This window comes from Budorcas taxicolor, chromosome X (genome assembly GCF_023091745.1).
Source record: "Budorcas taxicolor isolate Tak-1 chromosome X, Takin1.1, whole genome shotgun sequence".
NCBI lineage: Eukaryota > Metazoa > Chordata > Mammalia > Artiodactyla > Bovidae > Budorcas > Budorcas taxicolor.
The window spans coordinates 17,534,195-17,605,696 of NC_068935.1; the positions used below are offsets into that span (position 1 = coordinate 17,534,195).

A 71,502-nucleotide genomic window follows, 5' to 3' on the forward strand; every position below is an offset into this window, starting at 1 on the left:
AGGAAGAGGGAGGGAGGGGTGAGAGAGGATACCCTAAGCCTTCTTCAGTGGGTTTAAAAATAAAAAGCTCTCATGTAAAATACACCGCCTTCACAACAAGCTTGCTGAAGCCTTCCTTCAGGTTAAAAGGAAATATGGATATAACTGAAAGTTTGAAGGTATGAAATTTTGAAAGTTGAATACTACTGACCCACAACTCTTCTGGAGCTATTGCCCAGATAACACAGGTTTGAAGTCCTGCATGGAATCGGGCTTCCATGGAAAGTAACTAGAGCATAGGGATGCAAATATTATTTCTGGTAGCTTTCATAATATGACGGGAAGCCCAATTTCACAAGGGAAATGACTGTTCTTTAAACCTGTACAAAGAAAGACTATGACAAATAGCTCTGAGGAAAATGGTTCCTCATCCTAGTTTGTCAAGCTGAAGACATCTATGGATGATTGATCTTTGCAGTTACAGCCTGAGTCAAGTTAACAGCTTGTGTAAGACAACATCAGAAAGAAATAAAAAAGAATCATGAGAGAAACTAAATGAAAACTTGGATGAGAGCCTTTGAGCCCAAATCTTGATTTAAAGAGTCCTGAAAGCTCCTTTTCCAACCCTTTTCTCTCATTCTTTCTCCTCTTTCATTCTTTATTTTGTTTCTTTTCTCCCCCACTACTTATTGCTGTAAAACTGATGTATCTCAGTCAGAAGTCTGAGCTGCCAAGTGGGCTGTGTTTTTTCCCCACTACAATCTTTCTAATAAACAAGAGCTGTCAACTACTCACCATGTAATTCACTGCTCAAATGTCTTCAATTTACTGTCTGCACAGGCAAATCTCTGGCACGGCTACTCAGTGTGTCCATTTTGGTGCATCCTCTATGCATTCATAATCCTGCCAAGGACTCCAGTCTGTTGATAAATTCCATTAATGGGGTAAATAATTGAGAGGGATAGTAAACCGTTTTTAAAATTACTCTTCAGCATCCCTAGCCCAAGACTAGGATTAGGATTTAGAGACACTTCTAATCCTTTAAATTGATCCCACCTGTAGCAGAGTTGGTGCTGACCTAAATGCATTGACCCAGAGATTAACAAACAGTCCCCTGGATAAATTCGTCCTCAACAGACTACTTACTGCCTTCTTCTACCTTTCAAAGTTGGACTCATATACCCTCGGATTTTGCCTCTGACTTCTTTGTTCTTCCTTTCTCCATTCTAATGATCACATATCACCCTTTTCCCAGGATGGCTTTAAATGCCAGAACATTCATCAGTTGTGATTCCAGTCCAGGATATGAAAGGTTGCAGGCTGACTCCCTACAAAATTCAAAGTAGGTGAAGTTTGTCTCCTTCTTCTGTTCTCCTTGAATGCCTTCACTGCCTTTCCTTCCAAGAGAAACCCCCAACTCCCACCCCTCAACTCTGCACATACCCTCACCCTTTAAATCTATCCATTTTCCCTTAGCAATCTTCCTTGTCATGAGTGTCATTCATTCAGGGAACTGTTCTGGAATCCTAAGGTAAGAGCTGAGGTATTGGTGGCTAAAAATGACTTTTGTTAAATGATGACTACCACATGGCAGACATTAAAAAAACTAACGGGGTTTACTGAGACACAATTCACATACCATAAAATTCACTCCTTAAAAGCATACGATTTGGTGGCTTTGATATATATAACCACACAGTTGTATAACCATCACCACTGTCCAATCCAGAGCATTTTTATCACTCCCCACAAAGAAATCTTGTTTCCATTTAGCAGTCATTCTCTATTCTTCCCCTCCTCCCAGCCATTGTCAACCATCAATCTACTTTCTGTGGATTTGCCTATTCTGGAAATTTCATATAAATGCACACATACAATATGCTGTCATTTGTGACTTGGCACAATGTTTTCAAAGGTCATACATATGGTAGCATGGATCAGTACTTCATTCGCTTTTATTAATATCACTGAATAATTTTCTACTTTATTGAATATTTCACATTTTGTTCCCTCATTTATGAATGGACAGACATTTGGGTAATTTCCACTTTTTAGCTAGTATGAATAATGCTTCTACCAACATCGTGTACAAGTTTCTGTGTGGACATAATTCTTCAATTCTTTTGTGTATATACCTAAACATAAAATTGCTGGGTCATGTGATGATAACTCTGTTTAACTTTCTGAGAAACTGTCAAACTGTTTTCCAAAGAGGCTATACCTGAGATTTCCCTGGCGATCCAGTGGTTGGGACTCCGTGCTTCCACTGTAGGGGGCCCAGTTTCCATCCCTAGTTAGGAAACTAAGATCCAACAAGTTGCACATGGAGCCCAAACAAACAAATTTTTAAAAAGCTAAAAAACAAAGAAGCTGTACCATTTTACAATCCCACCATAAATACACAAGAGTTCTTGTTTCTCCACCTGTTCTTGTCAATACTCATTATTTGTCTGCCTTTTTTTTTAGTATTTTTATATGTATATGATCTCATTTTATATTCACAATAACCATGAAAGTAGCTATTATTCCCCCCCATTCTGTAAAGGAAGATACCAAGTCTCAGACTTAGACAATAATAATATTTATTGAGTACTGATGATATGGCTGGCATCTCTATCTTGGAATCCCTAGTTCCTTTAATCTGCACAGTGATCCCATAAGGTAGATACTGTTTAAATTGCAGACATAGAGATAGGAGGTTAAAGTAACTTACTCAAAGTCACACAGCCACTAATCAGTGGAGCCAGAATTTAAACCCAGACAGTCTGATTCTGAATAAGTGATGTAGTTAAAATTTAAACCCAAGGCCATTTGGCTCCAACAAAGCCCATTCTTATCCTTGCTGCTGCTGCTAAGTCACTTCAGTTGTGTCCAACTCTGTGCAACCCCATAGACAGCAGCCCACCAGGCTCCCCCGTCCCTGGGATTCTCCAGGCAAGAACACTGAAGTGGGTTGCCATTTCCTTCTCCAATGCATGAAAGTGAAAAGTGAAAGTGAAGTCACTCAGTCATATCCGACTCTTAGCAACCCCATGGACTGCAGCCTACCAGGCTCCTTCGTCCATAGGATTTTCCAGGCAAGAGTACTAGAATGGAGTTCCACTGCCTTCTCCGCTTATCCTTGCTACATTCCACTAATGCATCTCTTGTGCTATGCCTCCAAGGCTGCTTCCATCTTAACAGGGGCTCCAGGAAACCCTGGTGACTACCCAAAGGAAACAATCCCTAATTGTGGAATGCTGGGTAACCTGATGGAAATATTCATGCAAGTGAGGGCCTTCTAGATCTACCTACAGTGCCAGCAGATACTTCACAGGAGTGTTCTGACGAGGGCTAGGATGGATGCTCAAGGAGCCATATTCAAGAAAAGCTCGAAAATCCTGAATAGACATGAGATTCCAAATTTCTAGGTAAGAGTAGCTGAGAAATACATGAATAAAATTATATGAATAAAATTTACATAAAATATATAAACTTCTAAAGAGATATTTTTACTGAGATCCATAAATACTTGTCTCTCTCTTGTTAATAATGATAATTAACAGTTACTACATGTTCACTATGTACTAGGCACTGTTCTATGGGCTTTACATACACTAAATCACTGAATCATCACAATAGTCCTATAGGATTAGTAGTATTACTATCACCCACATTTTATAGATGAGGAAACTGAAGCACAGAGAAGTCAAGTAACTTGCCCAAGGATGCACAACTACTATGTGGTGGAGCCAGATTGTGAAAATAAATGGTCTAGCTTTAGAGTCAAGGTGTCTTAAAAGGCATCATAGGGTGAAGCCACTGGATTTACTCATAAGCTCAAAAATATCCACTGGATCTCTAGACCTCCTTCAGTGACAGTATAATTAGTGATGATAAATGACAATGATTCAAAACCACTTGGGTTCCTTGTGAGTCTAAAAACTGCAAAAATTTTACATTCATTTATAAGTACAGTCTTAGGGATCATTCCTATGGACCTTTTAGAATCACTGTGTCAGAAAATTCAGCTACATTGTCTGATTAAATATTGTCCCTCAGGGGTCTTGTTGAAAAACGTTCATGGGATTCTACTGGATTTTACTGAAGCTTATATCAGTTCCCATTCTATGTTCCCTATATTGAAGCCTAGTGATTTACAGAATTCAGGCATCTCTGGATGATCTTTATTTCCTAAGGAGCCATGGAACAAAAGGATCCAAAGGGATCCAGCCCTCTCTCCCCACAAAACTGATTGTGAATCCAGACATGTATCTCTAGATTCCTTCTTAACTTTAGCTGCAAAAGCAGAAACACAATCCTTTAATATGTAATGATTCTTTTTTGTACTGCTAAACACTACAGGAAACCTCCAATTATATACATCGTGGGAAAGTGGCCAAGGCTTTCCATGACATTACCCTGGGATCTATGCATTCTTTTCGAGACACAGTATGAACAGTTCTGCAAGGCTGGGGCCTCAATTATAAAAATAGGTCCAGAATGATGTGTTCCTAGTTAATCATCCAGAACAAGGCTTGGACAAGTAGCTCTTTGCAGTCAGGAAGTCATGTGAGAGCCTAAGGAGCAAGGGAGGTAGGGGAGGATGACTGAGAATGGGAGAGGAAAACTACAAGAAATGATGTTAGGCAATCATACACAGTTTGCCACAAGGGCTGCCATGTCATGTGCAACCCCACTGAGGATAAGGAGGACAACAAAATTTAACAGTTGCTGTGAGCTCTACATGTGCTGCAAGCATGACAGGCACTCTCTTCAATTATCACAAAAACTCTATGATGCACATATTATTATTTTCTCCATCTTTGACAAATGAGGCATAGACAGATCAGGTAACTTGCTTGGGCTCAAGCCAGATCTTCCTGATTCCAGTACAGGCTCTGAACGGCAATTTTCAACTTCTCTTTAAATGTTTCATATAAACTCGATCCCACTGAAAGTTCTTTTGTGAATTCAGTAATAGTGACAAAGTTCTCTTTGCTTATAATGCTCGACAAGGTATATACTGATTCTTAAAGGAAGGATAGTTTTGGGCAGCAGGCAATATAATAATTACTAATCATTAAGCACCCCCCAAATGACACTGTAAGTGTATTATTTCATTTCTTTCTCACAAAACCCTAAGACAGGACAATTCTTATCCTCACTTTAGAGATGGAGAAAAAGATAAAGCACAGAGGGGTTGTGTGAATTGGCCAAGATCACAAAGCTAGGAAATGCTAGAGTCACGTCTCAAATTCAGGCAACATGGATCCAGGGCTGGGAGCTTAATGACTTTGCTATATTGCTTCCGGATGCAGAGAAGCTATTAGAGAGTATTTTACTAACCTAATTATCTGTCTATCTATTTATCTGTGAGTCAGTGGCAGCTCCACTTCTTGTGATCTTCTCTCCAGGACCCGGCTAGTGGAGTAGCCTGTCTAAAATATACCCAATCAAGGCATTAGTGAACTTTTCCTGCTGTGGATTCCTGGCAATTTTGTGAAACTTACAGACCCTTCCCAGAACAATATTTTAAGTATAATAAAATCACATTAAACTCTACTGAAGTATAATTGCCAAAAAATGACATTATAAATTTTCTTCTCCAATTTTGAGAGAAAAGGTGGAATCCTGACCAAGTTTTCTGCCACATCAGCCCAGAAATCTTGACCAACATAAAGCTCAGCGTAGCCTTCAAGCAGTCAGCTCCCAAACTGAAATTAAAGCTAAGACTGCAATCACCTCCATATATCCACAGGATGTCACTATTGAGCAAGTATTCTCCAACTCAATTTTTTTTAAGTGTTGCATGACTTGTAAAAATATTTCAGAAAATGCAGAACAGTAAAAATCAGAAAAATTTGTTCTTAATGAATACTGTATTTTTTTCTAAAGTCACAATCAAACCGCATATACAATTGTATAAGCTCCTTTTAAAAAAAAATAACACCACAACATACATAAACTTAAAATTTCAGGATACGGAGTCAAGCCAACCTGCCTTTGAATTCCAGCTTCACCTTTCCTAGCCATGTAATCTTGAAATACTTGCATAATTCCTCTTATGAAAGAAATGATGATTAAACAGAGCTACAAACCAGCACTGTTGTGGGGATTAAAGATGATGTATATAAAGAGCTTGGCACACACTAGGTACTAAAAACATGGCATTTCTTAGGCAGAGCATTTTAAGACCATACTAAACCCCATGTACTTTTACTTTTGGAGGGCCACTCTATATATTTCCATTTATACTTTTAACATGTTCTCACATCCTACATTAAATATATTTTTTGCTAAATTGAAGTAACTTTTAAAATTCTGCTTTTGAAATTTAGAAAATTTCCAAATTGGGAAAGGAGTACATCAAGGCTGTTTAGTGTCACCCTGCTTATTTAACTTATATGCAGAGTACATCATGCAAAATGCTGGGTTGGATGAAGCACAAGCTGGAATCAAGATTGCCAGAAGAAATATCAATAACCTCAGCTATACAGATGACACCACCCTTATGACAGAAAGCGAAGACTTCTTTAAAGAAGTATTTAAAGAGTCTCTTGATGAAAGTGAAAGAGGAGAGTGAAAAAGCTGACTTAAAACTCAGCATTCAAAAAACAAAGATCATGGCATCTGGTCCCATCACCTCATGGCAAATAGATGTGGAAACAATGGAAACAGTGTCAGACTTTATTTTCTTGGGCTCTAAAATATCTTCTTAGCAGAGATCATGTATACTCAGCAGTGCTTACAAACTGATATAATCTAACCATCAATTTTTTTCTGATATAATGTTTCTGAACACAAAAAGAAATAATTTATAAAATTATGACTTCTTAGCAGAGATCATGTATACTCAGCAGTGCTTACAAACTGATATAATCTAACCATCAATTTTTTTCTGATATAATGTTTCCGAACACAAAAAGAAATAATTTATAAAATTAATGTGTTACATTTTTTACATGTAGACATTTATTTGTTCTTGCTTGGAGATCCCCCGGGACGGGGAAGCCTGGTGGGCTGCTCTCTATGGAGTCACACAGAGTCGGACACAACTGAAGTGACTTAGCAGCAGCAGTAGCAGAGATTTATTGGCTTTAAATTTGCAGTTACCTACATAATTTGAAGCCAATAATTTTCACCAAGTGTAAAGCATATTTGCAGGTCCTTGAAAAGGTCAGTCAGTAAGTTCACTTTCTCAGTAGTGTCTGACTTTTTGCGACCCCACGGATTGTAGCACACCAGTCTTCCCTGTCCATCACCTTGCTCAAACTCATGTTCACCAAGTCAGTGATGCCATCCAACCGTCTCATCCTCTGTCATCCTCTTCTCCTCCTGCCTTCAATCTTTCCCACCATCAGGGCCTTTTCAAATGAGTCAGTTCTTCGAATTAGGTGGCCAAAGTATTGGAGCTTCAGCTTCAGCATCAGTCCTTCCAATGAATATTCAGGACTGATTTCCTTTAGGATTGATTGGTTTGATCTTCTTGCAGTCCAAGGGGCTCTCAAGAGTCTTCTCCAGCACCACAATTCCAAAGCATCAATTTTTCAGCACTCAGCTTTCTTTATGATCCAACTCTCACATCCATACATAACCACAGGAAAAACCATAGCCTTGACTAGACGGAACTTTGTTGGCAAAGTAATATCTCTGCTTTTTAATATGCTGTCTAGGTTGGCTATAGCTGTCCTTCCAAGGAGCAAGCGTCTTTTAATTTCATGGCTGCAGTCACCATCTGCAGTGATTTTAGAGCCCAAGAAAATAAAGTCTGACACTGTTTCCATTGTTTCCACATCTATTTGCCATGAGGTGATGGGACCAGATGCCATGATCTTTGTTTTTTGAATGCTGAGTTTTAAGTCAGCTTTTTCACTCTCCTCTTTCACTTTCATCAAGAGACTCTTTAAATACTTCTTTAAAGAAGTCTTCGCTTTCTGTCATAAGGGTGGTGTCATCTGTATAGCTGAGGTTATTGATATTTCTTCTGGCAATCTTGATTCCAGCTTGTGCTTCATCCAACCCAGCATTTTGCATGATGTACTCTGCATATAAGTTAAATAAGCAGGGTGACACTAAACAGCCTTGATGTACTCCTTTCCCAATTTGGAACCAGTCCATTGTTCCACGTCCAGTTCTAACTGTTGCTTCTTGACCTGCATATAGATTTCTCAGGAGGCAGGTAAGATGGTCTGGTATTCCCATCTCTTAAGAATTTTCCACAGTTTGGTATGACCCACACAGTCAAAGGCTTTATCATAGTCAATAAAGCAAAAGTAGACGTTCTTCTGGAACTCTCTTGCTTTTTTGATGATCCAACAGATGTTGGCAATTTGATCTCTGGTTCCTCTGCCTTTTCTAAATCCAGCTTAAACACCTGAAAGTTCTCAGTTCACATACTGTTAAAGCCTAGCTTGGAGAATTTTGAGCATTACTTGGCTAGCGTGTGAGATGAGTGCAAATGTGCGGTAGTTTGAGCATTCTTTGGCATTGCCTTTCTTTGGGATTGGAATGAAAACTGACCTTTTCCAGTCCTGTGGCCACTGCTATGTTTTCCAAATTTGCTGGCATACTGAGTGCAGCACTTTAACAGCATCATCTTTTAGGTCATAGACCTAAAAAGTGTTAGACCTTATATATTATACCTTTAGTATTTAATGGATTAAAATGAAAGTTTCTGGCTAACATCATTATCACTTCACTTATGCATTATTTTATGGCTGTGGAATATTTAATTTTGTGTATGATCCAAAATTCACTCAAACATTCCCCTATTATTATAAACTTAGATTGTTACCATTTTTCTATTATAAGTGATGCTACAATGAATATCTTTTAATATAAACTTCTTTTCAGTATATTAGGATTATTACCTTTGAATAGATTCCCAGAAGTGAAATTACTGGGTTAAAGTATATGAATATCAATAATGATTTTTGACACACATGGTCTATTTATTTCCAAAATATTTGGGCCAATTTATGCTCTAACAGTGAATAAAATGAAAGTGTCCATTTTATTGCTCTGTCATCAGCTCTACCTTGTCTCAAATTTATATTTGCTAATTTCACAAGCCCCTCCCCCAAAATGGTATCTGATTTTAATATGCATTTTTGGATTACTGGTGAGTTGTTCAAACATTCTTTTGCCATAATTTTTTAAGTGTTATGCATTTCCTGTTTTGTAAAGAGTCTCTTTGTCTCTTCTTCCACTTCTAAGGTCCAGTGGTATCAAGAGAATAGCCCCTAATTAATGTCTTGCCCAGCATTATGCAAAATTGGGTAGTTAGTAATACTGTACAATAACTATAGAATGTAGCTAGCAGTATGGATTGGTTTACTCCATGTCCATTCCACCACAGAGTCCCATCCAGCTAGGGTTTTGCATGTAAATTAGATATCACCTACCTAGATTCACTTATGTAAAAGTCTGGCAGATGGAAATGGGTTGTTGTTGTTGTTTAGTCACTAAGTATTGTCTAACTCTTTTGTAACTCTATGGACTGTGGCCTGCCAGGCTCCTCTGTCTGTGGGATTTCCCAGGCAAAAATACTGGAGCAGGTTGCCATTTCCTTCTCCAGGGGATCTTCCTGACCCAGGGATCAAGCCCATATCTCTTATGTCTCCTGCACTGGCAGGTGGAATCTTTACCACCAAACTACCAGGGAAGTCCCTGGAAACGGGTTGACAAGCTAGAAATTGTAGTCCTGCTTATAGATATGAGGATTTTCTGCAGTGTTTCTTCTCCAGCTTACTGGGTATCAAGAGGAACAGAGGAGGTACCCCCAGCAAAGGCAGCAAGAGCAGTTTCTCAATGTGATTTCTAATCACTGGATCACAGTTATTGATGCTCTTCGTCTACCTCCCTGGGTACTCAGAGAGAGCTGTACCAGATACCGAGGTGACAATGGCAGGCCCTTGATTCTGGCAGGGCTCTAGGGGTGACATCAAAAGGAGGAGGTCCCTTGAGGTTTCAGTTCAGTATTTTTTAGAACTATTCTTTTAAATCTAGACTCCACTCTCCTCCTTTAGACCTTCCGGCAATTTTGTAAGTATTCATTTCTCTGTTTTAAATTCATTCCTGTAAATTGTTATAAACTTTCTAGAGTACAGTTTAACTGTATCTATTACATCTTTAAAATACATATACCCTTTGACCCAGCAGTCTTACTTAGAAAATTCTATTGTACAAAAATAAGAGCATCCAGATTCACTGCCACAAAGACATTTACTGCAGTGTTATCTTCAGTGGCAAGGAAAAAAAAAAAAAAGCCCTGGAGACTACCTGAATTTCCATAAATAAAAGGATGGCTAAATTCATTACAGTACATCTACACTAAGAGATATTTTAGGCCAAACTAAAAAAAAATGTTGTGTATATATGTCATGATATATGCTGTATTTAATAAAACAGGTTACATAATTCCATTTTTGTAATAAAGAGGTAAAGACATCCATTTCTGCTTAAACTTCTTAGAGTGGCTTCTCTTTCCTACACTAAAATCTGACTGATACACACATTGTCACACTGGCACCATCATCATTAAACATTATGTATTTAAGGAATTGCAAACATCTGATTTCCAAATCAGTTATGGGCCACATAAATTAGAGAAATATACAAGAAAATTCCAGGCCCAATACTTACGAAAATATTGTACCAAGGGACTTCTGATTCAGGATGGAATAACTTGTAGCAGACCAATGTTGTTGCTGAGAGTAACTTAAAAAATTAGGTAAAATTCCAAAAACCAAAATCCTTTTTGAAAGTATCAGGGAGCCAGGGCTTGGGAAGGGAGATTCCAGAAAGGACGGAAACTCATCAAAGTAAGCCCAACTTCCTACATGTTGTTTTTTCCCTTCAGTTTAGTTCAGTTTAGTTCAGTCACTCAGTCGTGTCTGACTTCCCTCCAGGAAGCAGGAATAGAAGGAACATCAGGTCCTTTGGTAGGCTCATTCAACTCCGGGAGTTGGTGATGGACAGGGAGGCCTGGCGTGCTGTGATTCATGGGGTCGCAAAGAGTCGGACACGACTGAGCAACTGAACTGAACTAAACTGATGGACACCTTATCTTGGACAAAGGAGGCAAGAATAAACAATGGAGAAAAGACAATCTCTTTAACAAGTGGTGCTGGGAAAACTGGTCAACCACTTGTAAAAGAATGAAACTAGAACACTTTCTAACACCATACACAAAAATAAACTCAAAATGGATTAAAGATCTAAATGTAAGAGCAGAAACTATAAAACTCCTAGAAGAAAGCATAGGCAAAACACTCTTTGACATAAATCACAGCAGGATCCTCTATGGCCCACCTCCCAGAGTAATGGAAATAAAAGCAGACAATAAACAAATGGGACCTAATTAAACTTAAAAGCTTTTGCACAACGAAGGAAACTATAAGCAAGGTGAAAAGACAGCCTTCAGAATGAGAGAATATAATAGCAAATGAAGCAACTGACAAAGGATTAATCTCAAAAATATACAAGCAGCTCCTGCAGCTCAATTCCAAAAAAATAAACAACCCAAACAAAAAATGGGTCAAAGAACTAAACAGACATTTCTCCAAAGAAGACATACAGATGGCTAACAAACACATGAAAAGATGCTCAACATCACTCATTATCAGAGAAATGCAAATCAAAACCACAAAGAAGTACCATCTCATGCCAGTCAGAATGGCTGCTATCAAGAAGTCTACAAACAATAAATGCTGGAGAGGGTGTAGAGAAAAAGGAACCCTCTTACACTGTTGGTGGGAATGCAAACTAGTACAGCCACTATGGAGAACAGTGTGGAGAGTCCTTAAAAAAAACTGGAAATAGAACTGCCATACAACCCAGAAATCCCACTGCTGGGCATACACACCAAGGAAACCAGAACTGAAAGAGACACGTGTGCCCCAATGTTCATTGCAGCACTGTTCACAATAGCTAGGACATGGAAGCAACCTAGATGCCCATCGGCAGATGAGTGGATAAGGAAGCTGTGGTACATATACACAATGAATATTACTCAGCCATTAAAAAGAATGCATTTGAATCAGTTCTAATGAGGTGGATGCAACTGGGCCCTATTATACAGAGTGAAGTAAGTCAGAAAGAAAAACAGCAAAACAGTGTATCAATGCATATATATGGAATTTAGAAAGATGGTAACGATGACCCTATATGCGAGACAGCAAAAGAGACACAGATGTAAAGAACAGTCTTTTGGACTCTGTGGGAGAAGGCGAGGGTGGGATGATTTGAGAGACTAGTATTGAAACATGTATATCATCATATGTGAAGCAGATCGCCAGTCCAGGTTTGATGCATTAGACAGGGTGCTCAGGGCTGGTGCACTGGGATGACCCTGGGGGATGGGATGGGGAGGGAGTGGGAGGGGGGTTCTGGATGGGAAACACATGTGTACCCATGGCTGATTCATGTCAATGTATGGCAAAACCCACTACAATATTGTAAAGTAATTAGCCTCCAATTAAAATAAATAAATTAGTTTTTTAAAAACTAGGAATAAAACCACCATATGATCCATCAATCCCACTCTTAGGCATATACCCTGAGAAAACCAAAATTGAAAAAGACACATGTATCCCACTACAGCACAACTTACAATAGCTAGAACATGGAATCAACCTAGATGTCCATTGACAGATGAATGGGTAAAGTCGTGGTATATATATACAATGTAATATTACTCAGCCATAAAAAGGAACGCATTTGAGTCAGTTCTAATGAGGTGGATGAACCTACAGCTTATTATACAGAGTGAAGTAAGTTAGAAAAAGAAAGATAAATATCGTATACTAACGCATATATACGGAATCTAGAAAAATGGTACAGAAAAATTTATTTGCAGGGCAGCAGTGGAGAAACAGACATAGAGGATAGACTTATAGACATGGGGAGAGGGGAGGAGAGGGTGAGATGTATGGAGAGAGTAACATGGAAACTTACATTTCCATATATAAAACAGATAGCCAACAGGAATTTTCTATATGTCTCAAGAAACTCAAACAGGGGCTCTGTATCAACCTATAGGGGTGGGATGGGGAGGGAGGTTCAAAAGGGAGGGGATATATGTATATTCATGGCTGATTCATGTTGATGTTTGACAGGAAACAACAAAATTCTGTAAAGCAATTATCCTTCAATTAAAAATAAATAAATTTTAAAAAAATAAAATAAAATGTGCATAGTTGCATTTACTTCAAAACATAGAGAGGACTTCATTCAAGACTTACAGACATAAATTAGTACCAGAATTCAGTGATACATAAGCATGGCATTTTGCTGGAAACAGAGATTCACTCCATCTAGCATTGCTTAGTGCTTTTTAAATAAGGTTATATTAGATTTTTACACTGAAACTTGAAACCAAATGAAGCTTTCTTGATGCAGGGTTTATTTCTAGAGGTTTGGGTGTTTCTATAAACTCCAAATCCATGTATGGTTCATAGAAAATGTTGGCAAGACTCAATCAACTTTTAGAAAACCTGGATAAAATTTCAAGCAATTAGGAACAAGAGAATAAATGTGCTTTGTTTACTTTAGGCCAAATTTTGTGGCTTTTGAATTTTGAATTGAACAATTAGGCTGTAAGTTCCATCCATTCACAGGGAAATCATGACTTCCTAATGTAAAGACCTGGAGAAAACAACTTTTACTTTGGGAAAAAATTGTTCTTGCGTGGGCTCTGGAACAAAACATCATGGTTGAAAAGAGGTTGCCTGAAAGGAATTTAAAGAAATTGTGTAATACAGTATGTTACCACTGGTTGTCAGGCTCGCTACTGAAATGAATTCCCAGAAGCTATAAGAGTTGTCAACACACATAATCTTGAGCAAAAAAATGTTAACAGAAGACATATATTAATAGACAAAATTCAACAAGTTGCTTTTAAAATAAACAGCATGTTTTGAAAAGCAAAAAAAAAAGCAATACAGTATAAAATTGGGTAATAAAAATATTTTAATAATAAAAAGGCAAGAAAGGAAAACTAAAAATAGATAGGCCAAGTGAAAAACAAGGAGCACGATGGTAGCTATAAGCCCAACCATATTCAATAATTATTTTAAGTGTAATGGATTAAACACTTCAATTAAAATAGATTTATCAGATTGCTTTTTCTTTTACAGAAAACGATGCAAATAAGTCCTGCTTAAAAGAGATTCAGATTAAATAATAGGTACAGAAAAGTTAAAAGTAAAAAAGGTGGGAATATACACAATGCAAACACCAAAAGAAAAATCCAAAGTAGTTGTATTTAATGAGGCCAGCAGAACACTAATACCAAACCTTAATAAGGAAAAAACAAGAAAGGAAGAATGCAAGTCAGTATCTGTCATGAAGATAGATTCAAAACTCCTAAACAAAATTTAAGAAAATAAATCTAGCAATGTATGAAATGAATCATGACAAGTGAGGTTTATCTCAATAACGAATCTTGGTTAAATATTTAAAAGTCAACCAATTCAATTTATTATATTAGCTGAATAAAGGAGAAGGCTGCCAATACTTGCAGAACAGGCATTAGATAAAATTCAACCTGTATATAATTTTAAGGAATAAAAAACATACACACCACACAAGGAATGGAAAGAAATTTCTCTAAATCAAGGACTTTTTTTTTAAAGCCAGAATACAATTTAATAATGAAATATTAAACTCTTTCCCCCTCAAATCAGTTTTCTTCTCCACTCTCCCTTTTGTTATCTCCCTTTTGAAGCTGTTATAAAGACTGAACTATTGCTAAAATGCAAGAACTTGGATACTCTCATACTAATGCTGAGTGAAAGAAGCCAGTGTTAAAGAGTACATGCTATATAAATCCATTTATATGAAAAAAGTAAAGTGAAGTGAAGTGAAGTTGCTCAGTCTGTCCGACTCTTTGCGACCCCATAGACTGCAGCCCACCAGGCTCCTCTATCCATGAGATTTTGCAGACAAGAGTACTGGAGTGGGTTGCCATTTCCTTCTCCAGGGTATCTTCCCGACCCAGGGATCGAACCCAGGTCTCCCGCATTGTAGCCAGATGCTTTTACCATCTGAGCCACTAAAGTGATCTATAATCATCAAAGTCATTATACTGGTTTCCTTTGGGGATCATTGACTGAGAGAGGACAAAATGGAGCTTTCTGGGCACTGAAAATATTTTAATGTAGTTAGTGATTAGCTACATGTCTGTATACTTTTGTAAAAATCCATGATGTAGTACACAAACTTTATGAACATTACTGTAGGAACATAATATAGTATTTTTAAAAGACAGACTATCAAGCCCAGAAAAATCAAGCTATATGAAATCTACAAAGGACACTCCTCAACATAGCAACTCAAAAGGTTGAAAAGAAAATGACGAGAAAATGTTTTGTCAGGAAAATAATAACAAAAAAATTTGTAGATCTATGTTAATATCAGGAAAACATATATTTAATGGTAAAAAGAATAGAGAAAAATTGAGTGACTACATTAAGACCCTAGCAGCATTTTTTTTCCTTTCCTTTTTTTGAGAGGTGGAGACAACTTTTTGTTTTGTTTATTTCTGTTGAATACATGGAAGCAGAAAAGAAGTTGGAAATAGATGGGAGACAGAAGGTAAGAAAAAGTACAGATGTTTATTATGAAGATGACTTCTAAGATAGAGCCAAGTAAGATAAGAAAATTTGCAGATCTTAGTTTCTCATCCTGCTAATTAATAGTATGCCCCGTCTGAACCTTACATTATGATGTCTTGACAACGATAATTCACATTTTTCTAAGAAAATTTTAGACTGGTTGAGCCAGAATGTTAGTTGGATTTCCCAAAACCTGAGCTCTCAGCCAATACAAAAGCCTTATTGTACATTTTGCTTCTGAAAATAATTACTTGAAGGAAAAGAAGTTTGCAGCAGAGTTGAAAGAATTGTTCTCTCCTGAAGATAAGGCTTGTGAATACCCCATAGAGGAGGCAGTTGAAAAGTAATGAGGTGAAAATAGATTATTCTCTCATTTTTATCATGGTAGGAAGAAAAAGTTCCTTTTATAAAAAATTAGGTCACATTCTCACTTCTTTCAGAATGGATTCAGAATGAGGCTAAAGGAGGATGAAATTTCATTTGGACATTCACTTTTAACTACCTACTACTCCATGTAAGGTTTTTACTCAATACCAGTGGTATGAGTGGGTGTTTAACGTATCAAAAACACACATGGTTAGCCACAGGAACTTCAAATCTAATAAAGAATGTAAATACAGAATAACAAAAGGCAGACTACAATAATGCCTTTCAGAAGATTACACAAGGGCTATACAGGCAGGGTTTTTGGAATGGCAGTGTGAGGACCTCTGTAAGTCCACCCTTCAATAAAAGCAATAAAAACACTAGCAAAATTGTCAAAATTAACTTTTTCAGAACTCTAGAAATTAAGCAAACACTTGAAAATTCTAAGGAGTACTTACTTGTTCAAAAGGAACCGCCAAACACTGATAAACACATCAGGGTTTGTAGTGTTATAACTTTCCCTACTCACCTAATCCCACTTCCCTCTCTACAGCTCCACAGTAGTGAAAAGACAATCCGAAGAATGAGAAAAAATAACTTACCAATTGTATATAAGATCAAGGACTTATTTCTAGAATATATGAAGAATATTTACAACAATGATAAAAAGGCAGATAACCTAATTTTAAAAATAGACAAAGGATCTGAATGTTCAGATTTGAAAGAAGATTGTTGTTGTTTTTCAGTTGCTAAGTCATGTCTGACTTTTTGCGGCCCCATGGACTGCAGCACACCAGGCTCCTCTGCCCTCCACTAAAGAAGACAAATGACCAATAAGCTCATGAAAAGACGCTCAACATCATTAGGTATCAGGGGGATGCAAATCAAAGCCTCAGTGAGATATTACTTTGAACTCACTAGGATGGCTATAATTAAAAAGATAGACAATACAACCACCTGAAAAAGAATGAAACTAGAACACTTTCTGACACCATACACAAAAATAAACTCAAAATGGATTAAAGATCTAAGTGTAAGAACAGAAACTATAAAACTCTTAGAGGAAAACATAGAACACTCTCTGACATAAATCACAGCAAGATCCTCTATGACCCACCTCCCAGAGTAATGGAAATAAAAACAAAAAAAAAACAAATGGGACCTAATTAAAAGCTTTTGCACAACAAAGAAAACTATAAGCAGGATGAAAAGGCAGCCTTCAGAATGGGAGAAAATAATAGCAAACAAGACAGCTGACAAAGAATTCATCTCCAAACTATACAAGCAGCTCATGCAGCTCAATTCCAGAAAAATAAATGACCCAATCAAAAAATGGGCCAAAGAACTAAACAGACATTTCTCCAAAGAAGACATGCAGATGGCTAACATGTGAAAAGATGCTCAACATCACTCATTATCAGAGAAATGCAAATCAAAACCACAATGAGGTACCATCTCACGCTGGTCAGAATGGCTGTCATTCCAAAGTCTACAAACAATAATGCCGGAGAGGGTGCAGAGAAAAGGGAACCCTCTTACACTGTTGGTGGGAATGCAAACTAGTACAGTTACTATGGAGAACAGTGTGGAGATTCCTTAAAAAAATGGAAATAGAACTGCCATACAACCCAGAAATCCCACTGCTGGGCATACACACCAAGGAAACCGGAATTGAAAGAGGCACATGTACCCCAAAGTTCACTGCAACACTGTTTACAATAGCTAGGACTTGGAAGCAACTTAGATGTCCAACGGCAGACAAATGGATAAGGAAGTTGTGGTACATATACACAATGGAATATTACTCAGCTATAAAAAAGAATGTATTTGAGTCAGTTTTAATGAGGTGGATGAAACTGGAGCCTATTATACAGAGTGAAGTAAGTCAGAAAGAGAAACACCAATACAGTATATTAATGCATATAATATGGAATTTAGAAAGACAGTAACAACAACCCTATATGCAAGACAGCAAGAGACACAGATCTAAAGAACAGACTTTTGAACTCTGTGGGAGAAGGCAAGGGTGGGATGATTTGAGAGAATAGCATTGAAACATGTATATTACCATATGTAAAACAGATGACCAATGCAAGTTCAATGCATGAAGCAGGACACTCAAAGCTGGTGCTCTGGGACAACCCAGAGGGATGGGGTGAAGAGGGAGGTGGGAGAGGGGTTCAGGATCGTGGACACATGTACATCCGTGGCTGATTCATATCTATGTATAGCAAAATCCACCACAATATTGTAAGGTAATTAGCCTCCAATCAAAATAAATTAATTTAATAAACATTTCTTTTTCAAGATAGACAATAACAAGCGTTGGTGAGGATGTGGAAAATTGGAACCCTCATGCATTGCTGGTGGGATTGTAAAATGATTCAGCCACTGTTGAAAACAATCCAGCAGTTCCATAAAATGTTAAAGATATGTTTAAAAATAAAACAGGACCAAAATGGAATGGTTTATGCTAAGCCTCAATGTCACCAAACCAAGGCTTAATTACATTTTGGGCTCTCCCCAAAATAAAATAGTAAACCAATCAAGAATCATCTGATCACTACTAGTTAGGCAATCTGCCCAATAGGCCCCTGGTGGTGGTTTAGTTGCTAAGTCACATCCAACTCTTGAGACCCCCATGGACTGCAGCCTACCAGGCTCCTCTGTCCAGGGCTTCTCCAGGCAAGAATACTGGAGTTGGTTGCTGTGCCCTCTTGCAGGTGATCTTCCCAACCCTGGGACTGAACCCACATCTCCTGCAGCTCCTGCATTGCAATTGGTTTCTTTACCACTGAGCCACCTGGGAAGCCCATAAATTACAAGATGACCCAGAAATTCCACTCCCAGATATCTACTCAAGAGAATTGAAAGCGTCCACACAAAAACTTGTACACAAACCTTTCTGGAAGAATTATTCACTATATCCTAAAATGGAAACCACCCAAATGCCCATCAATGGATTAATGAATAAACAAAATGTTATATTCATACAGTTGGAATATTATTCTACAATTAAAAGGAAAAGAGTACTGATACATGCTACAACATGGATGAACTTTGATAACATTCTGCTGAAACACAAAGAACCACATATTGTATGATTCCATTTAAATGAAATGTCCAGAATGGCAAATCTATGTAAGTAAAAAGTGCATTACTAGTGCCAGGAGCTGGGGTGAAAGAGGAATGGGAAATGACTGCTAATGGGAAAGGGATTTCTTTTCAGGACATTTAAAAAGTTGTAAAATTTCATGATGATGCTTCCACAACTCTGAACATACTAAAATCCACCGAATTCTACAGCTTAAATGGGTGGTATGAATTGTATCTCAAAAAAGTTCTTTTTCAAAAGCACTATTTAATGTGAACAGGCCACATGTGCCTGGCTAACTTAGTGGGTAGAGCAGAAAACTTAGTGAATGCTGGTCACCAGTTAGAGACCCGAGAAGAGACTGACTGCTCAGATCACTTCCTTGAGTGACCTAGACTAGTCCTTCTTGAATCAAGACCAAGGGAAAGGTTCAGATAGGAATGGTGGTAAGTTCAAAGAGCTTGGGTTCCATATGTCTACACTTGACCAAGAGAAATGGCTGAACTGCATAGCCGTAAGCAGCCCTACAACCCAGTTTATTGCTCTTACAGTCTGCTATTCCAGGCCCCTTAACCATCTCCTGAATTGTACTGATACCTCTCAACACATCAAAATGTACCTAATCAGTCCCAACTTCATACACTCAAATAGGGGGCTGGCTGCATAATCTCCTCTGTCATGGGTAGGAAAATATTTCTGAATCAGGGACTGTATGCCAGACAATCACCTATAAATCGGTAAACATGAGTCATTTTTGGTAAACAGTAGTTAACTTTGCCAGTGTTGGTAAATAATAGGAGAGAAGTCTGGAAGGGAAAATTGAGGCTAGACTAAGATAGGTCTTCAAAAACTAGAAGAATTTTGGAAAAAATGAGAATAGAGCGATCAAAGTTTGTGTGGAGGAAAGAGAAAGAAAGGCGGAATGGGGTCGGGGGAGGGGGTTGGTGGAGAATGAGCAGAATTGGGCAAGTTACTTGGAACTCCTCTGTAATCCATTGTTTCATTTATTGTCCATTATTCAAAATTATTTTGTGAGCTTCATGAGGGTATAGATCATGTCTATTTTGCTCATCACTGTATACCCAGAACCTTGCACAATGCCTGTCCCATAGTATGCATTCAATAAATATTTGTTGAATGAACGAATGAATTACAATGATGGGGGGAGGAGGGGAAAGACACCAAAAAAATTAAATAGAAACATTCCAAAAATTCAAGCACGGATAACAGAAAGCATACAGAAGATTATAAGTGCAGAGGAAAAAACGCATTCAAATTTTGGACTCACCAAGTCTGAGAAGCCTGTAGTGCACACTGGTGTTCATATTTAATAAATAGAATTGCAACCCAGAGACAAGTTGGAGGGCAGTGCTGGACACATATTATTGAAATTCGTTAGCATACAAGTAACAATTGAGACCACGTAGGAGGCGAGAGGAGAAGGCAATGGCAATCCACTCCAGTACTCTTGCCTGGAAAATCCCATGGGCGGAGGAGCCTGGTAGGCTACAGTCCCTGGGGTCGAGAAGAGTCGGACACGACTGAGCGACTTCACTTTCACGCGTTGGAGAAGGAAATGGCAACCCACTCCAGTGTTCTTGCCTGGAGAATCCCAGGGACGGGAGAGCCTGGTGGGCTGCCGTCTATGGGGGTCGCACAGACTCGGACACGACTGAAGTGACTTAGCAGTAGCAGCAGGAGGAGAGAGGTGTTAAACCGGAAGACACCCTGGAAGTGACGTCAATAAGAGGGGGGCAGAGGTCATAGGGTACGGGGAAGAGTCGTTGCTTCAGTTAGAGCTAGACCAAAGGGAGGGAGACAGGAAAAAAGCAGATTGAAGTATGAGAAAATTCAGAAGTGACTGGTCTCAGGGAGACAGAGAACAGTACCGAGGAAGAAATTATTTTTCTGAGGAGCCACACACCAGCTATTCATGGTAAAAAGACTATCAAAATATCTGACTGACTTGACTGCCCAGACATCGTTGGGGACTTTGAGTGGTTTTGAAGTATGTTGGGGAGTGGAGTCTGGTTGCAGTGGTAGTTAAACTACTTAAACTTGAATTACAATTAGTTTTGTGACCCTAAGCATATTATAAAGTAGTGAATAATTTTAGGAGTATTACTGAGACACGGGTAAATTCAGTTAAGATTGAGTCTTTGAGAAGGTTCCAGAACTTTACGCCATTTTCTACCAGTGTTGTTGCACGCTTTTCCCCAAGCTCTACCCACTTTTCCTACTCGCTTACAGATCTGGTAGGTTTCATCAGCTAGCCTTTTCCCCAACCCCTGGAGCAAAGAAGCCCGCACATTAGACGCTTTAAATAATTTTTCGCTGTCCTTGGACGTGTTGGAGAAATGGATACTTTTGTTAAGATTATCCAGTTACAAAAGCGGAGTGATTTTTTTTTTCTAAACTAAGTTAATAAATATCAAACAAGTGAGTACGTAAGGCAGACGGGACGGGACGGGACAGTCGGAACTCAAGAGAACTGTACTTAAGGTTGGTACATCGGGGTGATTTTAACATCGGACCGAGGTACTTCCGGGAGAGAATGGGCGGGCAGAGAATTGTGTGCGTTTGGCGGGTTTCGCTGTCTTGCTAAGTATTTGATCATCCCACAGGAGAGGGAACCAGGGACAAGAAGACGTAGTGACGTCGCCACTGAAGAAAAAGGACAGTTCGGACTCCCCGATGGCCATGGCTGTGGTGAGTGCCCCAGCCGCCGCAGGGTGCCCGGCGCAGGCGGCTGAGGGGAGGGGCTCTGGGGCGGGCTGGTTGCTGGTCACGTGGTCAAGCGGCGAATCAGGGTTTGGCCCGCCAGGCGCCGGGGGCGGGGCCCGCTCTCTGAAGCCCCTCATTATTCCCCGACCGCCGACCCACGACCCCCGACCCCCCCACCGCCCAGGGCTGTGCAGTTGCTTTCCGATCCTGGAAAAGATCCTAAGACGGGAAGTAGCGAGAGTTGGGAATGTTGGGGTCTGTTGCTTCTGGCTTGTAATCCTTTCACGATTTAAATAACTTTCAATTACGTGAGAGTGAAATGAAATTAGTTATTAATTCAAATAATAGTTTGGTCTGGTAAATGGCTGGGGAAAAAAGTAATTTTCTCGCAGGAGAAAACCGCAACAATATTTCTTTTCTTCCGTTTTAAAATCTTTTACATTGCTCGCTTTGGCAGCACGTATGCTAAAATCCTTTACAAACTCCTGTAAATTTTTACATAATATGAGGACGTTTTCTGAGTACCTAATTTTTCAAACAAGTTCGTAGAACATACTCAGTTTTTTTCTCATTCAACAACTTTTGAATAAACTTATCAATAATTTAGCAGCTTGAAAAGGGAACTCAACAATTTGCTAACTTATTCAATGGCAATTTGCACCTGCCCACACCGCCCCCTGCCTCTTTTTTTTTTTTTTTTTTTTTTACAGTTCAGAACCCATCGTTTTTTATTGAGGTAAATGTTTTCTAAAATACTGGAAGCCTAAAACACCAGTTGCCATGCAAAGATTGTAAATTTATGTTTAAAGTAAGAAAAAACTGAAATGCACTAATGAATGGTTAGTATGTCCTAACCATAATGTACTTAAAAATAGTGAAAGTTGGAAACCTAGGCCCTAACCTTAAAAATGTCCAAATTTATATGGAAGAATGTAGACTGTGTATGGAGTTATATAATGATTGAAATAAACCATCAGCTTTTGTTGGTGATATGTTTGTGAGGGGTTGGAAGGGTGGTAGTTACATTTTAATGAAATTTTTCTTGTAGGAATTTAAAACTTATGTAGATCAGGCATGCAGAGCTGCTGAGGAATTTGTCAATATTTACTATGAGACAATGGACAAAAGAAGACGGGTGAGTGTTACAGACTACTATTCTTTATTAAATACCAGTTGTTGTTGGTTTTTTTTTGTTTTTGAGCCAGCCATTCATCCAAATTGCATAAGTGATAGCTATGTTCTCTAAAAACACATTGCTTAGGAAAGGGTTGGTATGGCATTATGGATGTGTGAACTGTGGAATCATACCCCAGTTTTGTGTTTGTCATGTTCTGTGACCTTGGGCAAGTTGCTAACCTCTCTCAACCCTGTTTTATTTTTAGGGTGGTAAATGGGAATTAAATACTGCGCTTAACATGGGACCCAACATATATTTACTTAAATTCGTTACATTTTCTTAATCACATAATTTAACCAATATAGTTAAAATAGTATTAGTGCTAGTGAAGGGGGTCTGTCATTACAGAGAATGTTCCCTGATTTGCCCCTTTAATTTCATATATTAATTGATAATTTTGTGTTAAAGCTCACATCTGTATCTGGCACTCACAAATAGAATCTGCCTGGCTTGGATACTTTTAGTCTTCCACAGAGAAAGTTCTCACTTCATCAGCTTTTTTCATTGTGATGTGTTCCTGAGCCATATCTTTTAAGGATTTCTGTATGTGACCTAGAATCTTCACTAGGTCTATCAGTATAACACTGTGTTGTAGAGAACTCTTGTCTATGCTGTAGAAATAAATATCTCTAAAAGCTGTTTTGTTAAGGCAGAAGATTAAAAAGTTCTTGATACTGATGTTTGATGATGTGGGACCTGGCACAGGATGTAACAGTGGACATTTGTTGGGCCTTGGTGCCTTCAAGGACAAAGTAGCAAAAAAAAGAAAGCAACATAGTTCATTTCCAGAGTCCAGACATGTGTTGGCCCTTTAAGTTTTAAAATTTAGAGCTAAGCAAATAATGTCCCCTTTGACACACTAAATTCCTGTGACTGACTCCAGGAACTAAAGAGTTAACTGTTGAATTCTTCCTTATTTGAGTTTTAACTTACTTGACTTATCAAAGACTCTGCTTTAGCAAGTACTATTGATTGTTTTGGACTGAATATGCTATTTCCATGGCGATAAAAGGAACTAATTCTTCTTAACACATACAACATTAAATGGTTCAAACATTAAAGGGCTCACATTGTATATAAACACTAGGATTGAAAGGTACAGGTAGGGCCTGACAGACAACTTTGTTCACAGAATTAGAAAAGGGAGGGAGATTCAAACTGGTTCCAGGCTGCAAGGGCTTTGAAACCTGTGATCATTTAATTCATTTTAATTACAGAAAGCAAAACTTAAAAAAAAAAAAAAGCCTATCCATTTGATACAAAGGTTTCTCAGTGTGGCTAAAGTGAAAGATGAAAAAAAGTAGCTAGCTGCCTAGTATATTAAGAGGGCTTCCCTGGTAGCTCAGCTGATAAAGAATCCGCCTGCAATGTGGGAGACCTGGGTTCGGATCCCCTGGAGGAGAGCGTGGCAACCCACTCCCGTATTCTTGCTTGGAGATTCCCAGGAACTGAGAAGCCTGGAAGGTTACAGTCCATGAGGTCACAAAGAGTTGGATACGACTGACTAAGCACAGCATAGCACAGGATAATACCCATTTAAGGGCAACTGTATAAGGCAGATACCTTGTTCACATTGTCCTCTGTGGGAGGGGGCAAGGGAAGGAGAGATGGAGAAAGAACTATAAAAATGTTTAAACACCCGCTGTAACCTTTCAATCCATTTCTACAAGATAATTTGCCCCAAAGCAAAAATCTTTCCCCCTTTTTTCTTTTTTCTTTCTTTTTAGGCACTAACCAGGCTGTATCTGGACAAGGCCACTTTAATATGGAATGGAAATGTTGTTACAGGGCTGGAAGCCCTAGCCAATTTTTTTGACATGTTGCCTTCTAGTGAATTCCAGGTCAATATGTTAGATTGCCAGCCAGTTCATGGTAAGATCATGGTCTTTTGAGGTACTTGTTTTCCTTTAGTGGGCACTGAACTTTAACACCAAAAGCAGCTAGCAACTTTCAGTGGTAGCAGTAATTACTTTTTTGAGCAAGTTAAACATGAAAAATTCAGCTGTCAAGTCAAACTTTTGATCTTCATTTAGATGCATCTAATTCCAGAGAGCCAGTGGTAGGTTTTGGTGGATTGAGTGATTGTGCAGCTTATTAAAAGTCATGTGGCAAATTGAGCCTTACTATGATTTCTGTTGATGGAGAGGAACAACTGTCTGTTTTCCCTAAATAAATAGTTGCCTTATGTACCTTGAAATGTCTCAAGAGAAAAAAATGTACCATATCTCTGATTAATGTTTAATTATCTTACAACCTATTAAAATTTCACAGCAAATGTGAAAGGGTAGCTTTCAAGGCAGATTTTGATTTCAGGCAGATTGATGCAGTTTATAAGATTAACCTCTAGGTGGGGTCCTAAGCATCTTAAGCAGTAGTTTCCTGAGTGATTTTTTGCCTTTATAGTTCTTGAAAAGAATGACAACTTAAACAAAATTTGACCAAGTTCTGTTAAAAAAAAAAAAAAAAGGAGATACTAACACAGGAACCAAAAAGCTAGATATTGAAAGTTTAGAGTACCCAAAATCTTTCTGGACTGAAAATAATGTTAGTATCTTTGAAATGGTTATTGAGTTTTCTGGCTCAGGGTGGGCATGCTCAAGATTATGCTTAAAGTAAAGACAGTTTATGAAACTTTTTTTAGTGTTTAAGTTATATACAATGTGTTTAAGCCTGCAAATCTGCCTGTGTAAAGAATCCAACCTCTTCTCTTTTCTTGTGTGGGTGCAGAACAAGCTACTCAGGCCCAGACCACAGTTCTTGTTGTGACCAGTGGAACTGTGAAGTTTGATGGCAACAAGCAACACTACTTCAACCAGAACTTCCTGCTGACCGCTCAGACTACTGCTAACAATACCGTGTGGAAGATTGCAAGTGACTGCTTCCGTTTTCAAGATTGGGCTGCTATTTAAAGGGGGCAGAAGTCCATTCTTTTTTGGTCCATTAGTTCCAGCAACAGAAATTTATGTGAGTTATTAATTCATTTCATTGTGGAAGCATTAAAAACTAGTATGTGCTGAAACTAAATTTCTTTAATATTTTTTTATTCCTAGCAGCACCTTTTCTAGCAGGTGCCAATTTGAATCATTGCCCTTAAGAGCTTTAATGCTAGTTTTCTACATGCCTTATACATGTTTCACTAATGACTTTCTTACAGTAACATTATATCCATGATCGCTGTATTAGCATATTCACTGTGAGCCCAGCATATCGCAAAAATAAAATCTTTTTATAGTACTATCTATGGGATATCAGCACAATGTAACTTTCTGGGAGGAAGTGGAGTGTTTATTGTTGTTGTTATTAGATTAATTTAGGTTAATTTTGTAGTATAAAATGTACCTTTTTCGTTTAACACTGGTAATGTGGTTTATATATAAGGCTTTTTTAAAGCAATTCAATGAACGCATTACTAGTTTTGGTTTACATAACTACTCTGACATACTAGAGTCACATGTAGAGATGTTCAATAGTCTTTTTATATTAAGTAATTTTTTTCATGTTGGCATGTTTTCTTATAAAGTGACTTAATCTACTCGAGAGATATAAAGTGTTCTCAGTTGATACCCGAGTGTTGGATACACTCAGTGACTTAAAACCAAGACTTCTTTAAAAGCTTTTTCTTGGCAGCTCCAGGTCTGTAACTTTAGATAGTAAATGGTAGTAGGACTAATAGCTTTAGTGGGAGAATGAGGAGTGACAAATGTATAGATCCGAGGTTGGCCACAAGTAAGGAAGGATGGCCAAGTGGTACGCTTTGGGTATTTGTTTTCTACCTCCGAAAAATGTAGCCTAATTTTAGAATTTAAGTCATTAAGGTAATAAGTATCTTTACCAAAAGGTCATGAGTGTCAGTTTTGTTCTAAGAAGTATTTTTAAATGGTTTTCTAGTTCACCTCATACTTATTATTACCAGTATATGTTTCAATTTAAGAACTTGTTGGGGAAAAATGTCAGCAATAAGCCTGACCCTGCAGCAGGGTCTGACAGAAAAGTTGGAAACAAAGCCATGGCTCTCTCTTTGGGACCCTTAACTTCTAAGTCTTCCCCGTGAACTTCAGACCAAAAGTCTGCTACATACCATCCACCCCCAAAGTGAGTGATTTGTTCCCTGTGGTTACACTGTCAACTGCATGATCTCTTTACTACTTAAAGCTAAAATTATTTAATCTCATAATGGTGTTCTTCCATATGGCATTGAGCAAATAGATATGTTATAAAACATGTTCCTGTCATATAGCTCACATTTTCTTTTCGGAAAAGATAGAGAACTGCAGATCTTCATAGCCTATAAACTTCAGAAAAACCAGTTGATTCATTCTGTGTCTCAGCATCTAAAGAGAAAGAAATCTTTGTTTTTTGGTTAAAATTTGAACATTTTTCCATTCTTGAATTCATCATTCTCATGTTGTTACACTAGATGTGCCAACTTTGTTTTCACATTCCAACTCAGTGTTTCTTGTTACTTAATTTGAAGATCAACGATTCATTTACTCTTGTCACAAACTACACGTCACATTTCTCATATGAAATAGAACTAAGTAGGAGAAAGGGATGGAACAGAAATTTAGACCACACCTTCTTGTAGGACAGATTAAAGCTTACACATATTCTACTCAAACTGAGTTTATTCTAATTTTGGATTGACTTTTTAAAACCACAGCTTTAGTAGCAACAATCAGATTGCCCAAATATTGCCTTTTCCCTAAAGGAGAACAGTCTCAAGTAAAAGTGGCATATAACTAGCAATAACTGAATTGACTGGTTGTATGTATTCTGTTCATTACTTGAGTGCTTTAAGACTTGTGTATAAATTGCTGTTTCCAAACTCTGTATAACTTTAATGGCTGGAACTACTCTTATATGGACTAGACTGTATTTTTGACATGTGCATATTTTTGTAACTTAAAAAAATAAATAAAATTTGCCTTTAACAAGTTTTCCCAAGCTTGGTTTAAGGTCTTTTGATTTTTTTAAGGCTCCAGAACAGTTAGTTGTTTCTTCTTACACTATAAGGTTTAAAAAATAATTTTACGTTAGGATATTGAAAACAGTGATTGACAACTAGGAGCTTGTCTTTTCTCTAGCCTACCTTGTTCTTCCCTCTTTTCCTACGAAATACATTCCTGAGATAACCTGTTTGAAGTAGCAGTGACGTTTCTAGTGAAATGTTAGAAATTCTAAGTTTGAAAAACTAGCCAAATATTTTAAAAAACTAGCCAAAATTCAGACAGTTCATTTTCAGGGGGAAAAAATGGTCCCATTAACTTTAATTCTACATTAAAAATAAGTCAACAGACACTTTAGGAGTGAGAAGAGGCAACAGCCTTTGAAATCAACCCCTGTATTTCATCTCTTCAATGAGGCACCTATTTTTGACAATTTAATACCCCTGAAATTGATGTATTATAAATTCTTGCTAAAGCATACTTTAATCAGCCTTTTTTTCCTTTCTCAGTGGTACATAAAATTCTGTCTTAAAATCAATGGTGTCTCAGATTGATGAAATACAGTAATGAATTTTGCTAGATAAAAATGGTTAGGAATCTACTCAGGTGTAAATTTGTAGGCATTAGTTAAAGTAAAAGACTGTAAGCTTAAAGGTTAAAGACTCATGACTCAAACTCTATCACCAAGTTATTTGCTTTTCATGTCTACCTCATGACGCTGAAAGAACCACAGACCTTATTTAAGCATGTAAGTGGCTTGGTGAACAGGAATCAGCATTTTCCTAGTTTCTGGAAATTTCCTAGTAATGTATTTGTTGTTTAGCTAAGTGGTATCCAACTCTTTTGCAACTCCATGGACTGTAGCCCACCAGGCTCCTCTGTTCATGGAATTTCCAGGCAAGAATATTGGAGTAGGTTGCCATTTCCCTCTCCAGGGGATCTTTCCGACCCAGGGATCTCCTGTATTTGCAGGTGGATTCTTTATCACTGAGCCACCAGGGAAGCCCGTTAATAACATACAGTGTGTCTAAAAAGATAACTCTCGATGAGGTTAAAGGATAAATGCAGTGTTTGGGAAAGGAGCAAGTAGTCAAAGTCAAGAAGGCATTTTATTCTGAAATGTTGCTGGATTGACTTGCCTGAGATTACTGATGCAGGGAATTTGATTGCAGGGGACTTCAGTTGCTGATTTTTGTTTTAATTTAATTATTTAATATTAAATTATTGATTTAATATAAGATAGAATAAGCATAGATGTGCTTTCACATAACCTTATATATTTAGGGAGAGATGGTAGGGCATATTTAGCTTTTTTATTTAACAATTGTCTCTATAACAAAAATACTCCATCAAAACAGTTGCTACCAAACTCTGCTGTATTCTATTAGATATTTGCCCTTCTTTGTCAGATGCATCTTTCTATACAAAAGATTTTTTGGTGACTTACCAGTGGGCTATATACATCAATTTTGCTTCCCAGAGAAGCCCTAAAAAGTAGAGAACTATAGAATATTGTTGAAATAATGTATCAGATGGAGGGTCTTAGACTACAGACTCCATCTGAGGTTGAAGTATATGCACCCTCTAGATCAGTGGTTTTCAAAGTTTTGCTGTAACCCATAGAGGTGTAAAATGTCACAAGCCAGTATACAAATACATCTACATATAACAAACTAGTAATAAAAATTACGTGTCCAAAATAAAACTCATGTTTTATTTTGTGATGTGCTTTTGGAATTTTCTACTTCATTTTATTAATTTTTAAAGTGCTGATCATAGCCTACTTAATTGATTTTTACAACTTCCTGTTAGATTGTCCAGCAGTTTGGAAAGCACGAAAATAGAGAAAGCATAATATTTTCACCATCACTTTCTTTCGGGGGGTGGGGAGGAGGATTGGCTTTTAAAAAGCAGTGTTTTGTCAGTGATGTCACCTGAGGCTTAGAAAAGATTAAAAACTTCCTCTCAGGCATGTCATATTTGTGGAGGACAATGAAGGGGTAGGTCTGTTTCCCTCCCATTCCTTATCTTGTACCTGAAGTTCAAAGCTAAGAAAACAACTGGTTAGGCTAGTCTTTTGGCAGAATCTGGGAATAGGATGTGTGGCAATGAAACGAAGATGAAACAGAGGAGGCTGCCCTATTTCAGATGTCCAAGCAGAGAACTGAGAAGGCATTCCAGCAGAAGCATTTTTGAACACGGTTTGATACCAAATACACTGTATTTCAGCCTATTTTAAGTCAATTTCATGTGTTTTTCTCTTTCCCTCCCTTCTTGGACACCCCAAACATCTGCATTCAACCCTCTTGGTTGGGAATTCCCTGGCAGTCTAGTGATTAGGACTCAGCACTTTTCATTTCCAAGGCATGGGTTTGATCCCTGGTTGGGGAACTAAGATCTTGCAAGCCACACAATGCATTGGGAGGGGAAAAAAAAAAACAAACATGATTTAACAAAGGCTATGGTGGGCTCTAAGGTGTAAATCTTAGCAGGATTCGTCCAGCTCCACAAAAAGCCTAAGATTTGATTGATACAGGAGATGACTTTTTTTTTTAACTATGAAGGGAGATCGAGGGCCTTTAAGAAAAGCAAGGATAGCAATTCACAAATGTATTTTTGAGAGGTCTTTCTATAAAGGGGGAAAAAATGGGCCTGAACATTATTGACTCCAGTTCTCTTACTCAATGGCAGGATATCAGCAAGAAGTGTCTGCAACACTTAGCAACTGCAGGTGCTACAGTCAGCCTTAGAGCCCTAAGCTGGCTGAGGTGGCCAGCCTACTCTCTCTTCCCCAACCCCTTCCGTGTTGTTTCTGAAGGAGCCTTTGGGAAGGACTTCTCTAATAAGCTCATCTGTCCATCGGTGGCACCCAGGATCCCCAGTGGTCCAAGTCCAATCTCGCGGATAAAAATTCATTGTTTCTTGATGTTGCTAGTGAGAAATTGCAAGCTTGGGACAAGGGACCAGAAGAGAAATTAGCTAGGGGGAGGCGGAGGGGCTGTTGGATAAATTTTACCTTCTAAACAACTGAAAGTAAAAGGAGGAAGTAGGGGAGAGAAACTAGAAAATTTAGCCTCCCTTGGATAGGAAATTTATCATCACTGCATGACAGTTAAGGATCCCCTTGCATCTTAGAATGAGAAATGCAGCCAAAATACACATATATGGGACTTCCCTGGTGGTCCAGTGGTTAAGAACCCACCTTCTAATGCAGGGGATGTGAGTTTGATCCCTGATCAGGAAACTAAGATTCTTACATGCCACAGGGCAACTGAGCCTGCATGCCACAACTAAAAATAAGCCCATGTACTGCAAATAAGAACTGAAAGTGTAAAGTGAAAGTGTTAGTTGCTCAGTTGTGTCTGACTCTGTGCAACCCTATGTACTGTAGCCCACCAGGCTCCTCTGTCCATGGAATTCTTCAGGCAAGAATACTGGAGAGGGTTTGCAGCCAAAAATAAATATCTTAACAAATAAAAGTATACATACATATGCTTACAAATGTCTGGGAGACCAGTACAAAACTAATAATGGGGACCTCCTTCCTCCATGTGCCCCTTTCTCCCAATCTTCTGAGGCCCTACACTGTTATACTTCCTAAAAATCTCCCCAATTTCAGACTCTGCTCCTATCCTGCCATCCTCTCAAATCCTTCTTTCCATCCCACCCAAACTTCTTGTCCCAAGAGTCATCACCTCAGGCCCCACCCTCCACTCTCAAGTTAAGTCTAACTCATAAACTCACCATGGAGATGATTAGCTTCTATCTCTTGGGGTTGTTATATTTTGTCTGGAAGCAGCTGGAACAATACCATAACTCAAAGGAATGGCTTACTAATCTTGGCTCTTCAGACATATTTTGTGTGTGAGGAATGGGAGAAGTTTGACTTGAAGATCAGAGAGAGGGACGTTTGGTGCCCCTCCTACTATACCATGTAGGAGGGGAACTCATATCATTTATCATGGCATATAAATGAGCCCACCATATAAGCTCCCAAATAGCTTACTGATCATATTTTCTTTTGACTTCTGTTCGCTGTCCTAAATGGCTTTCACTCCACTGCTGCTCTCTCTCTGTCAGTGGGCTGAGAATACTCCCAAACCTCATTTCTCCCTCATGCTGCTTATGAGACTGCAGAGCCCCTCTGGCAGCAGCCAAAGAAAGCTCTAGAAGGTGGTTTTGTGTGAGCTAATGAGTCTGGACACTGAAGTCAGAACTGGCAGACTTGCCAGTTGCTAGTTGTGTGATCCTTCAGCAAGTCACTAATCCTCCATCAGAGCCTCCAATACCTCATCTATAAAAGGGAGATGATAGTACTGACATGGCAAGGTTATTGTGAGGCCTGAGTTAGATACAGCTGTACTGTTCCTGGCACACAGCAATAATATAGCTGACCATCACTGAGCACTTACATGTGCCCAGCTATGCTGAGCACCTCACATGCATTATTATCTCATTTGACATCACAATAGCCTTATGAGATAGGTGTTATTGTCATGACCATTTCACAAATGAGGAAACTGAAGCTTAAAGAGATAGTCACTTGTCCAAGGCCATTCAGTGGCAGAAGCGGTTTTCAAAACTAGCCCTTTATGATTCTAACAATAATGATACCAAAATTACAGGCACTTCACCAATAGTAGCAATTACTATAATTGCTGTGTGTACATTTTTAAGCAAAGAGGAACTAAAGAGCCTCTGGATGAAGGTGAAAGAGGAGAGTGAAAAAGATGGCTTAAAACTTAACATTCAAAAAACTAAGATCATGGCATCTGGTCCCATCATTTTGTGGCAAATAGATGGGGAAACAATGCAAACAGTGACAGACTTTATTTTCATGGGCTGCAAAATCATTGCGGATGGTGAGTGCAGCCATGAAATTAAAAAGACGCTTGCTCCTGGGAAGAAACAGCTATGACAAACCTCAGTTCAGTTCAGTTCAGTTCAGTCGCTCAGTCATGTCTGATTCTTTGTGACCCCATGGACCGCAGCACACCAGGCCTCCCTGTTCATCATCAACTACTGGAGTTCACTCAAATTCATGTCCGTTGAGTCGGTGATACGATCCAACCATCTAATCCTCTGTTATCCCCTTCTCCTCCTGCCTTCAATCTTTCCCACCATCAGGGTCTTTTACGATGAGTCAGTTGTTCGCATCAGGTGGCCAAAGTATTGGAGTTTCAGCTTCAGCATCAGTCCTTCCAATGAATATTCAGGACTGATTTCCTTTAGGATGGACTGGTTGGATCTCCTTGCAGTCCAAGAGACGCTCAAGAGTCTTCTCCAACACCACAGTTCAAAAGCATCAATTCTTCAGTGCTCAGCTTTCTTTATAGTCCAACTCTCAACATCCATACATGACTACTGGAAAAACCATAGCCTTGACCAGACAGACCTTTGTTGGCAAAGTATGTCTCTGCTTTTTAATATGCTGTCTAGGTTGGTCATAAGTTTTCTTCCAAGGAGTAAGCATCTTTTAATCTCATGGCTGCAGTCACCATCTGCAGTGATTTTGGAGCCCCAAAAAATAAAGTCTGTCATTGTTTCCACTGTCTCCCCGTCTATTTGCCATGAAGTGATGGGACCAGATGCCACGATCTTAGTTTTCTGAATGTTGAGTTTTAAGCCATGTTTTTCACTCTCCTCTTTCACTTTCATCAAGAGGCTCTTTCCTTCTTTGCTTTCTGCCATAAGGGTAGTGTCATCTGCATATCTGAGGTTATTGACATTTCTCCTGGCAATCTTGATTCCAGCTTGTGCTTCATCCAGCTCAGTGTTTCTCATGATGTACTCTGCATATAAGTTAAATAAGCAGGGTGACAATATACAGCCTGGACGCACTCCTTTCCCTGTTTGGAACCAGTCTGTTGTTCCATATCGAGTTCTAACTGTTGCTTCTTGACCTGCATATCTCAAGAGGCACGTCAGGTGCGGCTGGGGCGAGCGGGTTGGCCGGAGACCCATGGCGTGGGCTTCCCCGCCCGGCTCTGCGGACTGGCCAGCGAGGCCGGGGATCTCCTTCGAGCTGGGGAGGAGCCGCCGCCGCCGCCAGGCCGACTGCGCGTCCCGGGAGCATGGAAGGGGGCGGGGAGCGCGGGGAGCCCTGGCTGATCCGGGCCCTTAAAACATCCCGTCCTCCCTCGCTGACCCTGGGCTCCCGCCTCCTCTCTCCAGAGCCATGGCCGCAGGATCCAGAAGCACAAAAGGCTGCTTTGCTACAGAGACTGCAGAGGCTCTCTGAGGGCAAGACGTTTGCTCTATTCTCCTGCTCAGATAGTCTTGGGGACAAGTGACTGCCGCAAACTGAGAAGAGAATCGGATTTTCGCCTTTGTTTCCTCGTGATGCTGCTGTGTCCAGAGGCCGGGAGAGTTCAAGCTCCATCAGTAACATCAAAGTGCTGTCTCCTGATTGAACTGTTTTCAGGAACTGAGATCAGTTTTCATACAGCTTAAGCTTAAAAGGTGAAGAAACTGAAGCATGAGAGAGCCACGTGATTTGAGTATCATGAAGCCTGAAAGGTGGCGATTCCGTGGTTTCTGCTTTCTCCATCTGACTTAGCAGCACATTGTTTTCTGGCTGTTACATGGAAAATTTATTTTGTATTAATCATAAATGAAGCAGTACGAATTTGTTGTCTATTTTGTGATCACATGGATCACAGCCTTGTCTCACTCAGTGAAACTATGAGCCATGCCATGTAGGGCCACCCAAGACGGATGGGTCACTGTGGAGAGTTCTGACAAAATATGGTCCACTGGAGAAGGGAATGGCAAACCACTTCAGTAGTCTTGCTTTGAGAACCCCATGAACAGTATGAACAGCATGACAAACCTAGACAGCATATTAAAAAGCAGAGACATCAGTTTGCTGACAAAGGTCTGTGTAGTCAAAGCTATGGTTTTTCCAGTAGTCATGTATGGATGTGAGAGTTGGAACATAAAGAAGGCTGAGCACTGAAGAATTGATGTTCTTGAACTGTGGTGTTGGAAAAGACTCTGCCTAGATTGGACCATGACAGATGTTTTCTTGGGGTTAGAAAAGGTAAGAGGTTGTGTCAGCTAGAGACAAGGCTTGATTAGCCCTTCCAGAAAGAATTAACCTTTCAGCTCTGAGGAGGACAGTTAACTGATAGCCTCCAGCAACAGTGTCTGCAGGATCCTCTGCAGTATTTGAGCTGATGCCATGCTCTCCTGGGGCAGCCTCTAGCCCATGATTGAACACAGCAAGAAGGCTAAAGCCTGGCTATTTCAGCCCTTTGCAGAAGTTCTCTAATGGACCATCCTTGCCCTGCAGCCCTCCCCTAGATTGGCCAAGACTTTCAGGTACACATCACAGACCTGCCTAACTGCTTTTTCTTGCTTTTCTGCTCACAAATATCAAATACACATCAATGTTTGGGGACTTCCCTGGTGGTCCACTGGCTAAGACTCCATGCTCCCAGTGCAGTGGGCCTGGCTTCTATCCCTGGTCGGGGAACTAGTTCCCAAATGCTGCAACTTAGACCCAAGTAATTAATGTCTAGAGACTTCGCTGCCCAACATTGTTTACTCCCTCTTTATCTTTCACAGGGTTAACCCCCAATAAGCCTTTTTTTAAAAATCCCTAACTCCATCTCAGTATCTCTTTACAGAACACAAACTGACCCAAAGGGGTTTGTTGCCTGTCCTTTGCTGAACTGAAGCACTGGATCAATCTTGAGAGTGAGTGTCTGGTGGCTTCTCAGGCAGATATCCTAGTAGCCTGCTTGACCATTGCCATGGAAACTTCCCCAGGAAAGGGGGAAAAAGAAGGAGACAAGGACTCATTGTAAAGTCCCACACTCAGCCTATGGGAGAGGATCCCCAATTACTTGGATCAAAGGCTTGGGGTCCTGGCCAATTGCATTTGGCCTTGTGAGGGTTGGAATTAAAGAGGGGGAGAGATACTTAGGCTGACCAAGTCTGAAAGAGATGGAGGATGGGGAGGGAAATGCTGGGGAATGGGAGTGTATGGCCCAGAGAGCAGTTAGTATTCAACAAGGAACCACGGCATCCCCAAGTCTTAACATCATGGCAACAAATTCTGCACTTAACCAGTACTTTCCACACAGAAACTGGCCTGCCAAAAATTTCTGTATGCCCTGGCCTCTTCCCCACTCTACCTCCAGCTCTTCCTTCTGTATGTCCCAACACCACTGCTCCAGAACAGAGACTCTGAACCTAGTCTGAGGGTCCACAGACCCCCAGAGCTTCAGGAGAGGTCTGAGATTCCCCCAAAGATGCATGAGTATTTATATTGGAACAGAGCCTGTAGGTTTCATCAGCATCTCAAAGATAAATGTAATGCTATAGAGATTAGAAACTATTGGTCCAGGGAAAGTAAGTCCATTTTTATAGATTTAGCAGACAGAATTAGCACATAGTATTGAAACTGCCTGACAATGTAGGAGATGTAAGAGTCACAGGTTTGATCCCTCGGTCGGGAAGATCCGCTGGAGGAGGGCATGGCAATCCACTTCACTATTCTTGCCTGGAGAATTCCATGGACAGAGGACCCTGGCGGGCTACAGTCCACAAGGTCACACAGAGTTGGATATGACTGAGCAACTTACCAATGTAGCATGCACAGGTGCCCCCAAATAATTGTTACATGAGTGAATCAGTGACTAGAAAAAAGAAATGACAGAGTAGCAAAAATTAATTTAAATGAGGCAAGACACAAAACACTTAGCACAGTACCTGTCACATAGTTAGCATTCAGTAAGGAATATTATCATCATTATCATCACATGGTCAATCTTTCGAACAGGAATCTAGTTCTCCAGGCTGGCTGAACAATAAGGTATTTAACTACTTTATGTCATTGGATATACCAATTGTCTCCATTTATTTTCTTTTTAAAAAATTTTATCTATTTATTATTTTTATTTTTGGCTTTGTCGGGTCTTCATTACAGCACAGGCTTTCTCCAGTTGCAGCAAGTGGAGGCTACGCTTCGTTGCAGTGCACAGGCTTCTCACAGCAGTGACTTCCCTTACTGTGGGGCACAGGCTCTAGGGCATGCAGGCTCAGTAGTTGTGGTGCACAGGTTCAGCTGCCACATGGCACGTGGAATCTTCCTGGACCAGGGATCAAACCTGTATCCCTTGCATTGTCAGTTTGGATTCTTAACTACTGGACCACCAGGGAAGTCCTCCATTTATTTTCTATTAGAAATGATGCAACATTGAACGTCTTATACACATAGTTTTGCTCACAAGTGTAAATACCTAGAAAATAAACTTTTAGAAGTGCAACTGCTGGGTTAAAGGATATGCACCTTTTAAACCTTGACTGAAACTACCAAACTTCCCTCCAAAAAGTTCCACCAATTATACTCTCACAAAATGAATACAAACACTTATTTTTCCATACCCTTAGCTACGTTGGATATTATTGATTTTTTAAAAGTTGCCATCTCTGTCTCCATTCTTTCCCTGCAAATTGGTCCATCATTACCATTTTTCTAGATTCCACATATATGCATTAACACATGATATTTGTTTTTCTCTCTCTGACTTACTTCACTCTGTATAACAGGCTCTAGATTCATCTGGTTCATTAGAACTGACCCCAATTGGTTCTTTTCTATGGCTGAGTAAAATCCCATTGCATATAGATGTACCACATCGTCTTCATCCATTCGTCTGTAGATGGACATCTTGGTGGCTTCCATATCCTGGCTGTTGTAAATAGTGTTGCAATGAACATTGGGGTACCTGTGTCTTTTAGAATTGTGGCTTTCTTGGGGCCCAGTAGTGTGAAAAATAGATACCTGGTGAGAAGTTGCTGTATAACACTTCTGTTATACAGAAGCCCAGCCTGGTGCTCTGTGTTGATCTAGAGTGGTGGGATAGGGGAGGGGAGGGAGGCTTAACAGGGAGGGGACATAGGTATAATTATGGCTGATTCACATTGTTGTACAACAGAAACCAACACAACACTATAAAGAAATTTTCCTCCAATTAAAAAATAAAATTAAAAAACAAAAAAATTTGCCAACCTCATGAGCAGAAAAACCAATATTTTGCTTCAGATGGCTTCCCTGGTGGCTCAGAGGTTAAAGCGTCTGCCTCCAATGTGGGAGACCTGGGTTCGATCCCTGGGTCGGGAAGATCCCCTGGGGAAGGAAATGGAAACCCGCTCCAGTATTCTTGCCTGGAGAATCCCATGGACGGAGGAGCCTGGTAGGCTACAGTCCACAGGGTTGCAAAGAGTTGGACACGACTGAGCGACTTCACCTTGTATTTCTTTAATTGTTAGGTAATGTGATAATTCTTAAATTTATGCCTTTAGCCATGATCTCCACATTTGTAGTCAAATCAGTTGCTTTCTTAGTGTCTAATGGACAGTTATAACTTAATTTAGCATATCCAAAATCAAAATCATAATTTGGATGAATTTTTTTAAAAACACAGATATAAAATATAGATGAGAAAACATTTAAAATGAGAGGCAGTTAACAGGTCCAAACTAAACTCTTGATCTTATCCTCAAACCTGCTCTTGCTGCACAATATCCCATTTCTGTCGATGGCAACCCCATTCTTCCAATCTTCAGACCAATGTTCTGGAGCTGTCTTTGATTCCTCCCTTTCTCTCATACTCTACAGAGTCTAATCACTTCTCACTACCTCTACCAATGCCACCCTGGTCCAAGCCACTACCTTCTTCCGACTGTGATTATTGTTCAAACCTCCTGCTTGGTCTTTCTGGTCCCCTTCTACTGTTCCCACGCTGTGGATACCATCCCAGTCCATTCTCAATACAACAACCAAGTGATCCTTTAAAAAGCACAAGTCATAGCATGTCACTCCTCTGCTCAATGCCTGCCCCCATCTCTAATGCCTTTCTATCTCTAAGTAGAAGCCAACATCCTTTCAGCAGCCTGCAAGGGCCTCATGGTCTGGCCTCTGCTGCCTCCCTGACCTCATCTTTGTACTCATTCCACTCCAGCCGCTTGGCCTCTTTGCTAAATATGGCCCACGCTAAGGAAGACATCACCCTATAGCCTTTGCGCCTGGCCACAACGTTTCACCGGATATCTTTCCACTGCATCTTCACACTTCATGTCTCTTTTGATCAAATGTCATGTAATGAGAGATTCTCCCTAGCCATCTGTATCAGTCAGGGTTCTCCAGAGAAAATACACATACACACACAAACACACACACACACACACACACACACACATGCACAGAAACATTTCTATCTCTATATTCGTATATAACTGGATATATATAGATCTATATGTCATCTATCTATCCATCAAGAGAACATAAGAAATTGGCTTACACAGTTATGGAGGCTGAGAAGTCACAACATCTGCAATCAGCAGCCTACAGCTCCAGGAGAGCCAATGGTATAGTACCAGTCCAAGTCAGAAAGCCTAAAAACCAAGAGAGCTCATGGTATAAGTTTCAATCCAAAAGCCAGCAGGTTCAAAACTCAAGAAGAGTTAACATTTCAGTTCAAGTTCAGATGCTGTAAAAGACCAATGCCCAGCTCAGTCAGGCAGGAAGAGTTCCCTTTTACTCAATCTTTTTGTCCTATTCAAGCTTTCAACTGATTGGCTGATGCTCACCTACATTAGTGAGGGCAATCTGCTTTACTAGTCTACCAATTCAAATGTTAATCTCTCTCCAAAGACCCTCACATACACACCCAAAATAATGTTTGACCAAATATATGGACACCTTATGGCCTTGTAAAATTGACACATAAAATTAACCATTACACCATCCTTCCTTAAGCAACTTTCCACATCACTCTCTATCATCCTACAGTACTTAATTTTGTTTCAGAGCACTTTTCACCAATGACATATTATGTATCTTAGTTTCTACTATTTGACTCCACTCATTGGCATGTAAGTTCCAAGGAGGCAGGGACTTTATATATGTCGTTCATTGCTGAATCTATCTACTAGAGTGCTTGGCATGTAGAAGCTGCTCACTAAATATATGTTCAATAAATGAATGGTTGAAATTGAGCAATAGTGAGTATAACCATTTAAAGTGCTTGATCTGTGAACTGCCACTTTGTGTCCTTTGCCTGTTTTTACACTGATTTTTTTCTTTTTCTTGTTGATTCTTATATGAGTCCTCTAGAGCAGGTGGATATTAACCCTTTGTTACATGTATTTTCTCCTTTCTGTCACTTACCTTTTTATTTTGTTTATAACTTTGGTCATGGGATCTAATTGCCACCATCCATTGGATCATCAAAAAAGCAAGAGAGTTCCAGAAAAACATCTACTTCTGCTTTATTGACTATGCCAAAGCCTTTGATTGTGTGGATCACAACAAATGTGGAAAATTCTGAAAGACATGGGAATACCAGACCACCTTACCTGACTCCTGAGTAATCTGCATGCAGGTCAAGGAGCAACAATCAGAACTGGACATGGAACAACAGACTGGTTCCAAATTGGGAAAGGAGTGTGTCAAGAAGGTATAGTGTCACCCTGCATATTTAACTAATATGCAGAATCAGTTCAGTTCAGTCGCCCAGTCGTGTCCGACTCTTTGTGACCCCATGAACTGCAGCATGCCAGGCCTCCCTGTCCATCACCAACTCCTGGAGCTTACTCAAACTCATGTCCATTGAGTCGGTGATGCCATCCAGCCATCTCATCCTTTGTTGTCCCCTTCTCCTCCTGCCCCCAATCCCTCTCAGCATCAGAGTCTTTTCCAATGAGTCAACTCTTTGCATGAGGTGGCCAAAGTATTGGACTTTCAGCTTCAACATCAGTCCTTCCAATGAACACCCAGGACTGATCTACTTTAGGATGGACTGGTTGGACCTCCATGCAGTCCAAGGGACTCTCAAGAGTCTTCCAGAACACCACAGTTCGAAAGCATCAATTCTTCAGTGCTCAGCTTTCTTCACAGTCCAACTCTCACATCCATACATGACCACTGGAAAAACCATAGCCTTGACTAGATGGACCTTTGTTGGCAAAGTAATGTCTCTGCTTCTTAATATGCTATCTAGGTTGGTCATAGCTTTCCTTCCAAGGAGTAAGCATCTTTTCATTTCATGGCTGCAATCACCATCTGCAGTGATTTTGGAGCCCAGAAACATAAAGTCTGACACTGTTTCCACTGTTTCCCCATCTATTTGCCATGAAGTGATGGGACCAGATGCCATGATCTTCGTTTTCTGAATGCTGAGCTTTAAGCCAACTTCTTCACTCTCCTCTTTCACTTTCATCAAGAGGCTTTTTAGCTCCTCTTCACTTTCTGCCATAAGGGTAGTGTCATCTGCATATCTGAGATTATTGATATTTCTCCCAGCAATCTTGATTCCAGCTTGTGCTTCTTCCAGCCTAGCATTTCTCATGATGTACTCTGCATATAAGTTAAATAAGCAGGGTGACAATATACAGCCTTGACATACTCCTTTTCCTATTTGGAACCAGTCTGTTGTTCCATGTCCAGTTCTAACTGTTGCTTCCTGACTTGCATACAGATTTCTCAGGAGGAAGGTCAGGTGGTCTGGTATTCCCATCTCTTTCAGAATTTTCCACAGTTTATTGTGATGCACAATTGTACTCATCTTACCTGCTAGCAAAGTAATGCTCAAAATTCTCCAAGCCAGGCTTCAGCAAGACGTGAACCGTGAACTTCCAGATGTTCAAGCTGGTTTTAGAAAAGGCAGAGGAACCAGAGGTCAAATTGCCAACATCCGCTGGATCATGGAAAAAGCAAGAGAGTTCCAGAAAAACATCTATTTCTGCTTTATTGACTATGCCAAAGCCTTTGACTGTGTAGATCACAATAAACTGTGGAAAATTCTGGAAGAGATGGGAATACCAGACCACCTGACCTGCCTCTTGAGAAACCTACATGCAGGTCAGGAAGCAACAGTTATAACTGGACATGGAACAATAGACTGGTTTCAAATAGGAAAGGGAGTACGTCAAGGCTGTATATTGTCACCCTGCTTATTTAACTTCTATGCAGAGTACATCCTGAGAAACACTGGACTGGATGAAGCACAAGCTGGAATCAAGATTGCTGGCAGAAATATCAATAACCTCAGATATGCAGATGACACTACCCTTATGGCAGAAAGTGAAGAGGAACTAAAAAGCCTCTTGATGAAAGTGAAAGAGGAGAGAGAAAAAGTTGGCTTAAAGCTCAACATTCAGAAAACGAAGATCATGGTATCCGGTCCCATCGCTTCATGGCAAATAGATGAGGAAACAGTGGAAATAGTGTCAGACTTTATTTTGGGGGGCTCCAAAATCACTGCAGATGGTGACTGCAGCCACGAAATTAAAAGACACTTGTTCCTTGGAAGAAAGGCTATGACCAACCTAGATAGCATATTAAGAAGCAGAGACATTACTTTGCCAACAAAGGTCCATCTAGTCAAGGCTATGGTTTTTCCAGTGGTCATGTATGGATGTGAGAGTTGGACTGTGAAGAAAGCTGAGCACTGAAGAATTGATGCTTTTGAACTGTGGTGTTGGAGAAGACTCTTGAGAATCCCTTGGACTGCAAGAATATCCAACCAGTCCACAACCTAGATGTCCATCAGCAGATGAATGGATAAGAAAGCTGTGGTACATATACACAATGGAGTATTACTCAGCCGTTAAAAAGAATTCATTTGAATCAGTTCTGATGAGATGGATGAAACTGGAGCCGATTATACAGAGTGAAGTAAGCCAGAAAGAAAAACACCAATACAGTATACTAACACATATATATGGAATTTAGAAAGATGGCAATGACGACCCTGTATGCAAGACAGGAAAAAAGACGCAGCTGTCTATAATGGACTTTTGGACTCAGAGGGAGAGGGAGAGGGTGGGATGATATGGGAGAATGGCATTCTATCATGTATACTATCATGTAAGAATTGAATCGCTAGTCTATGTCTGACGCAGGATACAGCATGCTTGGGGCTGGTGCATGGGGATGACCCACAGAGATGTTATGGGGAGGGAGGTGGGAGGGGGGTTCATGTTTGGGAACACATGTAAGAATTAAAGATTTTAAAATTAAATTAAAAAAAAAAGAAAGAAAGAAAAAAAAAACAAAAAATAAAGGAGATCAGCCTTGGGTGTTCTTTGGAAGGAATGATGCTAAAGCTGAAACTCCAGTACTTTGGCTACCTCATGCAAAGAATTGACTCACTGGAAAAGATTCTGCTGCTGGGAGGGATTGAGGGCAGGAGAAGAAGGGGATGACGGAGAATGAGATGGCTGGATGGCATCACCAGCTTGATGGATGTGAGTCTGAGTGAACTCCGGGAGCTAGTGATGGACAGGGAGTCCTGGCGCAGTGCGATTCATGGGGTCGCAAAGAGTTGGACACGACTGAGTGACTGAACTGAACTGAACACAGTCACAGGCTTTGGTATAATCAATAAAGCAGAAATAGATGTTTTTTGGAACTCTTGCTTTTTCAGTGATTCAGCAGATGTTGGCAATTTGATCTCTGGTTCCTCTGCCTTTTCTAAAATCGCTTGAACATCTGGAGGTTTACGGTTCATGTATTGCTGAAGCCTGGCTTGGAGAATTTTGAGCATTACTTTACTAGCGTGTGAGATGAGTGCAATTGTGGGGTAGTTTGAGCATTCTTTCGCATTGCCTTTCTTTGGTATTGGAATATGCAGAATATATGCAGAATACATCATGTGAAATGCTGTGCTGGATGAAGCACAAGCTGCAATCAAGATTCCTGGGAGAAATATCAATAACCTCAGATATGCAGATGACACTACGTTCATGGCAGAAAGCACAGAAGAACGAGAGAGCCTCTTCATGAAAGTGAAAGAGGAGAGTGAAAAACTTGGCTTAAAACTCAACATTCAGAAAACTAAGATCATAGCATCTGGTCCCATCACTTCATGGCAAATAGATGGGGAACAGTGGAAACAGTGTCAGACTTCATTTTTTGTGGCTCCAAAATCACTGCAGATGGTGACTTCAGCCATGAAATTAAAAGACACTTGCTCCTTGGAAGAAAAGCTATGACCAACCTAGGCAGCATATTCAAAAGCAGAGACATTACTTTGCCGACGAAGGTCCATCTAGTCAAGGCTATGGTTTTTCCAGCAATCATGTATAGATGTGAGAGTTGGACTATAAAGAAATCTGAGTGCTGAAGAACTGATGCTTTTGAACTGTGGTATTGGAGAAGACTGTTGATAGTCCCTTGGACTGCGAGGAGATCCGACCAGTCCGACCTAAAAGAGATCAGTCCTGAATATTCAGGAAAGACTGGTGCTAAAACTGAAACTCCAATACTTTGGCCACCTGATGCGAAGAACTGACTCATTATAAAAGACCCTGATGCTGGGAAAGATTGAAGGCAGGAGGAGAAGGGGATGACAGAGGATAAGATGGTTGGATGGCATCACCAGCTTGATGGACATGAGTTTGAGCAAGCTCTGGGAGTTGATGATGGACAGGGAAGCCTGTCGGGCTGAAGTAGAACTATTGAATTAAAGTGGAAAGTCCATGGTGTCACAAAGAGTTGGACACAACTGAGCAACTGAACTGAACTTGGCCATGTGGATGTTCTGTGTCTTTTATTTGGTCAATCATGGTACACTTTTTAACTTCTGATGTTCATCACAAGCTTAAAACAGTATCCCCAATCCCAAAATTATAAATGTATCCTCTCATAGTTTCAAGTGCTTACATAGGTTTGGGGATATTTGTTTTCCTTGAGCTTTTATAAAGTATAGATTCATTTGATTTTTTTTTTTAATTTTCTAGGCATATGTTATAAGTAGAAGTCTATTTTTTTGTTCCTATTTTAGGAAAATGCAGGTAGGGATCACAGATGTAACTGAGCACCAAGCACTGAGTTCATGATTCTTATAATGGACCTTCCTGCCAAACCATGACCTGTGGAGAAGTGAGCTATCTTCACTCACCACCACTTTCTTCTGAAATCAGGTGAAATAAACCAAGGGATTAGGAGCAAAGGAACCAATTTTCCTTCATTCTCCATCAATTTTGAAATGCTCTGGACTATAACTTGGGACAGAGGAAGGACAGGTGTTTCATTAGCATTATATGTCCACTCCCAAGTGCCTGTTTTTCCCTTAAACCTGTCCTCTGAGCTCCAGTCTCAAATATCGAACTGTCTGATTGGTATCCCTTGCTGGATGGATAACCACTATATCTAACTTACTATGCTCAAAATTGAACTCACCATCTCCCTTAAAAACCTGCCCCTTCCCCATATATGGTAACACTGTTGACTTAGTTGCTCATTCAGAAACCTAGGAGTCCACCTTAACACCACTCTCACTTACTACATTCAATCCACTGTTAAGTCCCATCAGTTTCCCTCTCTAGAATATATCTCCAAAATATCTATAGTTGACCCTCACTATTCACAGATTTCATATTTGTGGATTTACCTACTTACTAAAGTGTGTTTGTAACCTCCAAATTAATATGAGCATCTGTGCTTGTTCTTCGTCGCTCAATCGTGTCTGACTCTTTGCAATCCCATGGACTACAGCCCACCAGTTTCCTCTGTCCATGGGATTCTCTAGGCAAGGATACTGGAGTCTGTTGCCATTCTCTTCTCCAGGGATCTTCCCAACCCAGGGATCGAACCCAGGTCTCCTGCATTGCAGGCAGATTCATTACTGTCTGAACCACCAGGGAAGCCCTAATATGAGGACAGAACAGTGAAAAATGTAGTTCAACCAATGTGCACATTCCAAGCTGGGCTCAAACAAGGTGATGCCTTCTTTTTTTAGTTCTCAATCTGTAGACAAATGTCCTTTTCATGGTTTATTTTAGTGCCACATTTTCACTTTTTTTTTTTTTTTTGCTGACAATTTCTGTTTGAAATGGCCCCCAAGTGTAGTGCTCAAGTGCTTTCTAGTGTTGCTAAGTGCAAGAAGGCTGTGATGTGCCTTTCAGAGAAAACACAGAGTTATGTAACTGTTGCTCTGACATGAAGTATAGTGCTATTGGCCATGAAGTCAATGTGAATGAATCAATAATATATATTAAACAAGGTCTTTTTAAACAAAGCACACATGAAATTATGGATTCATCAGTTGATGAAAATGTTATGACCAAAGGTTTGCCAGAACCTAACCATGTTTTATTTCCTTTAGGAACAACAGTTCCATCTTTATTGATGCAGTGTTCATAGCAACTTTATAGACTATAACTATTATGAATAATGGGAATCACCTGTACTTTACTCAGTTTCCACAGCCTTTACCCAAGACCAAGCCACCACGCCAGCATCTCTTGTCTAAGCTGCTGCAGTATCTCCTAGAGTGATATTCTTTCTTCTACTCTTGCCTCACTAGAGCCCATTATCCATAAAGCAGCCAGAGTGATCTTCTGGAACAGAAAATCAGATGATATTACTTCCCTCACAAAACCATGGTAGGGGAGACTTCTGGTTACACCTACAATTCATGACTGTGAAAATTCTGCTCTTCCTCAGAGGTTTGGATACCCTCAGGTCCCAGAGGATGATGAGATACTTAATTTGCTGCTTTTGTTAAGCTGCCTTTTAGCCAGCACAATGCTCACAGCTCATGACCCCTAGAAGTCCCTCCTCTCTGTTTATTACTTGTCTTCCTATTTTACCCCCTCTCTCATTCCATACTGAAGTTGTCTCTTGTGTTCAAGGCTGTCAATTCCATTTTTATCCCCTTGCTCTTTATGTTTTGTGAAAGGGAAATTTTAAAAAAATTTATTTGTGTATTTATTTTTGCTGTGCTGGGTCTTCTTTCCTGGGTGTGGACTTTCTCTAGTTGCAGCAAGTGATGGCTACCCTTTAGTAACTTCTCATTGCAGTGGCTTCTCAATGCACAGGCTCTAGGTGCTTGGGTTTCCATAGTTGTGTACATAGGCTTAGCTGCCCCATGGGCATGTGGGATCTTCCTGGATCAGGTATCAAACCAGCGTCCCCTGCATTGGTAAGCAGACTCTCAACCACTGGACGATCAGGGAAGTCTAGAATACATGTTCTGAGATAGGAATTTATATTTTTATTTTCTTCTTGTTTTCCCCATTTCCCTTCTTTCTTCATTTAAGCAAGTAATTGACCCTGTTCTCCTTGACTCGGGGGAGGGGTGTGTCACAGTGCCTTTTCTGGCTCTTGTGTTATGTTGGACTGCCAGGGCCATCAGGCAGTCTGAAGCTTAGAACCTGCCATTCAAGGTAGCTGCCTACAGGTGAGGCCCTCATTTCACATCAAACTCCTTCTGAAACAAGGCAATTCGGTTCCCCCCTGAATGCAAAGGAACAGTGAGTGGAGCTAGTGTCATGTCCCTTGCTAGTATGAGCAGTGGGAATTCCACCAGTGTGTTGCCTAGGATCCTTTGGAGCATCCCTGAATAGGCTCCTTGGTGGGCAATATTTTCCACCGATTGCATCCAGTCTACTTGTAAACTTTTTCTTGGATATTCTTGATATTCTTGGTTCAAATATCTACCCCTTAATTATTTCTGGCATTTCTCCATTCCCCCCAAACACTGCCCTCAGAACTCCAGGGCTTTCTTTCCAAGGCTACAACTGCTTCCACATCCAGCTAAAGGACACTATAGTACCCTACGCATGGAGCATCCACTAGTGAAACTTTTTCATTCCCATGAGATGAAAGCTTACATCTGGAGAGTAAACTCATATTGTCACCTCTCCAGCAAGACTCCTTTCCCTCCCACTACTGACGATTGCTGTAACACGACCCGCTGATCTCTGTATTAATCCTCCATCCAATAAAACAACAATCAGTTTAGGGTTATTTAATTCATGGCTGACACTGTTATCATAGTCTTTCCAAGATAGTATTTGTGGTAGTATAGAGGACATATTAGAATCCTAAAAAGTCTAAAATAGTAATTGGCTAGTTGATCCACTGGCATCATACATGCTTGCTTGCAGTCAGCCCACAACTTGGAATCTTTACATCTCTGAAAATCAGTTGTACACAATCCCTAGTGTAATGTGATAGAAACTGATCGTTGTTCTCCAACATATACTACTCACTTCTTCTTTTAATAATAGAAACCCCAACTTTTAGCTTGGTACTTGGCTTCCCACATGAAGGTTAAATTTTTAGAAGAAAACATAAGAGAATACCTTGCTAATTTTAAAGTAGTAATAGATTTATTGAACAAAACAGACACACACACACACACACACACACACACATCCCACACACACACTAACCATAAAATAAAAGTGAGGAATTAGACTCTCTTAATGTTGAGAACTTTCATTTGTCAAAAGAGACCATAAAGAAAATGAAAAGATAAGCTACAAACTTGGAGGAGATAGTTACAAAACATACAACCAAAAAGGATTCCTGACCAAAAATACAAAGAATTCTTACAAAGTAAAAAGAAAACAAATGTAAAAATGGGCAAAGGCCATGAAGAGTCATTTGACAGAAGAAACACAAATGGCCAATGAACCTATGAAACGATGCTAAACTTCATTAGTATTCAGGGAAATGCAAATTAAGACCACAATGAAACAATATTTTGTGCCCATAGTAAAATCTTAAATGTTTGCTAATACCAATGTTGAAGAGGATGTGGATCAGAAGGACTTCTTGTATGTCTCTGCTATGACTGTCAATGGGTACAACCACTTTGGGAAACAGCTTGGCATTATTTTGCATTTGCATACTCTATAATCCAGCAGTTTCACTCCTTAGTCTGTTCTCTTGCACATGTGTACAAAGAGTCAAAAATAGAAATGTTTATAAGTACAGCTCATAATAGGAAATATTTGGTAGCAACCCAAATGCTCACCAACAAAGGAACAGATAAATATATTGTGGACTATCACACAGCAGTAAAAATGAATGAAATAGTTACATTAAACAATATAGATGGATTTTAGTAACATTATGTCCAGAATAAAGAAAGTCCAAGAAAAAGACTGTATGCAGTAGGATGTCATTTATATTGACCTAAAAACTTCTTTTGGCATGCATAAATATGTAATAAAACTATTCTTTAAAACAAGAGTATAGAAAACATAGAATTCAAGATAGTGGTTATTTCTGGGTCTAGGAAAAGAGTGAGATGGTATACATAGATATTGATTATGAATAATGTTCAATTTTTTAGTTGGGTGATGAATTAATACATATTTATCATATTGTCATGAATTTTAATACATATATATTATATACATAGTTTTATGTATCAAATAAATATTTAAAGAGATAGAGGAATACTACAAAGGTAGTATTGAAATATTCAGTTGTTTACACCTTTATGTCAAGCAACAATGATCCCAATAGCCAGAAATGCAGAGTGATAAAGATTTGTGTTATTATTAACTCAATATCATGACTGATCAGTGTTGTGGTTTCCCCAAAAGGTAAATAATTGTTTATTAAGTTCCAAAGAAAACAAAGCACAGTTTTCTCTCAATTTGTATAACAGTTACAGTCTTGGGAAATTCAATATGAAAGCTCTTAAAAGCTCCTTTTTGCTTGTATTTAACATAGTGTTAGATTTTGGACTTGATCATTATAATCAGGCTTTGTATCCAACTTGACTATCCAGCAAGACATTTGAAAGTCATATGGGACAATTCTTTGTTGTGTGAGGATGTGCTGAGCATTACTAAAACTATGTATATGTATAACTGAATCACTTTGTTGTACACCTGAATCTAACCCAACATTGTTTATCAACCATACACCAAAATAAAATAAAAAATTAAGAAAATAAAATATCCTCAGCCATCATCAATTTAATGCTAAGAATGTCCCACAATCACTATGAGAACCCAAAATGCCCCTACAGATCTCTCAATTGCCCCCTAGGAGAAGCAGTACCACCAGAACCACTGTCCTTGTGGAGAATGTGAGGGTGGGGAACCATCAGCTTTTCAGTGACTTGGGCTCTTACTTGAATAAGCCAATCAGCTCATCAGAGAAGCTGTCACACCTGGCCATCGAGAAGTGATGTGCAGTGCAAAGTGTGAGAGAGTGTTTAGTTTGAAAGAGAAAGAGGGCAGGGGCCAGAGCCAAAGAAGGCTGAGAAAGAAGACTGAATGCCAGGTCCCCAAACTGGGAAAGTTACTCAAGACAGTGTGCCATGGATCTTTGGTCTAACACTGTAAACCTATCAGGGCCACTTTAACACCTACGGTGACCTTGTGCATGCCTGCATGCTAAGTCACTTTAGTCCTGTTGAACTCTTTGCCATTCTATGGACCGCAGCCCACCAGGCTCCTCTGTCCATGGGATTCTCCAGGCAAGAATACTGGAACAGGCTGCCCATTCCCTTCTCCAGGGGACTCTTTCCAATCCAGGGATCAAACCCACATCTCTTACGTCTCCTGAACTGGCAGGCAGGTTCTTTACCACTAGTGCCACCTGGGAAGCCCAAGGTGACCTTTGAGGCATCTCATGGGGTGGAGAGGAAGAGTCTGTACCTGCGTTGGGGTTGGGGGTGGGGGAGGTGTGCAGAATTCGATCCAGTCTGCAACAGTGGAAAAGGTACCTCACAGCTACAAAACTTTATTAAATGTGTGGGGATGTTGTGCCCTGAGCAAAGGAGGCAATGAAGCCAACATGTGTCTTTCCTGTCAATGCCCACACTTGACACCAGGAAGGACTCCTCCAGCTTTGCCCTCCTTCACTCCTATTTGCACAGGAGCCCCAGCTGTCCACTGACCTCAGCTTTGGGGTAGGGGGCAGGGTGAAGAAGGAAACAGGCTTAACAGATATGCAACTGAGCCGAAGGATAAGGTGGCCCAGAATAACCTAGCAAGGCAAATAAAGCACTTGATATACAGGTGCGGTGCCAGGAGTCAAGGACCGGAGATTGGGTCCAGTTGCGGAAACTGGGCATCCTGAGTCTGTCTAAGATAGCTGAGTGTTGGAAGGGCACACTGTATGTGGCAGGGGAAAGCAAGGATGACTGCCAACATATAAAGTCCAGCCTGGGGGCAGCCAGGAATAGAGGGAAGCAGCTGTCAAGGTGATATATTGTAATAATCATCTGACCATTAGGAAGCTGGAAAGAAGAGATCAGGTGAATACACTATGAGGCCATGGTCGTTGGATCACAAGAAATAAGTTATGTTAAAATAAGAAATGTGAATCGCTTTTGTAAATTAGATCAGGGTTGTCAAGAAGGAAATTAATTCTTGCAGAATCCAGTCTAGAGTGGGAGGCTTCCTCCCCACACATTGGAGTTCATTCAACCTTACCACTCACACAATCAAAAGACAATGAGTTGACCTACTGTTTGGAGGGGCAAGTTGTAGAACAATGTACAGAATAAAATCTCATTTAAATATTTCATCTACCTTGGGGAAACAAACACAGGCACATTTGTAAGAATGTAGAGAAAGGTATGGACGGACATACACCAAATTCTTAACACTGGCTACTTTTAGGGACTGTGGTTGGGGATAGGGGTGAATAAAGGGTTCTGTGTTTTTCTTTACACACATCTGTACCACTTAACTTGTTCAACTATCATGTGAAGAAAAAACTTTTTAATTAAATCTGATAGACTTGAGCCTACCCTCTCCCCTCTGCAGATTCAGCAGAAATTGAGCAAGGGAGGAAAGTCATTGACATTCAACAAACACCAGAGGCAGCAGAGACATGGGACATGATCACTTTGGTAGGGAGGGGTGGGGCATGTTCCTGGAAAAGAGGAGGTAGGGACATGGGGCAAGAAAAGGGGTGAAAGGGAGAGGACTTAAGGAGGGGATGAAGAAAGGGGCCAATCAGTGAAGGATGGCCTTCTTCTGAAGGCCTGGGGAGCTTCTGTATGTGATGCCCCCAAGGACCAAGGCAGCGAGGACTTGCACCTGTGTAAAGGAATGAGGAAGCTAGACTAAGGGCACATTGCCTACCCTCATCTTCAACTTGGTATGGCTTTGGACCAATCACCTGAGCTCTGAGAACTGCTTAAACTTCCTTCAGGATTCAAGGTATATGGTATATTTTAGAGAACCGGAAATGAGGCAGCAGAGGAGGGAGCCAAAGGAGGAAATGGCTGCTTCCTCCCTCCATGGATATTGACAGCAGCATCACCGAGGACTGTGAGGTAGCAAGGAGTACCTCCCTGCAAATGACTGTGGGCAACAAGGTTTCGAGGATTATCCACCCATGGATGATGAGCCAGCTGAAGAGACAGTAAGGTCCCTTTCCCCTACTCCCCCCACCAGCAGTAGCTACAGACTCACCTTGAGGGCCAGAAAGCAGAAGGAACCACCACCTACATGCAGCTGCACCCCAAAGCAGACCAGATCCTTAAGGGCCTTCTGCATCATCAAAGAAAGAATGATCTGTTTGGGTATGGTTCCAATGCTGTCTTTTGCTTTTGAATATTATTAATGCCATGTATCAGCTCAGTAATTCTCCCCAAGTGAAGGGAGTTCAGAATTATCTGAGGGTGGGGGGAGTGCTTTTTAAAACCAGATACACTGGATCAGAGCCCTACATAAGAATCCCTGCGTTTGTGAGCCATTGCTATGAGGAGAGTGTGTCATAGCACTTGGATGTGTCGGGTCAGAAATGAACAAATGAAAAGGTGGACATCACTCTTCTAGCCCTATAGTTCTCAAGATGTGATTCCCAGGCCAGCAGCTTTGGCATCATCTGGCAACTAGGTAGAAATGCAAATTATTGGGCTCCACTGCAGACCATACTGAATCAGAAACTCTGGATGGGACCCAGAAATATGTTTAACAAAACACCCAGGTGATTCTGCTGCATGCTTAAGTTTGAGAATCACTGCTCTAGTCAGTCTTTAAATATTATCACCCTCCTTGGCAGACCACTCATCTCCAAACCTCCCTGTAATGAGTGAAACTATCAACCACCTCCTTTTGCTTAAATATCTCATTCTTCAGTTTTTCTGATTGCTCCTGTCTTTTATTTCTCCTTCAGTGTCTCTTTTTCCTCTTCTCTTTCACAAGATGTGAACCTATGCCCAATGATCACCATCTGCCCTTATATCCCCCCTTCTCCATTCTTCTCCCTTCATCCACAGTCATGACTTCAGTGATCATTTCTATGTTGATGCAGCTTGACACTTAAGCTGTCTATGACCAAATAACTATAGTCTAATATTCAAATAGTATTTTCCACCAAGTGAATTATCTAGTCATTGCTTCAAATTCAACATGCCTAACCTTTCCCACTCTCCATAGTAGCCTTTCCAAACTAAAAAATCTCATGTTTACCTTTGACGGCTCCTTCTCTCTTCTCTCTAATCCATTCAAATATCCTATTTTTAGTGGTTCTTCATAGTCTCTCCGGGATGTGTCACTCTCTACTCCTTTTCCCTACCCATGTCTAAATTCTCAACATCTCTCACTTGAACCTTTTAAAGAGGTTCAAGACTATTTCCAATCTCTCTTCCTTCAGTCCTTCCAAACAGCTGTTCAAAATAACAGTGTATGCATCATATTACCTCCCTGCTCAAAAATCTATTGATAGCATTGATCATTCACTGCTTCAGATCAAAGTTGCTTGGTATGGTTTTTAAGACCCAGAAAAATCTGGCATTTTTCTTCCAACCCACTCTTCCCTCATCTAGTGAGCAAGGCCACATGCAGGTGCCATATTGTAGAAGCACCTAAATGTTAACCACGACTACAGCACACAATCTCTCTGGACTATTCCTGGTTTTCCTTCCTCAGCTACCTCTTATCTCTATGCATCTCTAGTCCCTGAACCTTTCTAAATGTCTTCTTTTAGCCCTTTAGTCTTGATGAATTGGCCCAAATCTCCTCTCCGCCTTACCAGACTCAGCTCCCTACTTGACCCTTGGTTTTTTATACTCTTCTGGCTTCAAGATCACTCTCCTACAACTTAGGAAAAGTTTGTTCCACCAGCATCAGTCCTAAGGAATCCTTCCAGCCATATGACTCCTCCTTGTCTTCCACTCCCTCCCCATTAGAGGACCTTCTTGGGCATTACCTCTATATTAACCCATTCCAGTAAGTCTGACTATTCACTGAGCAAGCACACATACACATACACACAAACTCTCACATGCACACACTCATCTCATGCTCAAGGTGTGCTCTGTACTCTTTCTGTTCTTCTCATATCCTACCCATCTGTGAAGATCCATCATGTCCAGCCTTCCTGAATTCTTCACACTCATAGGGTAGACTGGTTTAGGTACTAGTTCAGAGACCAGAGTCTGAGGTTGGGTTCCAAGGAGTCATAAAGGCAGGTATACTCTTCCAGGTTGCCCAGATCAGGAAGACAGAGAGTAGCAGGTCCAATCCAAGCCCAAGAGTTTGAAAGGGAGAAGAAAGGTCAAAAGCCAGTGAGACAAGATGCAAACATCCAGGTCCAAAGACGAGAGCAGGGTCATAGATAAGACATTGATTTTCTTAACCGGATTGCAACAGCAGGTCAGGAAAAAAAAAATGAAAGAATATCTTGGACCAAGGGGCATGGTAAAATATTTGCCAGGAAAAATGTTGGACATTCATGGCTCATTTATAGGATGGCAGAAATACAAGAATAATGTGTTGACTTAAATTTTCAAGGTTGAGACAGACCAATTCCACGCCCTTCTTGCCTTCCAGTTTATGGCATACAACTTATTTTTTCCTGTCCACAATGACTTCTCCGTCTGTAAGTTCTTTTGTATCTGTAGTCTGCATTTAATGATCTGCATTTAATTTTTTTTTCATTCTGTCCCTCTCTCTATCACTCCATTTTTGATAGTCTTAATAACTTTATTGGATTTTACTATAAATTGAATGATAAATACAATTTATATGTACTAGGTTTAGAGGACATTTTAAAAAGTGACTGAAGACTGAAATTAAGTGATGCCAATATCAAAATTTCAGTAGAGACATGACTTGTGCCGAAAACAAAGGTAACTTTCCAGAGGATAAACTGGAGAAATAACCCACAATACAAGAGCAAAAGCACAGAAAAACTGAAATTATAAGAGATAGAGACATATCCAGAAAACTTGATGTATAAAAATAAAATATCAGGAATAATAAAAGTGAACAAGTTATGGTTGTTTAGTCACTAAGTCATGTCCAACTCTTTTGTGACCCCATGGACTATAGCCTGGCAGGCTCCTCTATCCATGGAATTTCCCAGGCAATCATACTGGAGTGGGTTGCCATATCCTTCTTCAGGGGATCTTCCCAACCCAGGGATCAAACCCACATTTCCTGCATTAGCAGGAGGATTCTTTACCACTGAGCCACCAGGGAAGCCCAATAAAAAAATGAATAGGTACAAATATGATAATCAAGAAAATGATAGAAGAAAACATCTCTATACTTACAAATTTCACGGATAAAGAGAAAAATCTTACAAGCTTTCAGACAAAGAAGCTTCTTTTCATTTGATTTTATATTTATCAAGGAAAGAATCAGACTAGACTCAGAGGTCTCACTTTCCTCAGTGAAAGCGAAAAAATGATGAAATAATATCTACAGACAAGTGAGAGGATTATCATTCAGTAATCTTGGACTCATTCAAGATATTATTCATCTGTGTGGGCAAAAGACATTGTCAGACACTCAAAGACAAAAAAATTACTGAAGAAATGACTAAGCAAATTAAAATGAAATCAAAACAAACATTTCAAGATTAGTAAAGATTTAGGGATTTAAGTTTCAAGAAGCAGTGGTTATAATATTTACTGATAAATATAAAAGGATGATGATAATATGACAGCATAGTATGTATTAAGTAAAAATACTTGAAATGAAAAATCAAAAAACACATACACTCCATGGAAAAACTTCTTCTCTTAGTCATAGCAATTACTGCCTAGCTGGTCTCCCCACTTCCTGTTGAATCCTCGCTAATCAACTCACCTTGAGGTAGCCACTGATCTTTGTAAAATGTGTGGTTGAGTGAGAATATATTTATTATTAAATATTTGTATATCTAAGGAGAAAAGTAGTTTAAATATGATTGTTAAAAATAGGAGTGTAACCACCAGCACAATAGAGCTCTATTTAGAGAACTTCTAAATTCCTTGGGGAAAGAAAAAAGGCAAATAAAGGATTTTAACATTTTTGATTTAAAAAAGTTGATAAACCTAGAAAAGTAAGGAAAGAGAAAACTGGAAACAAAAAGTGTAATGAACAAACCATGAGAGAAGAAAGAAGATCAAATATATTTGTTTTTGCAATAAGTATGCCTGCATGCTAAGTTGCTTCAGTCTTGTCTGATTCTTTGCAACCCTATGGACTGTAGCCCAGCAGGCTTTTCTGTCAATTGGATTCTCCAGGGTGGAGTGGGTTGCCATGCCCTCCTCCAGGGGATCTTCCCAACCCAGGGAAGATCTCCTGCACTGGCAGGCATGTTCTTTACCAGTAGCACCACCTGGGAAGCCCAGGCTTAAATTATTCTTTCCTCAAAAAAATAAAATGGATTTTCAGTTTTTGTTTTAAAAAAACAACGATATGGTACATATAATGAATACTCCTGGAAAAAAAGAACAAAGAAATACTAAATATAAAGCAACAGAAAGACATACGAGATGAGTGCAAGTAAAAATAATGCAGTATTAAAGTCAGATAACGTGAAATTCAAAGCCAGAAGAATTAAACAGAACAAGGATATATTCATCTAATGATAAAAAGACACACAGAATTTAAATATCATAAAGCTTATGCACTAAACAATGTAGCAGTGAATACATAAGGAAAAAAAAAATCTAGAAACAAAAGACAACAGAAAGCCAGAGTTATAGTGAGAAAATTTGTATACTTCTTTAAATATTTAGCAAATAAAGGAGACAAGAAATAAGCAAGGATATAAAGAATCCAAGTAATACAATGAACAGATGAATGTATTATAAAGTTGAACCTTACAAAGAAGACACATTCTTAACATTTCTAAAAATCAGTCAGGTACTTGGCAACAAAGAAAGTCCAATGAACTCCAAAAGGAAGAAATGTATATACTATATTCTCTGACTAAAATAAAATAAAACAAGAAATTCACAAAAACCATAACTCTCCAAAATTCAACATTTGAAAATGAAGAAATACTCTCCTGAACAGTCACTGGGTCAAACTGGAAATCAAAATTGCAGTTACAAATTATCTAGAAATAATTTAAAGAACATTCCATAAAAGAAAATCTGTAAGATGTGGCTAGAGTTAAACTCTGAGGGAAATTTATAGCCTCAGATATTTTTGTTACTAAAAAATAAGCATGAAAATAAATGAACTAAAAATTAAACTTACAAATTAAAAAAAAACATTAACTTAAAGAAAGTGGAAAGAGAGAATTAATAAAGACAGAAGCTAAAATTAAAGAAGCAAAAGCTACTACCACCACACAATCCTACTCATCTCCCACAGACACAAAGGAGGATGAATAAAGCCAAATCAACGGACCTATAAAATAAAACTACTCCCTTCAGCAGCCTAGGTTTTTTATTTTTTTAAGAGCAAAGGTTAAAATGTATTATTAGAAATGAAAAATAAGATATAACCACTTAGATAAAACATTGACATAATTATAAGACAAAATTATAAGCAATTTTTTCAATAATGAAAATCTAAAGCAAATGAACAAATTTTTAGCAAGACAAAGAATATAATACACTCAAGAAATCATAGGAGATCTGAACAGACCAGTAATCACAGGGGGAAAAAAAGGAAATTTCTGAGTTCTATCTAACCTTCAAAAAAACTTTCTGTTATTCAAACTGATCTGGGTTTATATAGAGCACCCCAATGTATTCTACAAATAACCTTTAAAAAATGTGATTAAAGAATACAACAAAGATAAAACTAAAGACCACTTTTACTTATGAATATAGATGCAAAATGTTTTAATAAAATATTAGCAAACACATGCCAGAGTAGCAGCAAAAACCTAATTCACTCTGATGAAACAAGGTTTATTTGAAGAATGCAAATATGGTTAAATTAAGCAATCTATCAATATAATTCATTACATCCACAAGTTAACGGAGAGGAATGTTATATAATTGTATTAAAAAGTAATGGAAAAGTATTTGATATGATTCAGCAGGTATGGATAATAATAAAACCTTTTTAAAAAAACTTAGAAACCACTTCAATCTAATAGACTGTTTAGCAAAATCCAATTAATACTATAAGAAATACTTTGAAAAGAAAAGGTAACATCAAGCCTAGGCTGTTCCTGGCCTCTGTGAGAATGACCTTGATCTACCACAGTGTTGAAACAGAAGAGTTAAGATAAATGCCAAGTGTTGTGTCTATGGTGGTAGCCCCCAGGATTGGCCTTTTGTGAGTTGCCTCAGGCCTACATGGCTAGAGCTAAATATAAGATTAGCAGAAGCTGTTTTTCACTGAGAAAGAAAGTCCTTTGGCTAGGTAACTGGGATTAAATTGTTACACTGTTACCTTGTGTTACTCACAAAATAAATTCCAGATGGATTAAATATTTAAATTTTCATATGAAAACTTTAGAAGAAAATTAAAAAGAATATTTTTAGAATCACAGAGTGGGAGAGGCCTTCTTATGTAAGATAGGAAACTAATAAGCTGTAAAGATTGGCAATTTTGACAACATAATTTAAAATTTACTGTGGGGCAAAAGAAAAAGTAAAAATTTCACTGAGATGAAATGTCCGCAATTAAAACAGACTCATAATCCTAAAATATAAAAGAAACAGATTTATAACCCTATAATAAAAATATAAAGCCTATAATATAACCCTAAAATTTTCTATGAAAAAGCCAACAATCTGAAATTTATGGCAAAGGTAGTGAAGAGACAAATCACAGAAGTGGAAATACAGATATCAAACAGAAGTTTCCAGCCTGGTTGTCAAGGATAAAAATATTATAAATGATGGGACAGCACTTCTTACCCTTCTGACTGGCACCATTTTAAAATATTGATAATATTCAGCACAGGCAATAGCAACTCTCTTACTCTATCTTTAGTAGACAAGGGAGTTGCTACAACCATTTTCAAAGGTAATCAGGTAGCAACTACCAAAAAATTTTAAATGTACAAACCTTCGATCTGGTGATACCTCTTACAGGTCTGTAACCTAATATGTTCTTTTTATAAGTGAGCAGAGACCTATGTCCAAGGATGTTCACTACAGTTGGCAATGGCAAAATAAAGGACAACAATCTGAAGGCTCATCAAAACGGGAAAAGTTGAGTAAGTTATAGGAATACTGAAAAGCTGAAATCAAGCATGAGTGCTAGCTCTGTCTGCCAAGAGAGGTCTCCATGATATATTATTGTTTTTTTAAAGAGGCAGAGTATGAAGCATAGTAAGAGGCAATTTTAGTTTACAGTAGGTGGGAGAAGGGACCATGTATCCGTGGGCATTGAGCTGAACTCAGAGGAGGATCTGTCTGAATTCCGCTCAAAGCAGTTCAAGCTTACAATTGAACATGTGTACAGGAAACATGCCCTGTGTATCAAACCAAAATGCTTCACTTCTGTCACAAGATCCTGGTACTGCGGCTATCTGGCTATATTTATTAAAGGAATATGTAACAGGCCAAAAGTTTTCAAATAACGAAGAACATCTGCAATTTTGGTAAAGTCTTCAAATCTAAAGAAAACCTGTGTCAAAACTTAAACTAAGGTGTGCAGGATGGGGGAGAAAAGTGTGAAAGGGTACACAGCAAACGGAACACTGAAATTGAACACTGATATGTTCCCCCAATATATCTTTGTATTGCTGAAGACCAAGCACATCATCTTAAAAACCCTTAGTAAAAAGAAATTCAAGAAGATGAGAAAAAGAGAGAATAAGACAGAAGCCAGCATAAAGGGTGGGGGTGGGGGCGGCGATAAAAGGAAAGAAAGAAGAAAGGGAGGAAAGAAAGAAGGCAGGAAGGAAAGAAAAAGACGAGGAAGGAAGGAATGAAAGAAAGAGAGAGAGAGAGAGAAAGGAAAGGAAAGAAAAAAAGAAAGAAAAAGAGAAGCCGGTCAGGCGCGCAGAGGCAGGCGTGCGGCAGGACCCAAGCGCGGAGCACAACGTTGCTGGAGGTCAGCCGCAGCCCAGGAGCTGTTAATCCCCGCGCGTCTGCGGCCAGCTGCCTACAGCGGCCTGGACTGGCGGGCGCTTCACAGTCATTTTCTGAAGGTAAAGAGAGCAAGCCTCTGACTGCAGGCAGATGGGGGCGGCTGCGGCAGAAAGCAGAGCAAAAAAAAAAATATATATATATATATATACACACACACACACACACACACACACACACACACACACATAGGCGGGTGTAGCCCGGCCGCCAGCGCGCAGAAATTGGGCCACCCGAGAAGGCTGCCTGGAAGCCCAGGCTGCACCACATCCTGCCACCCACCCCTTGAGCCATTAAGCAAGGAGGCGGCAAGCACCTCTTGTCACAAGAGGGTGAGAATCTGGGGGAGGAGGTGAGGAAGCCCAGAGGATCACAGAGGAAGGGAATGGGACAGAGGCAGGCCAGCTATTGTTACTCCGCCTTTCACTGTTCCCATCCCTTTAGACTGGAGTCATGGAAGGCTCCTATCTCTGTGCCCTGGGGGCTAGGGATGGGAGGATTACTGCCGGGGGATGAAGAGATGACAACGGAGAGGCCTGACTCTGAGAAGGAAGGGCTTGGAACTGATGACATCCTCATCCTGCAAACCCCGACCATTCACGCTGAGGCCTCTCACGCAAGACAGAAACTTGAGCGCACAGGCCCTGAATTCAAATCGCAACTCGGCCACTTGCTAATTGTGACCTTGGGCAAGTTAGGTAACCCCTCCGGGATTCAGTATCTCCTTTGTGAAATAGAGGCAATAATATCGTTACCCTTCTGCCAGGGTATTGAGGAAGGAGAGAAAGATTAAAGATGATAACGCTTATGAAATCTAGCTCCTAGGAAGATTTGAGTGCTCAATAAATCTTCGGTATTATTAGAACATTAATTAATGTGTCATTTGTGGGCAGAGTCTTAGACCAGGTGCTGAGTTTTAATAGCCAGGGGAGGATCCTAGATTCCGTCGCTTTCCACTATCTCCAACCCCTCCCCATTTCTTCTTCCTGCCCCCACCAGCGCCGGATCTAAAATCCTCTCTCGCCTGGGAGCGTCTCCAACTGCTCATTTTCCACCAGTTCGCTGTGCCGCTCCCCTCCCCCGCCCCACTCCTCCCGCAACACACATACACATGTCCTTTGGGCACACCTTCACTTGGAGAGTGAAACACACACACACACCCAAGCCTCCTCCTTTCCAAATCCCCGTGGAATTCCCCACCTCGGGGGAGAGGGCAGGGTGGTGGAACTGGACGGATGGCGAGGGAGAGGAACAATCTTAAGCCGCCAAAAAAATACCCAGAGAAAATCAAGAAAGGATATCGAGCTCCGCTTGAGAGGCCTTTTGGGGTGCTGGAGGCAGCCCGCAAAGACCAAACGCATCAGGTTGTTTTTTTTCATCAAGCATCAGCAGTTGCTGGGTGTAACCCTAGTCCCCCTCCTCTGTGAAATAAGTGAATGTGCTCTCGTCAAGCATCCCGCGTACTGATTCTGTCACATTTCATTGACTCGATCCCTCTTGCCTCCATTAACCCCGCGTCCTGGGCTCTTGCTCTTTCCAGTCCCGCTCGACCCCAACAGATGGACAAGTGTTCTAATGGTTAACCAGCCACCCCGCTCTCCCCGTCTCTGCTTAGATGCCACGCGGTAGAGGAAAACGTGGGGTGTACGAAGGCGGCCCAAGATTATTTCTTTGAACCTTCGCTTGTTTTGCCAGAGTATAAATATGATGCTGTAGAATATGTCCAAATGTTCCCAAAATAGACCCAGTGCTGAGGCTGTGTTCAAGCTTGGACATTCCCAGAACTGGTTTCACTATCCAGATTCAAGTCGCTATCTGCGCAGGTGGTGAGGAATTCTCACTTGACGTGGTGCTGAATAGTCAATCCTTCAAGATTAGAAAAGCTTCTTGATTTCGGAGACATTTGTTATGGAAAGATCTCAGTCCCCTTTGGGGAATCTCTTCCCTCCAGCCGCCACCGCCAGCCTCTTCTAAAACAGGTTATAGCCGCTGCAAGGATATGCCTACATTTAGTCAGCCTGGACCACTCTGGGCAATCGGAACTTTCCACATTCTCATGTCTTGTTTCCCCAAGTTGCTCCAAGTAGACCTGCTTCTTTTAGTTCCTTATTGTCAGCCACCTGACTGCTCATCACCACCACCTACCATCATGCCTTTAGAACCTATATCTTTATTGTCGCATTACAAAAATTAAACATGATAATTATAAATATGGATACATTGCAGAACCAAAATCTAACCATGAGAAACACATCAGACAAGCCTAAATTGAGGGACATTCTATAAAAAGAGTTGACCTGTGCTCCTCAAAACTATCCAGGTCATCAAAAACCAGGAAACCCTGTGAAATTGTCGCAGCCCAGAGAAGCCAAAAGAGCTAGGATAGCTTAATGTAATGTGGTATCCTATATGGCATAGTGGAACGAAAAAAGGGCATTAGGGGAAAACTGGTAAAATATGATTAAATTGTGGGCTTCAGTTAATAATTACGTATCAGTATTGGTTAATTAGTTACGACAAATATATTGTGTGTGTGTGCTAAGTCGCTTCAGTCATGTCGACCCTGTGCGACCCCATGGACTATAGCCCACCAGGCTCCTCTGTCAATGGGATTCTCCAAGCAAGAATGCTGGAGTGGGTTGCCATGCCCTTCTCCAGGGAATCTTCCAGAACCAGGGATCGAACCTGAGTCTCCTGCATTGGCAGGTGGATTCTTTACCACTGAGACATCTGGGAAGCCCCCTACTCTAAACTTCAAGTGAATGTAAAATATATGAAGGGATGGCTAGAGGAAAAGGTAGTTCAAGAGATACATGTGATAAAGCAAGTAAAGAAAAATGTTAATGGCAGAACCTAAGTGTGAGAAAACAAGTGTTCACTGCACAAGTCTTTCTAATTCTGTAGGTTTAAACGTTTTTTGTGGCGCAATGATGGGAAAAATTCCTGAAAGACATTAAGTAGAAAGTCTTTATAATCACCCTCCTAGGAGTAACCACTGTTAAGTTTGTTGTGTATTCCTCTATATGTTTTCCTACTATACACAGATATTTTTAAAGGGGATACAATTATACATACACTGGTCTACACTCACTGTGTTCCTTTAATCATTTATCTTGGATTATTTCTGTGGCATTCTTTTTAATGTGGCTGCATGGTACTCCATCATATGTTACATAATTAATTTTCTTTTGAAGGAAATTTTAGTTCTGTACAAGGGTTTTTGTCTGTTGGCTTGCTTTTTACTGTTACAAACTTTGAAGTAGTAGATTTTATTACATATATATCATTGTGTGAGTATATCTGTAGAATAAATTGCTAGAAATGGAATTCTTGGCTTAGAAATATTGTGCCAGCCTGCTTTCCCACCAAGAGTGTACAAGAATGTTTGGGTCCTCACACCTCTACCAACACTAGTTATTAAAGTGTTATTAATTTTTGTAAATCCGATAGGTAAAATATATAAGACAATGTTGTTTTTTTAAAACATTTTTTTGATGTGGACTATTTCTAAAACCTTTTTTGAACTTGTTATAACTCCATGGTAGCTCAGTTGGTAAAGTATCTGCCTGCAGTGCAGGAGACCCAGGTTCAGTCCCTGAGTCTGGAAGATCCCCTGGAGAAGGAAATGGCAACCCACTCCAGTATTCTCGCCTGGAAAATCCTATGGACAGAGTAGCCTGGTGGGCTACAGTCCATGGGGTTGCAAGAGTTAGACACGACTTAGCAACTGAACCACCACCACCATTGAACTCGTTATAATATTGCTTCTGCTTTTTTATGCTTTGTTTTTTGACTGTGAGGCATGTGGGATCTTAGCTCCCTGACCAGGGATTGAATCTCACATCCCCTACATTAGAAGGCAAAGTCTTAACCATTGGACAGCCAAGGAATTCCCAGTTGTTTAATTTTAATTTTTTATTAGTGAGGCTAAACATCAATTCTCTGTTTATGACTGTAGTTCTATTAATTGCCTATTTATTCTTTCTACCCATTTTTCTACTTTCTTTTTGATTTGCAAGAGCCCTTTGTGTAGTAAACCCTTTGTAGTATGTGTTGCAAATATTTCTCTTTTTTCTTTTAATTTTGCCACAACTTAGCTTTCAATGTTTATCATGGAGCCGTTTTTCATTCTCTTTGGTTTTACCCATCACCTTTCTTTCACATAACAACCTTTGAGGTAGATAAGATAAAAGATATTGAAAAGTCACATTAGCTGTCCCATGGTCACACAGATGATGATAAAACCACTGCCTTTGGACCCAGGACTCCTCAGTCCTGATCCAGGACCTTTTCCATGACCAAGAAAGAGCAGAAATATTTCCACTTGAAAGAAGGGAAAACTTCTTTCTCCATGCCTGTTGCAAAGTGCTGCTGGAGAAATATTAATACATAACTGAGCAGCCTTTTACATACCCTCCAGTCATGACTACCAATCTCAACTGGGCCCTTCTTGCTGCCATAGTACCTAATTAGCTTGTTCAAATCTCCTCCACAAGGTTGCTCACTGCAAGAGAGCACTTGCTTTCAGTATCTTTATGAGATGAGTAATAATGTTATTTGCCACTCCCAGGAGATGAACTTCACAAATGCCACTGTATGCCTTGGGCACTGGCAGAATTTTTCCCTGGGAAACTGACTTGGGAGACTGGTCAGACTCCTATTCCCCTCCTTGTCCACTGAGCTGAGCTTAAAGCCCATTTGGTAAAAAGAGCGGTCAGAAACCAGTGGTGACTTTGTAAGCGACTATGTGAGCCCTGAGGCTCAGAGGCTAGGAAAACAATTTACTAGGGACTTTATGAGACTCTAGGCAGAAGCAGGCCTAACTTTGGGCACCCCTAACCTAATGCGGAAGAGAATTAGAGAAGGATGGTTTGTCAAGGCCATTTCTCCTGGCTTACACAGGGGTGTCTGGTGCCAGGCAGGTCCCTAGGCATGGACATCCATATACCCCTTATGGCCACGCTCAGCAACAATAACTGGTGTGGACAATGGGTTCTGGAGTAGAACAAAAATATCAGGGTAATGAGTACAGCTGACAGAGCTGAGTATAGGCACATGGCAGGCATCACTCCAGGGGATACTCAGAAGGAAGTGGGGGAGTTTCTGAGTGGGCCAGCCTACTACCAGGAACAGCTGAGGGATGGGAAAATATAGAATCTTGAACATAACTCTAGAGGTGACCCAGATTCACAGGCTGGAGGACCTGAGAGGCCTTTGAGTAACAGGACCATGCTCAATCACTCAGAGAATCTCCAAATATAGAATTGACATTACAGTCTAAGTCTAGAATTCCACCTCTCCGACACACCCTTTCTGTCTTTTTTTTCACAGCTAATATTTCTTTCTTTTTTTAACTTTTTATTTTACATTGGAGCACAGTTGATTAACAATGCTTTGATAGTTTCAGGTGTACAGCACAGTGATTCAGTTATACATATACATGTATTTATTCTTCTTCAAATTCTTTTCCCCATTTAGGTTGTTACAGAACATTAAGCAGAGTTCCCTGTACTATACAGTAGGACCTTGCTGGTTATCCATTTTAAATATAACAGTGTGTACATGTACATCCCAAACTCCCTAACTATCCTTTTCCCTTTCCCATCCCCTCTGGGAAGGGTAAATTCATTCTCTAAGCCTGTGAGTCTGTTTCTGTTAGTAAATAAGTTCATTTGTATCACTTCTTTATATATTTCCCATCTAAGTGACCATATTTCTCCTTCTCTGTCTGACTTACTTCAGTCAATATGACACTCTCTAGGTCCATCCATGTTGTTGCAAATGGCATTATTTCATTCTTTTTAACGACTGAGTGATATTCCATTGTGGGCTTCCCTGGGGTCTCAGTGGTAAAGAAACCACCTGCCAATACAGGAGATGTGGGTTCGATCACTGGGCAGGGAAGATTCCCTGGAGAAGGAAATGGCAACCAACTGCAGTATTTTTGCCTGGGAAATCCCATGGACAGAGGAACCTGGAGGGCTACAGTCCATGGGGTCACAAAAAGAGTCGGACATGACTTAACAACTAAACAACAACAAAATATTAATTGTATATATATATATATATGTATATACAATATATTGGTATATATATATATATATACACATACATATATACCACATCTTCTTTATCCATTCTTGTGTTGATGACATGTCTTAGTTGTTGTAAACAGTGCTGCAGTGGACACTAGGCTGCATATATCCTTTTGGATCGTGTTTTTCTCCAGATGTATCCCCAGGCCTGAAAGTGCAGGATCATATGGTAGCTTTATTTTTAGCTTTTTAAGGAACCACCACACTGTTCTCCATAGTGCCATAGTGGCTGCACCAATATTCATTCCCACCAACAGTGTAAAAGTGTTCTCCAGCATTTATTTTTTGTAGACTTCTTGATGATGGACATTCTGACCAGTGTGAAATGATATCTCATTGTAGTTTTGATTTGCATTTGTCTAATAATTAGCAGAAGAGATTAAGAAGAGTTGGCAAGAATACACAGAAAAAACTATACAAAAAAGGTCTTAATGATCTCAGTAACCGTGATGGTGTGGTCACTCATGCTGGAGCCAGACATTCTGGAGTGTGAAGTCAAGTGGGCCTCAGGAAACATCACTATGAACAAAGCTAGTGGAAGTGACAGAATTCCAAGTGAGCTATTAAAATCCTAAAAGATAATATTGTTTAAGTGTTGCACACAAAATGTCAGCAAATTTGGAAAACTCAGCAGTGGCCACAGGACTGGAGAAGGTCACATTTCATTCCAATCCCAAAGAAGGGCAATGCCAAAGAATGGTCAAACTAATTGTACTCATTTCACATGCTAGCAAGGTTACACTCAAAACTTTTCAAGCTAGGCTTCAGATAGCTTGAACTGAGAACTTTCAGACGTACAAGCTGGGTTTAGAAAAGGCAGAGGAATCAGAGATCAAATTGCCAGCATTCATTTGATCATGGAGAAAGCAAGAGAATTCCAGAAAAACATCTACTTCTGCTTCATTGACTACACTAAAGCCTTTGCTTGGGTCACAACAAAATGTGGAAAATTCTTAAAGAGATGGGAGTACTAAACCACTCTACCCATCTCCTGAGAAAACTGTATGCAGGCCAAGAAGCAACAGTTAAAACCAGACATGGAACTACTGACCAGCTCAAAATTGGGGAAGGCATACGACAAGGCTGTATATTGTCACCCTGCTTATTTAACATATGCAGAGTACATCATGTGAAATGCCAGGCTGGATGAATCACAAGCAGGAATCAAGATTGCTGGGAGAAATATCAATAACCTCAGATATGCAGATGATACTGCTCTAAGGGCTGAAAGTGAAGAGTAACTAAAGAGCCTCTTGATTAAAGTGAAAGAGGAGAGTGAAAAAGCTGGCTTAAAACTCAACATTCAGAAAACAAAGATCATGGCATCTGGTCCCATCACTTCATGGCAAATAGATGGGGAAAATGTGGAAGCAGAGACAGATTTTATTTTCTTGGGCTCCAAAATCACTGCAGATGGTGACTACAGCCAGAAAATTAAAAGACACTTGCCCCTTGGAAGAAAAGCTATGACAAACCTAGATGAAGTATTAAAAAGCAGAGACATCATTTTGCCAACAAAGATCTGTATGGTCAAAGCTATGGTTTTTCCAGTAGTCATGTATGGATGTGAGAGATGGACCATAAAGAAGGCTGAATGCCAAAGAATTGATGTTTTCAAATTGTGGTGCTGGAGAGTCCCTTGAACTGTAAAGAGATCAAACTAGTCAATTCTAAAGGAACTCAATCCTGAATATTCATTAGAAGGAGTGATGCTGAAGCTGAAGCTCTAGTACTTTGGCCACCTGGTGCAAAGAGCCAACTCACTAGGGAAAGACCCTGATGCTAGGAAAGACTGAAGGCAAAAGGAGAGGGGGCAGCAGAGGATGAGATGGTTAGATGGCATCACTGACTCAATGGACATAAATTTGAGCAAACTCTGGGAGATAGTGGAGGACAGGGAAGCCTGGCATGCTGCAGTGCATGGGGAAAGCAAAGAATCAGACATGACTTACCAACTGAATAAGAACAAGAACAAAAGGCTTTATTCTTCTACATAATTATGCCACTGTGTATACCTGAGACTTCCACGTTTGCCTGAGCCTATACTTGAATGAAGTCCATTTAACATTATATATCATTATACATCTGTGAGTTGTCTTTTCATTTTCTTTATGATTTCCTTTGCTGTGCAAAAACTTTTGAGTATAATTAGGTCTCATTTGTTTATTTTGTTTTTATTTCTGTTAGACTCAATGACAGATTGAAAAAGATATTGCTGCGATTTAGAAAAAAAGAAAAAGAGTGTGCTGCCTACATTTTCCTTTAAGAGATTCTCACATTTAGGTCTTTAATCCATTTTGAGCTTATTTTGTGTATGGTATTAAAGAATATTGTAGTTTCTATTTTTACATGTAGCTGTCCAGTGTTCCCAGCACCATCTATTGAAGAGACTGTCTTTCCACCATTGTGTAGTCTTGATCCCTTTGTCATAGATTAACTGACCGTAGGAGCATGGGTTTATTTCTGGGCTTTCTATCCTGTTCCGTTGGTCTGTTTCTGTTTTTGTGAAGACATCCTTTCTTCTTTTTCAAAAGGTGATCAGCACACACTGAAGAGAAGGCCCAGCGGCCAGACTCTGCATATTGTATTTGCACTGGGCCTGGTCTTAAAGGAGAAATGCCACTTTTCTCTAGCTAGATGAGAACAGGTTTGTTTCACCAAAGCCGGGGACTCTCTTCAGATCAGCTGACAGTGCTCAGTGGCACATGTCCTTGAGTCTGCTATAGGAAACCCTTGCCCCTACATCTCCCCTTCCAGGCATGTTGCTTGAATTCCAGTTCTCTGTTGACATAGACTCCCACTTTTAGGAAAGCTCAAGTCAGTGTCACCAGATATGCATAGGTAGCAACGTCAGCTTTGAGAAAGTGATCCTTCCAACTAGAAACATCTCTGAGACTGACCTAGATGAGAAGGCAGGAAGGGTTGTAATTGTGGGTGGTCCCTCCAAAGACTCAATGGAAAGGAGCAGAAGACCAGTGGCAAAGGGAGCTAAAGAAATGGGTGGGAAAAAAAGAAAAAAAAAAAAGAAATGGGTGGGATAGAGGGAAAATGCAGAAAAGAAGCCTAACATCCCTTCCCATGTTAGTTGTTTTCAGATGGAAGCTTCTAGAAGCCAGAGTTGACATATTGCTCAGAGAGCATTGGGTCAGCATTTGCTCTCTGTTATCACTGTGAGGTAGGCACTGATGCTAGCTGCCCGTCCCAAGAGATGAACTTCACAAGTGCCACTGTATGCCTTGAGCACTGGCAGATTTTTCCCTAGGGAAAGCATATTTGATCCCTGGGTCAGGAAGATCCCCTGGAGGAGGCTGTGGCAGCCTATTGCAGTAAACTTGCCTGGAGAATCCCATGGACAGACGAGATTGCCGGGCTACATTCCATAAGGTTGCACAGGGTTGGACATGTCTGAAGTGACTTAGCATGCATGCACACATATATAATTATTATTTCTGTTATTATTATGAAGAAATTGAGGCTCCAAGAAGTTAACTCACTTACCCGAGGCCACCCAGCAAGTAAGTGGCAGAACAGGAAGTCTGATCTGTCTGCATGATCCAAGAGGCTATGCTGACTCCTTCCAAAACTTTATCAATCAATTATCATTCCCTTTCACTTCATTTCCAACATTCCCCAAAGAATAGTCCATACAACTGTTTTCTATTCCTACCACCATCTCACTCCTTACCTCTTTCCCTCGGGCTTTCCCTGTCCCCCACTAAATAGTCATCTGGAAGGTTACTAGTGACAATCACAAGCAGGATCAGACACCCCCTCCTTCCTGAAACTCTGTGTCCTTTGGCCTCTACAATTTCCCCATTTCCCTGTTAGCTTCCTATCTCTTCTCTGTTTTCTTCAGTAGATTCCTCTTATATTACTCTCTCCTTATAGATGTAGATTTTTCTTAAAGTCTCTGCCTTCAGCCTTGCCTCTATTGTCCTAGATTCAAGTGTTCTCTTTCTGCAGATGAAATGGTCCCTGAGAGAGGCAGCACAGCACAGAGGGCTGGGAGCAGTGACCCTAAAATCAGTCTGCTTGAGTTCCGATCCCCCCAGACCCAATCACATGCTAGTAACTTTGGCAAGTTACTCTGTACCTTTGTTTGCACATCTGTAACATGAGGATCCATTCAGTTCAGGTCAGTTCAGTTCAGTCACTCAGTCGTGTCCGACTCTTTGCGACCCCATGAATCGCAGCATACCAGGCCTCCCTGTTCGTCACCATCTCCCAGAGTTCACTCAGACTCACGTCCATGGAGTCGTGATGCCATCCAGCCATCTCATCCTTGGTCGTCCCCTTCTCCTCCTGCCCTCAATCCCTCCCAGCATCAGAGTCTTTTCCAATGAGTCAACTCTTTGCATGAGGTGGCCAAAGTACTGGAGTTTCAGCTTTAGCATCATTCCTTCCAAAGAAATCCCAGGGCTGGTCTCCTTCAGAATGGACTGGTCGGATCTCCTTGCAGTCCAAGGGACTCTCAAGAGTCTTCTCCAACACCACAGTTCAAAAGCATCAATTTTTCGGCACTTAGCCTTCTTCACAGTCCAACTCTCACATCCATACATGACCACAGGAAAAACCATAGCCTTGACTAGATGGACCTTAGTCGGCAAAGTAATGTCTCTGCTTTTGAATATGCTATCTAGGTTGGTCATAACTTTTCTTCCAAGGAGCAAGCGTCTTTCAAGTTCATGGCTGCAGTCACCATCTGCAGTGATTCTGGAGTCCCAAAAAATAAAGTCTGACACTGTTTCCACTGTTTCTCCATCTATTTCCCATGAAGTGATGGGACCGGATGCCATGATCTTCGTTTTCTGAATGTTGAGCTTTAGGCCAACTTTTCTGCTCTCCTCTTTCACTTTCATCAAGAGGCTTTTTAGCTCCTCTTCACTTTCTGCCATAAGGGTGGTGTCATCTGCATATCTGAGGTTATTGATATTTCTCCCGGCAATCTCGATTCCAGCTTGTGTTTCTTCCAGTCCAGCATTTCTCATGATGTACTCTGCATAGAAGTTAAATAAGCAGGGTGACAATATACAGCCTTGATGTACTCCTTTTCCTATTTGGAACCAGTCTGTTGTTCCATGCCCAGTTCTCACTGTTGCTTCCTGACCTGCATACAGATTTCTCAAGAGGCAGGTTAGGTGGTCTGGTATTCCCATCTCTTTCAGAATTTTCCACAGTTGATTGTGATCCACGCAGTCAAAGGCTTTGGCATAGTCAATAAAGCAGAAATAGATGTTTTTCTGGAACTCTCTTGGTTTTTCCATGATCCAGCGGATGCTGGCAATTTGATCTCTGGTTCCTCTGCCTTTTCTAAAACCAGCTTGAACATCAGGGAGTTCATGGTTCACGTATTGCTGAAGCCTGGCTTGGAGAATTTTGAGCATTACTTTACTAGCATGTGAGATGAGTGCAATTGTGCGGTAGTTTGAGCATTCTTTGGCATTGCCTTTCTTTGGGATTGGAATGAAAACTGAGCTTTTCCAGTCCTGTGGCCACTGCTGAGTTTTCCAAATGTG

General features: G+C 40.1%; 1 protein-coding gene across 1 annotated transcript; it reads left to right on the top strand.

The window, feature by feature from the left end:
* Nucleotides 1-21,602: 21,602 nt before the first annotated feature.
* NXT2 (nuclear transport factor 2 like export factor 2) lies at nucleotides 21,603-25,848 on the top strand. The gene is made up of 4 exons (XM_052663724.1): nucleotides 21,603-21,747; nucleotides 22,811-22,897; nucleotides 24,667-24,811; nucleotides 25,667-25,848. Exons 1-4 carry the CDS (start codon nucleotides 21,733-21,735, stop codon nucleotides 25,846-25,848), a joined length of 429 nt encoding a protein of 142 aa, XP_052519684.1. The 5' UTR covers nucleotides 21,603-21,732.
* Nucleotides 25,849-71,502: the final 45,654 nt, after the last annotated feature.

Bases quoted from the DNA above. Each gene is read 5' to 3' on its own strand.
- NXT2 (XM_052663724.1), top strand. The intron at 22,898-24,666 runs GTGAGTGTTACA...CTTTCTTTTTAG, and splicing joins CAATGGACAAAAGAAGACGG to GCACTAACCAGGCTGTATCT. The intron at 24,812-25,666 runs GTAAGATCATGG...GTGTGGGTGCAG, and splicing joins AGATTGCCAGCCAGTTCATG to AACAAGCTACTCAGGCCCAG.